At 42.4% G+C, this 71,922-nt stretch overlaps 3 protein-coding genes across 5 annotated transcripts in view; 1 reads left to right on the top strand and 2 right to left on the bottom strand.

The window, feature by feature from the left end:
- LOC120017750 (voltage-dependent anion-selective channel protein 2-like) overlaps positions 1-8,262 on the bottom strand; it is a 9,256-nt gene extending 994 nt beyond the window's left edge. Inside the window, exons 1-8 of the mRNA XM_038960715.1 lie at positions 8,172-8,262; positions 6,706-6,777; positions 6,360-6,409; positions 5,948-6,100; positions 5,689-5,741; positions 3,478-3,705; positions 2,985-3,135; positions 180-237 (exon numbers count right to left, since the gene is read on the bottom strand). Coding sequence (XP_038816643.1) covers positions 180-237; positions 2,985-3,135; positions 3,478-3,705; positions 5,689-5,741; positions 5,948-6,100; positions 6,360-6,409; positions 6,706-6,772 — 760 coding nt within the window. The 5' untranslated portion in view covers positions 6,773-6,777; positions 8,172-8,262. The remainder of the gene's footprint in view (positions 1-179; positions 238-2,984; positions 3,136-3,477; positions 3,706-5,688; positions 5,742-5,947; positions 6,101-6,359; positions 6,410-6,705; positions 6,778-8,171) is intronic.
- A 23,820-nt stretch (positions 8,263-32,082) lies between these two features.
- Positions 32,083-36,942, top strand: LOC120017838 (solute carrier family 22 member 7-like). Its single transcript, XM_038960803.1, has 9 exons — positions 32,083-32,460; positions 32,747-32,850; positions 33,590-33,744; positions 33,898-34,066; positions 34,165-34,288; positions 34,604-34,713; positions 34,944-35,158; positions 36,283-36,391; positions 36,687-36,942. Exons 1-9 carry the CDS (start codon positions 32,083-32,085, stop codon positions 36,940-36,942), a joined length of 1,620 nt encoding a protein of 539 aa, XP_038816731.1.
- A 3,048-nt stretch (positions 36,943-39,990) lies between these two features.
- LOC120017748 (cysteine-rich protein 2-like) lies at positions 39,991-58,405 on the bottom strand. 3 transcript variants are annotated; one of them, XM_038960710.1, is made up of 7 exons: positions 58,268-58,405; positions 51,305-51,399; positions 45,491-45,548; positions 43,602-43,727; positions 42,169-42,243; positions 41,553-41,647; positions 39,991-40,316 (listed from the first exon to the last, which is right to left on the bottom strand). In XM_038960710.1, the coding sequence occupies exons 1-7, from the start codon at positions 58,308-58,310 to the stop codon at positions 40,179-40,181; spliced, it is 630 nt and encodes a 209-aa protein (XP_038816638.1). In that variant the 5' UTR covers positions 58,311-58,405; the 3' UTR covers positions 39,991-40,178. The 3 variants fall into 3 exon arrangements, with proteins under 3 accessions (XP_038816638.1, XP_038816640.1, XP_038816641.1); XM_038960712.1 differs by having other exon boundaries at positions 41,553-41,644; XM_038960713.1 differs by lacking the exon at positions 51,305-51,399.
- Between the last annotated feature and the right edge of the window lie 13,517 nt (positions 58,406-71,922).

Below are 71,922 nucleotides of genomic sequence, written 5' to 3'. Positions count from 1 at the left end.
ACGTTGAGCACTTTGGTTAAGGAAGAGGATGTTGCATTAAAGTGTGGGTTGCTCATAGAGAAGTAGTGGGCTACAGACAAGAGTAGTAATCTAACATTTCAACTTGAGGGAACTTAAAGAGAACCTGTAGTGTCAGCAGTAAGAGAATCATTAGATCTCCTGTAAACGAGAGGTCTTACCTGGTCTCAGCGTCTGGGTGTACCCAAGACCGACCAGGCTGATGTTGTTCACTTTAGCCTGAAAAGACAATCAATTGTTTAACTTACAAGCCAAAAGGCAGAGGAAGGTTCCTAACGACCGCAGCCTTCTATACTAGAGTGGGCAACTCTGATCCTGGAGAGCCAGACAATGTGGCGAGTGTTGTAGCAGTAGTAGACAGCACCAGAAAGTGTGGTATACAGCACCAGTAAGTGTGGTATACAGCACCAGTAAGTGTGGTATACAGCACCAGTAAGTGTGGTATACAGCACCAGTAAGTGTGGTATACAGCACCAGTAAGTGTGGTATACAGCACCAGTAAGTGTGGTATACAGCACCAGTAAGTGTGGTATACAGCACCAGTAAGTGTGGTATACAGCACCAGTAAGTGTGGTATACAGCACCAGTAAGTGTGGTATACAGCACCAGTAAGTGTGGTATACAGCACCAGTAAGTGTGGTATACAGCACCAGTAAGTGTGGTATACAGCACCAGTAAGTGTGGTATACAGCACCAGTAAGTGTGGTATACAGCACCAGTAAGTGTGGTATACAGCACCAGTAAGTGTGGTATACAGCACCAGTAAGTGTGGTATACAGCACCAGTAAGTGTGGTATACAGCACCAGTAAGTGTGGTATACAGCACCAGTAAGTGTGGTATACAGCACCAGTAAGTGTGGTATACAGCACCAGTAAGTGTGGTATACAGCACCAGTAAGTGTGTAGTAAGTGTGGTATACAGCACTAGTAAGTGTGTAGTAAGTGTTGTATACAGCACTAGTAAGTATGTAGTAGAGGTCGACCGATTAATCGGAATGGCCGATTAATTAGGGTCGATTTCAAGTTTTCATAATAAATCGGAAATTTTGGACGCCGTTTTTTTTTTTTTTTACACCTTTATTTAACTAGACAAGTCAGTTAAGAACACATTCTTATTTTCAATGACGGCCTAGGAACGGTGGGTTAACTGCCTTGTTCAGGAGCAGAACGACAGATTTTTACCTTGTCAGCTCGGGGATTCAATCTTGCAACCTTACGGTTAACTAGTCCAACGCTCTAACCACCTGCCTCACGAGGACCCCGCCTGTTACGCGAATGCAGTAAGAAGCCAAGGTAAGTTGCTAGCTAGCATTAAACTTATCTTATAAAAAACAATCAATCATAATCACTAGTTATAACTACACATGGTTGATGATATTACTAGTTTATCTAGCGTGTCCTGCGTTGCATATAATCGATGTAGTGGGCATTCGCGAAAAAGGACTGTCGTTTCTCCAACGTGTACCTAACCATAAACATCAATGCCTTTCTTAAAATCAATACACAGAAGTATATATTTTTAAACCTGCATATTTAGCTAAAAGAAATCCAGGTTAGCAGGCAATATTAACCAGGTGAAATTGTGTCACTTCTCTTGCGTTCATTGCACGCAGAGTCAGGGTATATGCAACAGTTTGGGCCGCCTGGCTCATTGCAAACTAATTTGCCAGAATTTTACGTAATTATGACATAACATTGAAGGTTGTGCAATGTAACAGGAATATTTAGACTTGTGGATGCCACCCGTTAGATAAAATACGGAACGGTTCCGTATTTCACTGAAAGAATAAACGTTTTGTTTTCGAGATGATAGTTTACGGATTCGACCATGTTAACGACCTAAGGCTCGTATTTCTGTGTGTTATTATGTTATAATTAAGTCTATGATTTGATAGAGCAGTCTGACTGAGCGATGGTAGGCACCAGCAGGCTCGTAAGCATTCATTCAAACAGCACTTTCGTGCGTTTTGCCAGCAGCTCGTCGCTGTGCTTCAAGCATTGAGCTGTTTATGACTTCAAGCCCATCAACTCCCGAGATTAGGCTGGTGTAACCGATGTGAAATGGCTAGCTAGTTAGCGGGGTGCGCGCTAATAGAGTTTCAAACGTCACTCGCTCTGAGACTTGGAGTAGTTGTTCCCCTTGCTCTGCATGGGTAACGCTGTGCTTCGAGGGTGGCTGTTGTCGATGTGTTTCTGGTTCGAGCCCAGGTAGCGGCGAGGAGAGGGATGGAAGCTATACTGTTACACTGGCAATACTAAAGTGCCTATAAGAACATCCAATAGACAAAGGTATATGAAATACAAATGGTATAGAGAGAAATAGTCCTATAATTCCTATAATAACTACAACCTAAAACGTCTTACCTGGGAATATTGAAGACTCATGTTAAAAGGAACCACCAGCTTTCATGTGTTCTCATGTTCTGAGCAAGGAACTTAAACATTAGCTTTTTTACATGGCACATATTGCACTTTTACTTTCTTCTCCAACACTTTGCTTTTGCATTATTTTAACCAAATTGAACATGTTTCATTATATATTTGAGGCTAAATTGATTTTATTGATGTATTATATTAAGTTAAAATAAGTGTTCATTCAGTATTGTTGTAATTGTCATTATTACAAAAAAATAAAAATGTAAAATCGTCCGATTAATCGGCATCAGCTTTTTTTGGTCCTCCAATAACCGGTATCGGCGCTGAAAAATCATAATCGGTCGACCTCTAGTATGTAGTGAGTGTAGAAAACAGAACTAGTAAGTACTTGAGCGTTTCTTACATGTGTTCTTAGGATACAGTAAGACAAAGGGATGGTTTCCTGGACACAGATTAAGCCAAGTCCTGGACAAAATAACATGTGAATTCAATGGAAAATCTCCATTGACATAGCTTTTTAGTCCTGGACAAGACTAAAGCTCTGTGTGGGAAAACTGGCCCAAAGAGAGTCACTCCTGCACAGTACTTACACTGATGGAGGCACTCTTGTCCAGCTGGTATTTGGCTGCGATGCCGAAGCTTGTGCTGTTGCTGCCGGCAGTCCAGGCAAGGTTGACCGCCGTCTCCAGCGCTGGACTCACTTTCTGGTAGATTGAGCCACCGAACTGTACACCGTCATTACTGTAACAACCACCAGGGAGAAGATTAGGGAGAGGAGGAGTGATAAGATAATATTTGTCAAGTCCTAGCCTTTACCATGCTATGCAGTTTGTAGGGCCTGACGTTTTGATCCCTGGTTAAATCATTATTAATCCGATATTCAATGATTACTATAATTTCCAGGTTGACTACAGCTGTCCAGTCATCTATGTTCATTGTTTTTGTGTGCGTTTCTTTTTTATTTATTTTTTATTACACACAAATGAATAGACAAATTTTGCCCTTGAAGATAATTGGTATTGTATGCACATAGCAGAGGACTGGAAATGCATACACTTGTATACATTGTATGCTCTGACTTACACGTTGGTGTGTAGCTGGAAGTCCCCGGTCTTGTATCCAACAGCAAAGTTGTTCTGGGTCATCTTAGACTTGGCCGTGTCAAAAGTCATCTGGTAGCCGGCGAGCCAGCCCTCGTAACCAACGACGGCCGCTCCATGGATAGCGGGGCCAGCGAAGTCAAAGTCAACGTCACAGCCCAGGTTGACAAACTCGCGCTTGTAGGCGGTCTTGACTTTGCCGCTCTTCTTACTGTCGTTGGAGCGAAAAACATATTTGGTTAGCCTACATTCTGAAGTTAAATATTCTTATTGAACAGCCAAACAGCTCAGGCCTAATATAACCAGTCTAATGGAAATGTAGCAACCGTAGCAGAATATGAAGGGAATTGGGAGAAACCAAGAGCTTGAAAACCTCTCACTCCAGTAGTAATTCACCCATACACAGTCCTATGTTCATAATCAAATAGTCCACAAGCAATACTGAGCAAATCCTGAGCAATGTCTTTCTGGATCGTCATTACACACTAGCCAACGAGGGTTACAGTAAGTGCACAAACACACAACCTCCATTCACACACAGCATTAGCAACTAGGGATTACAATAACACTTTATTATGAGCTCCTTAAAATGCTCATGCTACATGACACTAAGGCCAGTTCTAAACTGATAGCCTAGGCAGTGTGACAAGCTGTAGAATTCAGCGGAGTGAAGTTGCCCTTAGATGCAGACCTTGGGTCAGTTTTGCATCCCCGACCCACACTAATGGTTAAAGTTAGGATCAGTTTCCCCTCCCCAATCCTATATCTGTACCTAGCGGAAACTCCTCCCCCAGAGCTCAGTGGACATGCAGCAACAGCTTGATGACCACCCCCTCCTCCCCACAACCCCAACATGTGGCCCACCATGTGTCACCACAGGATTTACACTTCCAGGAAAGCCGATACTATGTGGACTGGCTGGGGAGGAACTACTGCATAGGTTTTGGTCACACACACAAAGCTAACTTATAAAGTAATTTACAGTGCTACTGAGATGGTATAATTCAAGAAATAAATTGTTTCATCTAACATGTCCAAGCAGGAACACACGATCAAGATATTTTGATGAGCATTATGAGTTGACAAATGGGTCATTATTGCTATAACGTTACTCGCACAATTAGGGCCCAGAATTGCAGATTTATTTTATTCAATAGACATTACATTTGCTAGCATCTTTTTATGTACAAATAGCTCATAGGCTGGTTCATTTGGGAAGTGGAAACTCAAAACTCATTAGCTAGATCGCTTTATATAATAGGCTGCTAGTTAGCCTTGTAATTGATGAATCTAACAGTAAATTAAATGTCCTAAGAAAACTGTTGCATACTACCCAATGACATCTATATAGGCCTATGCAATGACCGATGTGCACTACCAGTGCTCTGTATACGTCAGCAATATACCAGTTATTTTGGTTGAAAACTATGCTTAAACAGTCAGTATTGAGAGTTGAGAAATACAATGTAATACCTACAGAAAGCTGAGACCCTTCTCTCCAACAGTCACAGCAGTTGCTATTTGTCCCCTCCCTCTAACCTACTCGGAGCATGCAGAGTGAAACAGCCACAGGGGCTGGGCACAGACTTTCATGGAGGAATCCGGATATTTGGATTTTATTAGGATCCCCATTAGTGACAGTTCGTCCTACTGACGAAAAAGACAGACAAAAGACTTTACAATTTATATAAAACATTAAAATCTAGTAATGCACTTTAGGCTACTGCTTGACCGAATCATGGTTTTAGCCACCCCAAAAATAAAAAGTTTGATTAAATTGTTAAAATCTGAAGCCCAACAAGGAGAATAAACACCTACATTCAAATATACGAGCAAGAAAACACATGCCATGGATGTGATAATAAATTCTACACAGATGAGTGCCATTACAGGCTGAAGATAATTTGACTGACCCCTGTCACCTCAGATCTACCCACAAGCCTGTGAGGACTGCACACCCCAGATCATGTTACCTTCATGTAAGGACACTACGTGCTGGACTGAATCTTCTTGGCTAGCTATATGTTAACACCATCGGCACCCATATGTCCAAACACATGAAACACCATTTTAAGTACTAGAACTACATTTTAGTCGTTTAGTAGATGCTTTTATCCAGAGCGACTTACAGTAGTGAGTGCATACATTTTTTGAACTGGTCCTGTGCATTGAAATTGTACATTTGTAATCTTACCCAGTGTTTGGTGAGAAGGTTGTGTCAAATGTCAGCTTCAGACCCTTGACAACCTAAAGAAAACAAGAACAGAGAATCAGACTGGTAACACAAGTTTGATCTTCCAGCATTTCATGTGATCACTACATATTGAATATTCATTACTTGTTTGAATCAGCTTTCTTTTCAATTGTGTGTCAAGGCTATTGTGAGAAACTCCAAACACAACACCGACTGTTTTACAAAAAGCATTTTAAATAAAGCTTTGTTGAATCTGAACCTGGTCTTCGACGGTGATCTCTGTTCCCAGGGTGTTGTCAGTGTTCCACTTCTCTGTGAAGGTCAGGCCGTACTCTGACCTCTTGTATTTGGTTTCCAGGCTGCCCGCCACCTTGCTGGTGTCTGTGTTGGTGGAGCCAGCTGTTTTGAACTCCTGCAGAACATTTGTAAAAAAGGTTCACATCAGGATATGAATAAAAACAAATGTTGTAAAAATATCTTAATTCACTTGGGTTTTTATTGTCAAGGAGTGTATTGAACTATACTGCTCCTGTCAAGCTCTCAGGGTTGTAAATTCAAAGTATTACACAATTACTGCAATCATAAAGACCACATACACAGGAGTTGAGTAGAGATAGTTCTACATTCATTTTGAAAGTACACATAATTAGAAAGAAAATAAGTCAACTTACCACTCCGCTGCCGGACTTGGTCTTCACATCAAGCTTCACCAGGCCGAACCCTTCAGGGAGAAAGCAAAGTTAGTCAACCACTGATGCATATTTCACAAATGGGAAATAGTCATTAAATGTAATCAGTGTTAGCACAACGTAATACTTCATACACTAACATCTTACAGGATGACATGCAGAGCCGAGATAAAATATCTCTATCTATAGATAGAACACCATCCTGCCTATTGGATTAGAATCCCTCAAATAAACTCACCCTATTGGTTCTTCCCGTTCTGACACAATGTGTTTCCTTACAAACACGATGACCACTAGAGTATATTTGTTTGAGTGAAATGTACAATACCATAGCCTTTGCTGAAGATGTCCTTGGCGGACTTGCCGAGGTCACCATATGATGGAGGCACAGCCATTACACCTGTAGCAGGGAGAAAATAATGTATACATTACACAACAGTCAGAGTTCATTTTGATTTACATAACACCTGCTTTGGAAACCAATTTCTTTTGAATCTATGAACAGGGATAGGAATAATAAGCGACATAAGGGTCCCAGGCCGCTAGCAGGTCCTAAACGACAAAAAAAACATTTCATTTGTATTCTAGGTACTCTATCAGGGTCCCAACTTACTGTTTAAAGTTTGAATAGTAGAATACACATGGGTTAAAGTTCAACATTTGGTTGTGCATCAGCAATTTCTCATCGTGTCAGTCACTCAACTAGCCATGTCATCATTTTTTAATTGGTAAATTAGTCTAGCAAGCTATCATGGCCTAATACTGACCAGTTACGCAAAGCAGGGGAAGGCGCCCAGGGGACGGACCACCATTGATTTGTTAGTCACGCTCACTCTGATATCATTAACATGGCATCAGTCAAGGCAAAATGTGTATTGCAGGAAACTCACTTTCATTTATTTTCTTACTTTTCTCTCCACTGTCAAGAGTCACTAAAACGTTTTGCCCACTTAGAGGCCCCAAAAGTCTAGAGTAGGCCCTGTCTATGAACATAAGTACTCATCCAACACAGCTAGTCATCCATTGGGCAAAAAACGACTTTACCAGGGCTCTCCAACCCCAGTTGTAACTAACGTGATGCAACTTATCAACCAGCTAATTATTATAGTTAGGTGCTCTAGATTATGGTTGGAACGAAAACCTACTGAATGGTAGCTCTTCAGGAACAGGGTTGGATAGCCCTGCACTATAAAATAAAGAGTGTGGTTGCCCGTCTATAACAGCCAGCTCTATCAGCCCAGAGCAAGGATTCCCTTGCAGACGTTGATAATCTGAGTGGGTATAATAAATGGCCTGTCTGGTTCTGGATTGCTAATTTATTTGAACTGACGCTAGGCCACACCTCAGTGACTCACTCAGTTAAATCCAGGCAGAGGAATGTAGGGCTAGGTCTGGGAAGCGCTTCACTCAGTTTAATTCCAATTCGCTTTATTGGCATGACGTTTTGATACATATGTCCACTCTCCAGCCAATTGCTGGCTCCTACCCTGTCCGTCCCATTAAATCAACCACTGGGTATTGTGCAATTCAAAGACTCCATTAATGTTACTAGCTTGTTCATTATCCTAGAGCAGCTCAAAGTAATCCGACTGAACGCCATTTAACACACATGTGCAGCGGACACGAGTTGTCCTTTCTCGTATAAGGTTACAGGTCCTGCAGCAAAGCTCATTAGTTAGTTAGGCACATTTAGCGATAGTGTGTCAGGCAAACCTCCGGCAAGCGTGGTCATAAACCGCGGCAAATGTCGTTTAGTTCCTTTACAATAAAAGCCACTTTAGTTGCTTTACTTACCAGTAAAAGATGAGGATAGCAGTAAACTTCACCGGTTGGAGGGCGACTTGAAGGAGACTGCAATGTAATGAAATCCAGCCTATCAACCGAAAGACCCCTATCTGTCACATGTTTGCCTGTCTAAAAAATACTTGCAGATTCATTACAAAATAATTACAAAATCAACAAAGTTTAAAAGGCTGTTGGCTGTAACTAGATTTTTTTCTGTCAATACAAAAAAAACATTCTTACGCATTTTGTTTTCTTATACATAGAAATATGTATTTATATAGATTCATCCATTTCCGTGTGTAACTTCTCATGGACAACTATGTTTGATTCCGTGGAATACGATTCAAATTTGAAGAATAGCAGTTGTTTCTAACTACTGAAAGGATCAGGCTTTTTATCCTATCACACCAACATTGGTAAAATAAGACATTTAATGAATGATCTAATTGACAGATCAATTTATTACTGAGATTCACATTAAAACACATTCACATTGAGATTGATAAAGGAAAATGGCAAAAGTATAGTGAATATATCAGAAGAACTAGCTGGGTTTCCATCCAATTTGCGACGGAGTTTCATGCGAATATTCTCAAATCCACATAAATAAAATATGCGCATTTTGCCACAAGAGATGTGTTTTCATCAAATGTATTTGTTGCCGATAAAAGTATGTGCGTGATGACAGTGCACATAAAAATTACTTGGGGTTAAATTCCCATGTACTGAATACAAAATACACGTTAAATGGGTTCCATTGCATTTTCAACTCCGATGGTTTTGTCACAAAAAAGTGTTATGTAGCGAATGTACCCACTGTGGTATTGGCACGTGCGCTCTTGCAAACAGCTAGCTGATACAGTGTCGTTATAGCCTACAATCAGTGATGGGAATTCCGTCTCTTTTCAGTGAGGCGGCTCGTTCGGCCCAGCTCACCAAAAAAAAGCCGCTTCGTTTAGCTCCCAGACGGTTCTTTAAAATAAAATAAAAAACACATGTTTTGTATTTTTTCAAGTCAAACAGTTTGCGAAAGTTTGACTATGACTGGTGTGAAAACAATTCTAATTAAATTAAATCATACTCTACCTTAACCACAATGTATTGTAACGACCCTGGGTTTATAATCACGGAAATCGACCCTGCCGCACGAGCATGCTTTTGCGGCACAGTTGATAGCGCGCCGGACTTCGGGCTAGAAGGTCGAGGGTTCGAGACCTGCTCCCTGCTGTTTCATTACAGTATTTAAAAATGCATTGGTTTGATGTGAAAAATAATACTTTAGCTGCAGCTGTACATAGTCCATCGGTATATAGCCCACCCAATTTACCTACCTCACCCCCCATACTGCTTTTATTTATTTACTTTTCTGCTCTTTTGCACACCAGTATCTCTACTTGCACATGATCATCTGATGATTTATCACTCCAGTGTTAATCTGCTAAATTGTAATTATTCGATTTATTGCCTACCTCCTCATGCCTTTTGCACACATTGTATATAGATTCTCTTTTTTCTACCATGTTATTGACTTGTTTATTGTTTACTCCATGTGTAACTCTGTGTTGTTGTCTGTTCACACTGCTATGCTTTATCTTGGTCAGGTCGCAGTTGCAAATGAGAACTTGTTCTCAACTAGCCTACCTGGTTAAATAAAGGTGAAATAAAAAAAATAAAAAAATGCAAATGTTAAATAGCATAGCTTTTTAATGTATATAAACAAAGTGCATATAAATCTAACCATTCAAAATTAGTACAATCTGAACATAATAGAATATTGCACCATATCAAGAAAAATAAATAACAATGTGCAAAACTGCAGCATCCCACTTAAACTGGTCCCTCTTTTCTCTCTCTTCTTTATTGCCATGTTATAACCATTAGCACACAGCAAAACTGACCATATTTAGCTTTTATGAGAGATTTGCATTCAGAAATGCAAGCTGCCTCACTTTTTAGGGGCTGATGCGGTTTCTTCTCTCAGTAATTATTTGTCCCGTTTTCGAGAAGACCCTCTCCGAGGGAACAGATGTGGCCACTATGCAGAGTCTCCCTGTCATGACTTTAGTAAGCCGAGGGGCTCCTCCAAATAGGATTCGACCTCCATTATGGCATCTGCTGAGGGATTCCTTCGTGCTCAGTTGTTCTCTCGTCAAACAGCATCCAAACAGCAGACGTTTGTGGCACTACTTCTGGTGCTTCTGCTTCATCTGATCCCTCTTCTTCCTGTTGCCCTGGTGCCTGAGCCAGCTGACTGCTGGGGCTGTCCCTCCCTGCTGCTGAGGTTATTCTTTGAAGAGCCTCAATCGCTCTGGCATCACTGAAGGCTAACTTCTTAAACCTGGGATCAAGTGCAGCGGTTTCTGGTATCACGGGATTATATTCCATTCTGTGGAACTTTCTGTCCATTGATGAACATAGGGTGTCCATCAACTCTGTCACATGTCCTGTGGTTACATTTGTTTCTCTCTGGTGGCTGGCTGTGATTCGCTTCAGACCCTTACACAGGAGTATCATTTGAGGCTGTCACATAGCTGTCACGATCGTTATGAGACGAATGAGTGGACCAAGGCGCAGCGTGGAAAAAAGACATCTTCTTTTAATGAAGAAAAAACAAACACTTACTAAACGAACAAAAAACAAACGTGAAGCTAAAACGAACTAAGTGCACACATGCAACATAGAACATAGACAATTACCCACAAACACCTAAAGCCTATGGCTGCCTTAAATATGGCTCCCAATCAGAGACAACAATAAACAGCTGTCTCTGATTGAGAACCAAACCAGGCAACCATAGACTTTCCTAAACACCTACACTGAACACAACCCCATACATTCTACAAAACCCCCTAAACAATACACACACCCTAAACTAGACAAAACACACAAACATCCCCCATGTCACACCCTGACCTAACTAAACTAATAAAGAAAATCAATATAACAAAGGCCAGGGTGTGACAATAGCTGAAGAGAGAGAACAGTAATTTATTAGTTCAGGTTAATGTTTTTTCTACTGATACTACATTCTCATCTACTGCTCATATACATATATAATACTGGATTAAATAATGATGTAGTAACAACTGCTACCTGTACCTCTCTCCACTGATCTCCACAGTGACCTGCTCAAAGGGTTCCAGGACTCTGCACACCTCCTCCACCACCTCCCATTCCTCTTGGGTCAGAGCATCAACAGCTGCATTGACAATGGCCAGGATATAGATTATGGCATCATTTGACTCAAGAAACCGCTTCAACATATAAAATGTTGAATTCCACCTTGTAGTGCAGTCTTGTTTAGGCCTCAGCTCAGGCATCCCCATCTGGCGTTGTGTACATTTTAGTTTTTCAGCACCTACTTTGCTCCTGTGGAAGTTTTCCACAGCTGCTTTCACTTTGTCCACAGTGGGCTTCATCACCTTCAGAGCATCTCTTACAATCAGGTTGATTGTGTGGGTAAGACATGGATGATGGGTCCATTTTAAAATGTTCATGGCTTTGATTATGTTTGCTGCATTGTCGCTAACACAACAGATCACTTTTCCACCTACTTGCCATTCTCTGGCCACTTTCAACAGTTCCTCTGCCAAGTTCTCTGAGGTGTGTCTGTCGCTGAACTCAAAGCAGTCTAGAAGACAGGTAGACATAAAAAAAAATCTTCAATGAAGTGACATGTAACCGACATGTAAGAAGTGGTTACCCTTGATGTCCAGCAGTCAGTGGTAAGGCAAACTGCAATAGCTTTTTGGACTCTTTCCCGCACTGAAGCCTGTGTGCTCGCGTACAGTTGTGGAATAAGTGATTTTAAAAGGGTTTTCCTGCTTGGAAATGTGTACATTGGATTTACACTATTGCTATAATTTCTAAAACCTCTGTCCTGCATGATCGAAAATGGCTGGAAATCGGTGGCAATCATTTTAGCCAATGCAATATCAATTTGGCCTTGTTTTGCTACAGACATAGACTTTAGCATAAACTAGTCCATAGAAGACTGCGTTGCTGTGGGTCGCGGAGTATCAAATCAAATGTATTTATAGAGCCCTTCTTAGATCAGCTGATATCTCAAAGTGCTGTACAGAAACCCAGCCTAAAACCCCAAACAGCAAGCAATGCAAGTGTAGAAGCACGGTGGCTAGGAAAAACTCCCTAGAAAGGCCAAAACCTAGGAAGAAACCTAGAGAGGAACCAGGCTATGAGGGGTGGCCAGTCCTCTTCTGGCTGTGCCAGGTGGAGATTTTAACAGAACATGGCCAAGATGTTCAAATGTTCATAAATGACCAGCATGGTCAAATAATAATTATCACAGTAGTTGTCGAGGGTGCAACAGGTCAGCACCTCAGGAGAAAATGTCAGTTGGCTTTTCATAGCCGATCATTGAGAGAATCTCTACCGCTGGCTCTAGAGAGTTGAAAACAGCAGGTCTGGGACAGGTAGCACGTCCGGTGAACAGGTCAGGGTTCCATAGCCGCAGGCAGAACAGTTGAAACTGGAGCAGCAGCACGGCCAGGTGGACTGGGGACAGCAAGGAGTTATCATGCCAGGTAGTCCTGAGGCATGGTCCTAGGGCTCAGGTCCTCCGAGAGAGAGAAAGAAAGAGAGAAAGAGAGAGAATTAGAGAGAGCATACTTAAATTCACACAGGACACCGGATAAGACAGGAGAAATACTCCAGATATAACAGACTGACCCTAGCCCCCCGACACATAAACTACTGCAGCATAAATACTGGAGGCTGAGACAGGAGGGGTCAGGAGACACTGTGGCCCCATCCGATGATACCCCCGGACAGGGCCAAACAGGCAGGATATAACCCAACCCACTTTTCCAAAGCACAGCCCCCACACCACTAGAGGGATATCTTCAACCACCAACTTACCATCCTGAGACAAGGCCGAGTATAGCCCACAAAGATCTCCGCCACGGCACAACCCAAGGGGGGGGCGCCAACTCAGACAGGAAGACCACATCAGTGACTCAACCCACTCAAGTGACGCACCGCTCCTAGGGACGGCATGGAAGAGCACCAGTAAGCCAGTGACTCAGCCCCTGTAATAGGATTAGAGGCAGAGAATCCCAGTGGAGAGAGGGAAACCGGCCAGGCAGAGACAGCAAAGGCACGGAGTAGGCCTACTTGACTGAGTGGATACATCTCCATGTGTGGAGGTGCTGGCTCCATCACTATCACTAGCAGGCCCGCTAGTTTCTCGAAGCTCCGCTATAGCTAGCTTCACAGTTGGGTGCACAGTTAGCATATGCCGGTGTACGTTGTGCGTAGAACCGGCTTTATATGAGATTTTGTTTTGGCAAATTCTACACTGTGCTCTAACATTGTCTACATTATTAAAATGCATCCAAATGCTACTGTGCTTCCGACTAGTTTTCCAGCTGTTTTCCTCGGCTGCTAAGTGTGTGACTGAGTGTGTTGGCTCGTCCCTCCCTCACGCATCTTTGTCTGATTGACAGGAACAGCAGGTGAGGCTGTTAGTCTGAGCAGACAGGCAGAACGAATGTGTGCGCTTGAGCATTTAGGCCTACATTATTTTATTTTTTCGTTCTTTGAATTAGTGAATTCTATTCATTTAAATCTTTTGATTATTCATATCTTCATTTTTTTATAAATAGATTCGGCTCCTCTGATAAGCGAGCCTTCTCCCAACGTTCACCTACAAGAGCCGGCTCTTCGCGGACGACCCATCACTACCTACAGTGTTTCCCAACCAAGGATAGGACCCATGAGACCATAGGTTTACTGGTAAAATCCACTTCAAGGGTAGGCCTACTTTGGGTAAAACAAAATGTACTTGGTGGCACAGCAACCCAAAACAATTTGGAACCACTGGCCTACATGAGATTATGGACAAAAGAGCGGAATTATATTAATTTGTCAAACGGCAGCCAAGCATCATGTCACCAGTGTGGTCGTCTGCTGCAATAGCCCATCCATGACAAGGATCGACGAGGTGTGCGTCCCGAAGTGCCGTTCCGCGCGGTTATTTGTCTGCGACCCGCCTGTTCGCTTGCATAATTCTTGCTATTCTCCTTCGACCGCTCATCAACAAGCTGTTTTTGCCTATAGGACTGCCGCTGACTGGATGATTTTTTGTTTGTCGCACCATTTGCGATAAACCTCAGACAGTCATGTGTGAAAAGCCCAGGAGGGCATCTGTTTGAGATACTGGATCCGGCACACCTGGCACCGACAGTCATAACACGCTCAAAGTCTCTTAGGTCAGTCGTTTTAGCCATTCTACCGTTCAATCGAACAGTAACTGAATGCCTCGATGCCTGCTTTATATAGCAAACCATTGTCTAGGAGCGATCCATTTGTTAACGAGGTGGTTAGCTCAAACAGGCCACTGATTGCATCTTAAAAGTATACATTTTTATCCTCAGACTAGATCTCCATATAATTGAAGAGGCATGTGTTTAAATATCTATTAGTGCTTAGGCCTACAGACGTAGTTGTTCCCCATGGGCATGCGTTAGAAATAACCCAGTGTTAGGCGACTGACGCCGTTAGATGTCTTACCTATGCACAATGTGTGTCAAGGACCAAAGCACGAACAAGAATTTGACTACTTCCTATTATCTACTTAGACATAAGTCCAACTCTATTCCTGCTTCCGTTTGAGTGTATTTATGTCCCTCAGTTAGCCTGGCTGACACGACTCACATGGTACACAGCGAGGGAGAGCTGTGACTGGTCTGTACAGGTGCCTGTTGTAAATGCAGTAGTCTTACATAAATGGGCTGAGCTTGGATTGGTTCTCAAATGTTTGTTTCCTGGACCAAAACCAATCAGTAAAAAAGCACAGCCCCCCATCATTATTGCCATATGCCTACATCAAGGAGCCAAGACTGACATCAGGAAGACTGAAGAGTTTGGTATTAGCCTGACTACCTCTCACTAGCAGAAACAGCCATTACATTCTATTCACTAGTAACAGGCGCTACAATACATTAGCTAATTTGTATGTTGCAAATAAAATCTCATAAAATAGGAATTCAGCAGCCTATGGAGTCAGATGGAGTCAGAGGTTAAAACTTCTTATGGCTGGGGGGCACTATTGAGTAGCTTGGATGAATAAGGTGCCCAGAGTAAACTGCCTGCTACTCAGGCCCAGAAGCTAAGATATGCATATTTTCAGTAGATTTGGATAGAAAACACGCTGAAGTTTCTAAAACTGTTTGAATGATGTCTGTGAGTATAACATAACTCATATGGCAGGCAAAAACCTGAGAAAAAATTCAACCAGGAAGTGGGAAATCTGAGGTTTGTAGGTTTTCAAGTCTTGCCTATTCAATATACAGTGTAAAACTTGGTCCGATTGCACTTCCTAAGGCTTCCACTAGATGTCAACAGTCTTTAGAACCTTGTTTCAGGCTTCTACTGTGGAGGGGGAGAGAATAAGAGCTGTTTGAACCAGGTGTCTGGCAGAATGCCATGAGCTCAGTCAGGCGCGCGCCCGTGAGAGTGAGCTCTGTTCCTTTCCATTTCTAAAGACAAAGGAATTGCCCAGTTGAAACATTACTGAAGATTTATGTTAAAAACATCCAAAAGATTCTATTCATCGTTTGACATGTTTCTACGAACTGTAATAGAACTTTTTTGACTTTGTCTGGACTAAGTGCCTGCGCCTCTTGAATTTGTATTTGTGAACTAAACGCGCAAACAAAAAGGAGGTATTTGGACATAAATTATGGACTTTATCGAACAAAACAAACATTTATTGCGGAACTGGGATTCCTGGGAGTGCATTCCGATGAAGATCATCAAAGGTAAGTGAATATTTCTAATGCTATTTCTGACTTCTGTTGACTTCACAACATGGCGGGTATCTGTATGGCTTGTTTTGGTGCCTGAGCGCTGTAATCAGATTATTGCATGGTGTGCTTTTTCCGTAAAGCTTTTTAGAAATCTGACACAGCGGTTGCATTAAGGAGAAGTATATCTTTAATTCCATTATAACACTTGTATTTTCATCAACATTTATGATGAGTATTTCTGTAAATTGATGTGGCTCTCTGCAAAATCACCAGATGTTTTGGAAGCAAAACATTACTGAACATAACGCGCCAATGTAAACTGAGATTTTTGGATATAAATATGAACTTTATCAAACAAAACATACATGTATTGTGTAACATGAAGTCCTATGAGTGTCATCTGATGAAGATCATCAAAGGATAGTGATTCATTTTATCTCTATTTCTGCTTTTTGTGACTCCTCTCTTTGGCTAGAAAAATGGCTGTGTTTTTCTGTGACTAGGTGCTGACCTAACATAATCGCATGGTATGCTTTCGTCGTAAAGCCTTTTTGAAATCGGACACTGTGGTGGGATTAACAACAAGTTTATCTTTAAAATGGTGTATAATACTTGTATGTTAGAGGAATTTTAATTATAAGATTTCTTTGAATTTGGAGCCCTGCACTTTCACTGGCTGTTGTCAAATCGATCCCGTTAACGGGATTTCATCCATACGAAGTTTTAAGGTGCTAAAACAGGTGAGATTTATTTTACAGGGCAGGTGATAAAGACAATATCCAGAAGTTGCATTTACAGTTGACAGAAATTAGTTGTCAATAGAAAAAAACTTGCAAAAAGAAACTTACTAGCCCACTCGCAATATATAACCATGACTTGAGGACTAAAGCAAAACACCTCAAACAGGCCCATAAACACATCCGAGTAGGCCTATATGGCAGAGGGTTAAGTTTAGGGTTAGTGGATCGTAGAAATGTTAAGTTAATTGGTCTGAGCATCTACAAACGTAGAATGGCACAAGTTCTGTAACCCTTAGGACAACAACTTCCTCCAAGCATTTAGTTGTCCCTAAGGTCCATATTGAATGCTCAATAGTTTGACCGGTTGTGCTTCACTCCCTCCTCACCTGTGTACTGAAGCTACTCCTCAAGGTTAGGGCCCATGGAGGCCTCCATACTGTGTTGCTCGCCCACATCTGTAGACCACACCCATAGGCTCCTCTCCAGACCAGGCTTGATTGGCACCAGCAGGTCCGTTTAGCTGCAAGGTGTCCTATCTTGGCCATGCTTCCTGAATCCCAACCGCTCACGAGGAGTGGGACACCTTGTCAGTTGTCCCGCCAGATACGAGGAGGCTTTTAACCGGGCAGTCTCCTCTGGTGCCACCATCTCCAGCTACTAAATAGCATGGTTTGCACACACCAGCACAGCATCCACCCATAGGGCACCTGGGTATTTTAAGAGTCCACCTCAGGAAGTATGCACAAGGGGGGAGGGAGCAGACAGTTCTCCGGACCTGCAACCACATCAGAAACCTGGAGGAATATGTCAACTCACAACAGAATGCAAAGGGTAGTGAAGGGACATACAAATCATTAACACTGCTTGAAGCCATTCCATGTTATCCACTCAATGCCCAAATCCTGCTGACAACACCAAAATGTCACACCTTGAAGGGGCTGTGACTAGACAGTTCAGTAGCATAGATCCTACTACACCTCGGTTTAGAACACAGGAGACAGGCGTCCATCTTATAAAGACTTCAATTTCATCTTAAACAACCTCCATTATCCATGCGCTCAACAAACGACACCCTACATGCACTAGCAAAACCTGAGCATCCACCATGCCTCCAGACTGCATTAACTTCCTGTGAGCAGCCACACAACAAATAACAGTAACAAGGGTTATAAACAGAGCCAATCACATTGCTCCATGAATCAATCAATTAGGAACATTAAATTAGGGCAAAAGCATGCAGAGTAATTAAAGGCATTCATCACACCTGTGACACTTGCCTAAACGTACAATAAGATTAACATACGAATAACATCACATTTAATATAGCATCTCATTTACTGGGACCAAGCTTTTGCTTTATCAGCTTGTACTGTATCTCTGCCTATGATCAATGAGTAATGGTTAACACAATGTTGGAAAATGCTGGTGCATGTGTCCTATCTGACTCTCCAACTTTGTACAACACACATAATGAATGATCAACTGTAAGAAGAGCAGAGGACTAGAGGATTGTCTCTGCAGACAGAGGGGGTTGTTGTTTCCTTATTTAGAAGAGTTCTGGCAACTCCCAAGTGATTTTCAAAATGAAATTCGACAATGTACTCTCAGAAATCAATGGACTTGGGAAATTCCAAATAATGATTGTCCTGATTTAAGCTTCTCTCACATGACCCTGCCGTGTCACTTTTTACTGAACAACTTCATAGTGGCCGTGCCCTCTCACCACCTTGTCCTCAGCGCTCTGGATGCTGCCGGCGTAGTTGGGAATCTGACTCAGGAGCAGAGACTGACTGTCAGTTTTCCAGTACAGGAAGATGGGACTCCAAGATCCTGTAAAATGTTCCCAGAGTCACTGTTCCACCTCCTGTCCAACTCCAATGACAGTGACCTAGCTACAGTACAGTCCCCTGTCAGAATGGATGGGCATATGACAACCTTACCTTCATGTCCACTCTGCCTACAGAGGTAAGGCTCACTTACGGCTCTTTTGCTTTAAAGATGGAACATTTTGATCACTTTGTAGCTGTTCTGTTGTACCCAAGTGTTATTGTTATGATCTCTTTAAAGTGGGACCTTGTTTGCGATAGAAAAGAGATGAACAAAGCGACTGCCACCAGTTTCTTCATTTGAGTAATGTGTAGGGCTCCTTAATTCGGTTTCTTCAGTGACAGGTATGCACTAAACAGAACCCTTACTACTTCACACAAACTCACATATACTAACACTACTGATACAACACACAAGTTTCCTGTGGAAAATAGCTGCAAGCTTTAAACAATTGGTGTTCAGGTCCTGTATGGCTCAGTTGATAGAGCATGGCGCTTTTAATGTCAGGGTTCTGGGTACGATTCTCACGAGGGACCAGTATGAAAATGTATGCTTTCTACTGTAAGTTGCTCTGGATAAAGTATCTGTTAAATATACACATTTTAATTTTCATGCAGAAATGAAATACTCTGATCATTTCTAAAAGTATGTTTAATAGCATGTTGTTGTCTTTCACTTAGCTGCATTGTGTATAGAAATATTGCAACATTACGTTATGGTATACTGATTATAATGATTCCGTGGTTCATAAGTAGTTTACAATGGTTAGTTAAATAATAATGATTTGTTTATATATATTATATATTGTAACGCTCGTCGTCGTAAGGAAGAGTGGACCAAAGCGCAGCGCGGAAAGTGTTCATGATCTTTATTGTCAAGAATCACTCAAAAAAAATAACGAATACAAAAACGAAAGCGAACAGTTCCATCAGGCACAAATACTAAACGGAAAACAACACCCCACAAAACCCAAACAGAAAATGACAACTATTATATGATCCCCAATCAGAGACAACGATAGACAGCTGCCTCTGATTGGGAATCACACTAGGCAAAAACAACAAAGAAATAGAAAACATAGATTCTCCCACCCGAGTCACACCCTGACCTAACCAAACATAGAGAATAAATAAGGGTCTCTAAGGTCAGGGCGTGACATATATACTGTTCCAGTCAAAAGTTTGGACACCTACTCATTCCAGGGTTTTTATTTATTTTTACTATTTTCTACATTGTAGAATAATAGTGAAGACATCAAAACTATGAAATAACACATATGGAATCATGTAGTAACCAAAAGAAAAAAGTGTTACATGTAGCCACCCTTTGCCTTGATGACAGCTTTGCACACTCTTGACATTCATGAGGTAGTCACCTGGAATGCATTGCAATTAACAGGTGTGCCTCGTTAAAAGTTCATTTGTGGAATTTCTTTCCTTCTTAATGCGTTTGAGCCAATAAGTTGTGTTGTGACAAGGTAAGGGTGGTATACAGAAGATAGCCCTATTTGGTCAAAGACCAAGTCCATATTATGGCAAGAACAGCTCAAATAAGCAAAGAGAAACGACAGTCCATCATTACTTTAAGACATGAAGATCAGTCGATCTGGAAAATTTAAAGAACTTTGAAAGTTTCTTCAATTGCAGTCACAAAAACCATCAAGTGCTATGATGAAACTGGCTCTCGTGAGGACCGCCACAGGAAAGGAAGACCCAGAGTTACCTCTGCTGCAGAGGATAAGTTCATTAGAGTTAACTGCACCTCAGATTGCAGCCCAAATAAATAACAGACACATCTCAACATCAACTGTTCAGAGGAGACTGCGTGAATCAGGCCGTCATGGTTGAATTGCTGCAAAGAAACCACTACCAAAGGACACCCATATTAAGAAGAGACTTGCTTGGGCCAAGAAACACGAGCAATGGACATTAGAATGGTGGAAATCTGTCCTTTGGCTAATGAGTCCAAATTTGAGATTTTTGGTTCCAACCACCGTGTCTTTATGAGAAGCAGAGTAGGTGAACGGATGATCTCTGCATGTGTGGTTCCCACTGTAAAGCATGGAGGAGGAGGTGTGATGGTGTGGCGGTGCTTTGCTGGTGACACAGTCTGATTTATTTAGAATTCAAGTCACACTTAACCAGCATGGCTACCACAGCATTCTGCAGCGATACGCCATCCCATCTGGTTTGCGCTTAGTGGGACTATCATTTGTTTTTCAACAGGACAATGACCCAACACACCTCCAGGCTGTGTAAGGGCTATTTGACCAAGAAGAGTGATGGAGTGCTATATCAGATGACCTGACCTCCACAATCACCCGACCTCAACCCAATTGAGATGGTTTGGGATGAGATGAACCGCAGAGTGAAGGAAAAGCAGTCAACAAGTGTTCAGCATATGTGGGAACTCCTTCAAGACTGTTGGAAAAGCATTCTTCATGAAGCTGGTTGAGAAAATGCCAAGAGTGTGCAAAGCTGTCATCAGGCAAAGGGTGGCTACTTTGAAAAATCTAAAATCTAAAATATATTAGGATTTTTTAAACACTTTTTTTGGTTACTACACGATTCCATATGTGTTATTTCATAGTTCTGATGTCTTCACTATTATTCTACAATGTAGAAAATAGTAAAACTATAAAAAAAACATTGAATGAGTAGCTGTGTCCAAACTTCTGACTGGTACTGTATATGCATATATTAAATGTATATATATATATACATACAGTGGGGAGAACAAGTATTTGATACACTGCCGATTTTTGCAGGTTTTCCTACTTACAAAGCATGTAGAGGTCTGTAATTTTTTATCATAGGTACACTTCAAATGTGAGAGACGGAATCTAAAACAAAAATCCAGAAAATCACATTGTATGATTTTTAAGTAATTCATTTGCATTTTATTGCATGACATAAGTATTTGATACATCAGAAAAGCAAAACTTAATATTTGGTACAGAAACCTTTGTTTGCAATTACAGAGATCATACGTTTCCTGTAGTTCTTGACCAGGTTTGCACTCACTGCAGCAGGGATTTTGGCCCACTCCTCCATACAGACCTTCTCCAGATCCTTCAGGTTTCGGGGCTGTCGCTGGGCAATACGGACTTTCAGTAAGTAAGTAAGTGTCACGATCGTCTTGATATGAGAGATTGGACCAAGGCGCAGCATGATATGAATACATCTTCTTTTTTATTATACGAAGACGTAACACGAAACACTATTACAAACTAACAAAAACAACAAACGACCGTGAAGCTACAAACGCAAGTGCACACACAAACTACTTACGTTCAACATAGACTAGACATAGAAACAGAAAACATAGACTGCCCACCCAAACTCACGTCCTGACCAACTAACACATACAAAACTAACAGAAAACAGGTCAGGAACGTGACATAACCCCCCCCTCAAGGTGCGAACTCCGGGCGCACCAGCACAAAGTCTAGGGGAGGGTCTGGGTGGGCATCTGACCACGGTGGTGGCTCAGGCTCTGGGCGAGGTCCCCACCCCACCATAGTCAATCCCAGCTTACGTCTCCCCCTTAGAATGACCACCCTCATCTTACACCCACTTAATTTAAATGTTAACCTTAAGATAAGGGGCAGCACCAGGACAAGGGGCAGCACCGGGATAGAGAGATAGCTCAAGACCGAGAGGTAGGTCAGGATAGAGAGGTAGCTCAGGATAGAGGGGCAACTCCGGACTGAAGGGCAGCTCCGGACAGAGAGACAGCTCTGGACTGAGGGACAGTTCTGGATCAATGGCAGCTCTGGGCTGAGGGGCAGCTCATGACTGGCTGACGGCTCTGGACGCTCATGGCTAGCTGACGGCTCTGGACGCTCATGGCTAGCTGACGGCTCTGGACGCTCATGGCTGGCTGACGGCTCTGGACGCTCATGGCTCGCTGACGGCTCTGGCAGATCCTGTCTGGTTGGCGGCTCTGGCAGATCCTGTCTGGTTGGCGGCTCTGGCAGATCCTGTCTGGTTGGCGGCTCTGGCAGATCCTGTCTGGTTGGCGGCTCTGGCAGATCCTGTCTGGTTGGCGGCTCTGGCAGATCCTGACTGACGAATGGCTCTAGCGGCTCCTGACTGACTAACGGCTCTGACGGCTCGGGACAGACGGGCGGCTCTAATGGCTCGGGACAGACGGATGGCTCAGACGGCGCTGGGGAGACGGATGGCTCAGACGGCGTTGGGGAGACGGATGGCTCAGACGGCGCTGGGGAGACGGATGGCTCAGACGGCGCTGGGGAGACGGATGGCTCAGACGGCGCTGCGGAGACGGATGGCTCAGATGGCGCTGCGGAGACGGATGGCTCAGATGGCGCTGCGGAGACGGATGGCTCTGGCTGATCCTGTCTGGCGGAAGGCTTTGGCTGCTCCTGTCTGGCGGAAGGCTCTAGCGGCTCCTGTCTGGCGGAAGGCTCTGTAGGCTCATGGCAGACGGGCGGCTTTGCAGGCTCATGGCAGACGGGCGGCTTTGAAGGCTCAATACAGACGGGCAGTTCATGCGGCGCTTGGCAGACGGACAGTTCAGGCGCCGTTGGGCAGACGGCAGACTCTGGCCGGCTGAGACGCACTGTAGGCCTGGTGCGTGGTGCCGGAACTGGAGGCACCGGACTGGAGACACGCACTTCAAGCCTAGTGCGGGGAGCAGGGACAGGGCACACTGACCTCTCGAAGCGCACTATAGGCCTGGTGCGTGGTACCGGCACTGGTGGTACCGGGCTAAGGGCACGCACCTCAGGGCGAGTGCGGGGAGAAGGAACAGTGCGTACAGGGCTCTGGAGACGCACAGGTGGCTTAGTGCGTGGTGCCGGAACTGGAGGCACTGGGCTGGAGACACGCACCATAGGAAGAGTGTGTGGAGGAGGAACAGGGCTCTGAAAACGCACTGGAAGCCTGGTGCGTGGTGTAGGCACTGGTGGTACTGGGCTGGGGCGGGGAGGTAGCGCCGGAAATACCGGACCGTGCAAGCGTACTGGCTCCCTTGAGCATTGAGCCTGCCCAACCTTACCTGGTTGAATGCTCCCTGTCACCCAACCAGTGCGGGGAGGTGGAATAACCCGCACCGGGCTATGTAGGCGAACCGGGGACACCATGCGTAAGGCTGGTGCCATGTATGCCGGCCCGAGGAGACGCACAGGAGACCAGACGCGTTGAGCCGGCATCATGGCACCTGGCTCAATGCCCAATCTAGCCCTACCAGTGCAGGGAGGTGGAATAACCCGCACCGGGCTATGCACACCTACAGGAGACACCGTGCGCTCTACTGCGTAACACGGCTTCTGCCAGTACTCCCGCTCTCCACGGTTAGCCTGGGAAGTGGGCGCAGGTCTCCTACCTGCCCTTGGCCCACTACCTCTTAGCCCCCCCCGAAGAAATTTTTGGGTCATTCTGTCACGATCGTCTTGATATGAGAGATTGGACCAAGGCGCAGCATGATATGAATACATCTTCTTTTTTATTATACGAAGACGTAACATGAAACACTATTACAAACTAACAAAAACAACAAACGACCGTGAAGCTACAAACGCAAGTGCACACACAAACTACTTATGTTCAACATAGACTAGACATAGAAACAGAAAACATAGACTGCCCACCCAAACTCACGTCCTGACCAACTAACACATACAAAACTAACAGAAAACAGGTCAGGAACGTGACAGTAAGTAAGTAAGTAAGTAAGTAAGTAAGCTTACTTTATACAGGAAATATTTAAAAAGTCAGTTCCAATACACTGGGATTTAATACATTATTCATATAAAAAGGTTGATGACTGATTTAGTGATATATTGCATGACTCGGGGATCTGTTATGTTAATTAATGCTGAAGCTTCTTGGAATATTCAGCTTGTTCTTTCTTATATTAATCTTGTTCTTTCTTATATTCATCTTGTTCTTTGTTCTATTCCTCTTGTTCTTTGTTCTATTCAGCTTGCTCTTTGTTCTATTCAGCTTGCTCTTTGTTCTATTCAGCTTGCTCTTTGTTCTATTCAGCTTGCTCTTTGTTCTATTCAGCTTGCTCTTTGTTCTATTCAGCTTGCTCTTTGTTCTATTCAGCTTGTACTTTGTTCTATTCAGCTAGTACTTTGTTCTATTCAGCTTGCTCTTTGTTCTATTCATCTTGTACTTTGTTCTATTCAGCTTGCTCTTTGTTCTATTCAGCTTGCTCTTTGTTCTATTCAGCTTGCTCTTTGTTCTATTCAGCTTGCACTTTGTTCTATTCAGTTTGTTCTTTGTTCTCGTCAGCTTGTTCTTTGTTCTATTCAGCTTGCTCTTTGTTCTATTCAGCTTGCTCTTTGTTTTATTCAGCTTGCTCTTTGTTCTATTCAGCTTGTCCTTTGTTCTATTCAGCTTGCTCTTTGTTCTTTTCAGCTTGCTCTTTGTTCTATTCAGCTTGTCCTTTGTTCTATTCAGCATGCTCTTTGTTCTATTCAGCTTGCTCTTTGTTCTATTCAGCTTGTACTTTGTTCTATTCAGCTTGCACTTTGTTCTATTCAGTTTGTTCTTTGTTCTATTCAGCTTGTTCTTTGTTCTATTCAGCTTGTTCTTTGTTCTATTCAGCTTGCTCTTTGTTCTATTCAGCTTGTACTTTGTTCTATTCAGCTAGTACTTTGTTCTATTCAGCTTGCTCTTTGTTCTATTCAGCTTGCTCTATGTTCTATTCAGCTTGTTCTTTGTTCTATTCAGCTTGTTCTATTCAGCTTGTTCTATTCAGCTTGCTCTTTGTTCTATTCAGCTTGCTCTTTCTTCTATTCAGCTTGTTCTATTCAGCTTGTACTTTGTTCTATTCAGCTTGTACTTTGTTCTATTCGGCTTGCACTTTGTTCTATTCAGTTTGTTCTTTGTTCTCGTCAGCTTGTTCTTTGTTCTATTCAGCTTGCACTTTGTTCTATTCAGCTTGCTCTTTGTTTTATTCAGCTTGCTCTTTGTTTTATTCAGCTTGCTCTTTGTTCTATTCAGCTTGTTCTTTGTTCTATTCAGCTTGTTCTATTGAGCTTGTTCTATTCAGCTTGTACTTTGTTCTATTCAGCTTGCATTTTGTTCTATTCAGCTTGTTCTTTGTTCTATTCAGCTTGCACTTTGTTCTATTCAGCTTGCACTTTGTTCTATTCAGCTTGCTCTTTGTTCTATTCAGTTTGTTCTTTGTTCTATTCAGCTTGCTCTTTGTTCTATTCAGCTTGCTCTTTGTTTTATTCAGCTTGCTTTTTGTTCTATTCAGCTTGTTCTTTGTTCTATTCAGCTTGTTCTATTCAGCTTGTTCTATTCAGCTTGTACTTTGTTCTATTCAGCTTGCACTTTGTTCTATTCATCTTGTTCTTTGTTCTTTTCAGATTGTTCTTTCTTATATTCATCTTGTTCTTTGTTCTATTCAGCTTGCTCTTTGTTCTATTCAGCTTGTTCTATTCATCTTGTACTTTGTTCTAATCAGCTTGTTCTTTGTTCTATTCAGCTTGTACTTTGTTCTATTCATCTTGCTCTTTGTTCTATTCAGCTTGCACTTTGTTCTATTCAGCTTGCTCTTTGTTCTATTCAGATTGCTCTTTGTTCTATTCAGCTTGTTCTTTGTTCTATTCAGCTAGCACTTTGTTCTATTCAGCTTGTTCTTTGTTCTATTCAGCTTGTACTTTGTTCTATTCAGCTTGTTCTTTGTTCTATTCAGCTTGCTCTTTGTTCTATTCAGCTTGCTCTTTGTTCTATTCAGCTTGCGCTTTGTTCTATTCAGCTTGTTCTTTGTTGTATTCAGCTTGTTCTTTGTTCTATTCAGCTTGCGCTTTGTTCTATTCAGCTTGCTCTTTATTCTATTCAGCTTGTTCTTTTTTCTATTCAGCTTGCGCTTTGTTGTATTCAGCTTGTTCTTTGTTCTATTCAGCTTGCGCTTTGTTCTATTCAGCTTGCACTTTGTTCTATTCAGCTTGCACTTTGTTCTATTCAGCTTGTTATTTGTTCTATTCAGCTTGTTCTTTGTTCTATTCAGCTTGCGCTTTGTTCTATTCAGCTTGCTCTTTGTTCTATTCAGCTTGCGCTTTGTTCTATTCAGCTTGCTCTTTGTTCTATTCAGCTTGCTCTTTGTTCTATTCAGCTTGTACTTTGTTCTATTCAGCTTGTTCTTTGTTCTATTCAGCTTGCTCTTTGTTCTATTCAGCTTTCTCTTTGTTCTATTCAGCTTGTACTTTGTTCTATTCAGCTTGCACTTTGTTCTATTCAGCTTGCTCTTTGTTCTATTCAAATTGTACTTTGTTCTATTCAGCTTGTTCTTTGTTCTATTCAGCTTGCTCTTTGTTCTATTCAGCTTTCTCTTTGTTCTATTCAGCTTGTACTTTGTTCTATTCAGCTTGCACTTTGTTCTATTCAGCTTGCTCTTTGTTCTATTCAGCTTGTACTTTGTTCTATTCAGCTTGCACTTTGTTCTATTCAGCTTGCACTTTGTTCTATTCAGCTTGCTCTTTGTTCTATTCAGCTTGCTCTTTGTTCTATTCAGCTTGTTCTATTCAGCTTGTTCTATTCAGCTTGTTCTATTCAGCTTGTACTTTGTTCTATTCAGCTTGCACTTTGTTCTATTCAGCTTGTTCTTTGTTCTATTCAGCTTGTAATTTGTTCTATTCAGCTTGTACTTTGTTCTATTCAGCTTGTACTTTGTTCTATTCAGTTTGTTATTTGTTCTATTCAGCTTGTTCTTTGTTCTATTCAGCTTGCTCTTTGTTTTATTCATTTTGCTCTTTGTTCTATTCAGCTTGTTCTTTGTTCTATTCAGCTTGTACTTTGTTCTATTCAGCTTGTACTTTGTTCTATTCAGCTTGTACCTTGTTCTATTCAGTTTGTTCTTTGTTCTATTCAGCTTGTTCTTTGTTCTATTCAGCTTGCTCTTTGTTCTATTCAGCTTGCTCTTTGTTCTATTCAGCTTGCTCTATGTTCTTTTCAGCTTGTTCTTTGTTCTATTCAGCTTGTTCTATTCAGCTTGTTCTATTCAGCTTGCTCTTTGTTCTATTCAGCTTGCTGTTTCTTCTATTCAGCTTGTTCTATTCAGCTTGTACTTTGTTCTATTCAGCTTGTACTTTGTTCTATTCAGCTTGCTCTTTGTTCTATTCGGCTTGCACTTTGTTCTATTCAGTTTGTTCTTTGTTCTATTCAGCTTGTTCTTTGTTCTATTCAGCTTGCTCTTTGTTCTATTCAGCTTGCTCTTTGTTTTATTCAGCTTGCTCTTTGTTCTATTCAGCTTGTTCTTTGTTCTATTCAGCTTGTTCTATTCAGCTTGTTCTATTCAGCTTGTACTTTGTTCTATTCAGCTTGCACTTTGTTCTATTCAGCTTGTTCTTTGTTCTTTTCAGCTTGTTCTTTCTTATATTCATCTTGTTCTTTGTTCTATACAGCTTGCTCTTTGTTCTATTCAGCTTGTTCTATTCAGCTTGTACTTTGTTCTAATCAGCTTGTTCTTTGTTCTATTCATCTTGTACTTTGTTCTATTCAGCTTGCACTTTGTTCTATTCAGCTTGCTCTTTGTTCTATTCAGCTTGTTCTTTGTTCTATTCAGCTTGCTCTTTGTTCTATTCAGCTTTCTCTTTGTTCTATTCAGCTTGTACTTTGTTCTATTCAGCTTGCACTTTGTTATATTTAGCTTGCTCTTTGTTCTATTCAGCTTGTACTTTGTTCTATTCAGCTTGCACTTTGTTCTATTCAGCTTGCTCTTTGTTCTATTCAGCTTGCTCTTTGTTCTATTCAGCTTGTTCTTTGTTCTATTCAGCTTGTTCTTTGTTCTATTCAGCTTGTTCTATTCAGCTTGTTCTATTCAGCTTGTTCTATTCAGCTTGTTCTATTCAGCTTGTACTTTGTTCTATTCAGCTTGCACTTTGTTCTATTCAGCTTGTTCTTTGTTCTATTCAGCTTGGAATTTGTTCTATTCAGCTTGTACTTTGTTCTATTCAGCTTGTACTTTGTTCTATTCAGTTTGTTATTTGTTCTATTCAGCTTGTTCTTTGTTCTATTCAGCTTGCTCTTTGTTTTATTCATTTTGCTCTTTGTTCTATTCAGCTTGTTCTTTGTTCTATTCAGCTTGAACTTTGTTCTATTCAGCTTGCACTTTGTTCTATTCAGCTTGTACTTTGTTCTATTCAGTTTGTTCTTTGTTCTATTCAGCTTGTTCTTTGTTCTATTCAGCTTGCTCTTTGTTCTATTCAGCTTGCTCTATGTTCTATTCAGCTTGCTCTATGTTCTATTCAGCTTGCTCTATGTTCTTTTCAGCTTGTTCTTTGTTCTATTCAGCTTGTTCTATTCAGCTTGTTCTATTCAGCTTGCTCTTTGTTCTATTCAGCTTGCTCTTTCTTCTATTCAGCTTGTTCTATTCAGCTTGTACTTTGTTCTATTCAGCTTGTACTTTGTTCTATTCGGCTTGCTCTTTGTTCTATTCGGCTTGCACTTTGTTCTATTCAGTTTGTTCTTTGTTCTAGTCAGCTTGTTCTTTGTTCTATTCAGCTTGCTCTTTGTTCTATTCAGCTTGCTCTTTGTTTTATTCAGCTTGCTCTTTGTTCTATTCAGCTTGTTCTTTGTTCTATTCAGCTTGTTCTATTCAGCTTGTTCTATTCAGCTTGTACTTTGTTCTATTCAGCTTGCACTTTGTTCTATTCAGCTTTTTCTTTGTTCTTTTCAGCTTGTTCTTTCTTATATTCATCTTGTTCTTTGTTCTATTCAGCTTGCTCTTTGTTCTATTCAGCTTGTACTTTGTTCTAATCAGCGTGTTCTTTGTTCTATTCATCTTGTACTTTGTTCTATTCAGCTTGCACTTTGTTCTATTCAGCTTGCTCTTTGTTCTATTCAGCTTGTTCTTTGTTCTATTCAGCTTGCTCTTTGTTCTATTCAGCTTGCTCTTTGTTCTATTCAGCTTGCACTTTGTTCTATTCAGATTGCTCTTTGTTCTATTCAGCTTGTTCTTTGTTCTATTCAGCTTGCACTTTGTTCTATTCAGCTTGCACTTTGTTCTATTCAGCTTGCTCTTTGTTCTATTCAGCTTGCTCTTTGTTCTATTCAGCTTGCTCTTTGTTCTATTCAGCTTGCTCTTTGTTCTATTCAGCTTGTTCTTTGTTGTATTCAGCTTGTTCTATTCAGCTTGTTCTATTCAGCTTGTACTTTGTTCTATTCAGCTTGCACTTTGTTCTATTCAGCTTGTTCTTTGTTCTTTTCAGCTTGTTCTTTCTTATGGTCATTTACAAAGAAACCTGCTGCACCCTGTGCTTGAAACCAGCTCTCTGTCTCCCATCGTATTCATTACAGAAGCGTCCTTCACAATAATGTTCCTTTATACCACTGAGCTCTACCCAACAGTAGTTCGGTGAGTGACCAATAAACTACCATATCACATTTGTTCACTTAATGTAATGAGTCCTTCGGTCTATTCAGTGAGGTGAAACGTTATTCACAATGTTGCAGATAGAAATGTAACAAGACAATCAACTCTGTTCTAAAGAATACATTTATATCTGAATGTTTTGTAACGTTGTTTGTTGCCCTCCTGAGATGGACCCCTTTTGGGTTATGGTGTTCATAGAAACAGAGACCTAATATCGAGACTTGTTCATCGGGTTGCTCTTTATAGTGGCCTCTTTATAACACATATTGTTGACAAGAAGTTTCAAAGTACGTCATGCTGCTACATAATAATGTGTTTTTTTCTCACAGATCTCTCCTCTTGCACCTTAAATAACTTGTTAGTTTGGTCCCTCATGCAGAGCAGCGTTGACTACATCTCGTTTGTGGGTCGACTGGGCGTGTCCATCGCTCCCTCTTGTTGCACTATTGGATATTTGGGAGGTCCTTCCTGCTGTAATATATAGCTTGGTGATTGTTGGTACCAGACTAGTGGCTTTGCTCCTCCCAGAAACACTCAATGTTCGCCTGCCAGAGTTCATAAGGTCACCAAGGTAGAGGAGGAATTGTATTTGCTAACACTGTATTTAAAGCCTCCAGCTATATTATTGATTGATTGATGATTTTATTATGATTTATTGATTGATGATTGCTCTTTGTTTTACAGCCCATATGGGCTTATAGGACAATATTCATCAAGTACTTAAATTGTACATTTATGATGCAGTTATATGATGCATTGTAAGACTTGTCATGAACCTGGTTATAAGACATTATAAAGGCTCATACATGCTTATAACAAGATATTTAAAAAATGAGACCAAGATGCTTTAAATTAAGGTATTTAATCCAGTATTAAATCAGTATTCATAATTGGACGAATGGCCATCTAACATCTAATTGCACCTTTCCTCCTTTGCAGAGCGAAACTGAATGGATAGTGCCATTCCACTGAATCACTTCTGATGAAAACAGAAATGGAACAGTTGAAGTTGCATGAATCCACACAGAGGTTCTATTAAATTACAAAGGGATTCTATAATTCTATGTGAATCCATGTCACTCAGAGAAACAGTAGTTTTAAAGCAAGTGCATGAAATATGAACATAGAGCAGAATATCTAGCCAGAAGATAATGGATGGACCAAAGCATAGATGCACTAGGGCCCTACTAAAGTAACCAAAACAACTCAAAACAACCAAAAAAACAACAATATAATCATTTAAGTAACACGCTTGACAAAAGTTATTGTTAACCTGGTTATTACATGGTGAAAGAGCATTGTAAAATTAATTGTAGTCTGTTTTTCTCACACGGTCATCAATTAATCTACTGTTTTGTTCTTCATAAATACTGGTGTTGGTATGTCTTCCTGTGTGGCTTGGCAATAAACCCATGTTCTATAGATCTGTTTCCTCTACTGAGTTACCCTAAGGGTTAGGGTTAGTTCCTTCCTCTTAAACCGCTGTCATGAGCTGGAACTTGTGTTTTCCATCAGATAAATACCTTTATTGTGGTGGCATGTTCAATAGAACATACTATGTAAAACACTGTGAAGCATTTCAGTATATCTAGCCTTGGTCTCATTTCAGTATATCTAGCCTTCGTCTCGTTTCAGTATATCTAGCCTTCGTCTCGTTTCAGTATATCTAGCCTTTGTCTCGTTTCAGTATATCTAGCCTTCGTCTATTTTCGCTTTTTTTCTACAAACTTGTGTGGGAACTAGCCTGGGTGCCAGCCTGTTGGTACCATCATGCTATCAAGTCCTTGTCACCCACCCATTGTCATGGTACAATGTATGTTTGGCTTGACAATGAGTGATGGAGTTGGCAAGAGCACAAACATCACGTCCTATTCTCATTTTGAACTTAGACATGTTAACATGTTATTGAATTCTAGAAAGTTTGAAATTGTGAAATATTCTTTAGTTGCTCAAGCAACTCCTTTCTGTCAATGTGTCACCAATTAATGTAGATGAAGGCATTCTTCCACAAACAAAAGAGGTTTAAGTGGTTTTGCACTGTCAAAGATTGATCAATTTCACATGGTTTACCTAACAATGAGACAATGGGACCAACAGACAACCTTTAGACTTGGTGAAAGATTATGACATATTTTTTTGGGATTCAACGTTGGTGAATGAGAGAGGGATTGCTGTTGATATTACGAGTCTGTGGACAAGAAGTCTGTGTGGACCAAGTGGAAGACGAAGATGAAGTTCGAACACCTACTCTCGGTTGTCAATGGATTTGGACGGTTCCAGATGATGATCATTATCATCAGCTTTATTGGTCGATTCACCCTGCCGTGTCACTTCCTGCTGAACAACTTCATAGCAGCCGTGCCCTCTCACCACTGTGACCTCAGCGCTCTGGATGATGGCGGCCTCTTTGGGAATCTGACTCAGGAGCAGAGACTGACTGTCAGCGTTCCAGTACAGGAAGATGGAACTCCAAGCTCCTGTAAGATGTTCCCAGAGCCCCAGTTCCAGCTCCTTTCAAACTCCAATGACAGTGACCTAGTTACAGTCCCCTGTCAGAATGGATGGGCATATGACAACAGCACCTTCAAATCCACTCTGGCTACAGAGGTAAGTCTTTCTGTCTCTTTGTCACTAGACTATAGAAGTCGAAAGGTCATGTTGTAGTCATTGAATGTCTCATTGAATGAAAAGTAATGTTGTAGTCATTGAATGTCATTATTTGACCACTACAGATGTTGCATATAATTGAAGTGTTATTCGTACTTTCAAAGCATATTTGAATATTGTTGCATTGCTAGCTACTCAATGAAAGTTTTTCACAAAAGGAAAGTAGAGAGGCCGTTCTCATTTATACATTGAAGGAGTTTATTCTTAATTCCACCTCTCTCATCAGTGGGACTTGGTGTGTGACCAGAAAGGGCAAAATAAGGCGACAACAACCATCTTCTTCATAGGAGTGATGTTCGGAGCTATGACCTTTGGAAGCCTGAGCGACAGGTAAGTTATTTATTCATTCACTGACAGTAGATTTTAGAGTCACCTTTAACCTAATCTCTTATATATAGATGCATGTATCAGAACTGCTATGGTAGTGTCTGTCAACAGACTATGGGATGCTACGATTGTCATTGATCATTTCGACAAATCACGATTTTGCGGGTGTTAGTATGTTTTGGCCCATAGCCTTGTTTCTTTTTGACCATTTGAATAGAATACTGTTGCAGTGAGGTACTTATTAATTGTTACCCAATAATGGTTTGATATTGATATAAGAACTGCTGCATTTGGACTTTAATATTTTTAAATCAATCAAATTAAGAGGAATTTTGTATTTGTATTCTCTCTACATTATCTTTCTAATCGAAAAATGGGAACTGCCTCACGCTACAGAAACAGGAGATAGGCCCCTGCCCTATGGGCCGTTCTGGCTCGGATAAGGCTACTTAATGTACAGATGTAGGATCTTAATTTGAGCCAGTTTGCTATAGAAAATAATCCTGCAGCAACAGGAAATGTGAATTATTATGTGGATTAGAATTAATGGACATTTTTGTAGGGGTTGATCATTTTTTTGTAAGGGAAAATCAAGTCTGAAAGTGGAAATTACAAATATCAGAAGCCTTTTTATACCTCAAATACACTACACGTTTTACATTTCCTGATCAAATTAAGATCCTACATCTGTATGTAGATGTTTCTGTTCACCTTCTCTTCACATGTTATCTTTTTTCTCTAGGTTTGGTAGGAAGCCCATGCTCCTGGTGTCCTATATCTCTGGCATGCTGCTTGGTTTTGCCAGTGCTTTCTCCACTTCCTTCATCATGTTCGCTGTGCTCAGGTTCTTCACTGGGTTCGGTATCACCGGCATCGTCATCGTCTCATCAGTACTCAGTGATTATACACATGCACACAGGCTCACACACACACACCCACACTCAAATATGAAGCCCACCCACTAGACAAATACAGATAACCCACGTTACACCCCAGACACTACCCTCTCCTCATCTGGGGTTGTGTTGTGGTGTTGTCCCATCTCTTCAGGTGTGGAGTGGGTGGACATTGAGCACAGAAAGCTGGTGGGAGTGATTGACAGCCTGTCCTGGACGTTTGGTTACTGCATGATTCCAGCCATAGCCTACTGTGTGACCGACTGGAGACAGCTGACCATAGCGGTCACCTCACCTCTTGCTCTAGCCATACTCACCTGGAGGTTAGAGGGAGGGTCTGACTGATGGACTGACAAAAAAAGGAATGGACAGTTAACCGTTGCTATGTAATTGTGAATGACATCTTTACCTCCTCCAATAGGTGGATTCCTGAGTCAGCCAGGTGGCTCATAGCCAATGGGAAGTTTGAGAAAGCTAACTTTTATTTGCAACAATGTGCCCAGATGAACCAGAAGGAGGAGTTTGGATCCAAAATCACACCAGAGGTAAGCGAATATCAGGATCGGATCAGGATCAGGAAGTTTAAGCAATATCATAATTCCTTCACCTTTCCTTCTAGCCTAGTCCCATATCTGTTTGTGCTGTCTTGCTAACTCCTAAGGTCAGAGTTGGCAAGACAGCACAAACAGATCTGGGACCAGGTTACTTTCCCTCTGAAAGGCTGGGTGTGATTTTTGCCATATTGCTTATACTTATCCAATAGGTTCAGACGTATACGAGTGCCTAGGTGGTGGAGTCTAAGGATTAGGGGTTGATTTGGGATTCAGCAACTGATCCGCCTCTATTTTTCTCCCCACCAGACTCTGTCCAGTATCATTGTGACAGAGAGAAAAGACAGAACTCACTCCTACCTGGACTTGGTCAGGACACCAAAGATGAGGAGGCTGGCTCTACTAACAGGCATAGTGTGGTGAGTATCCCCTCTCTCATGATGTCTGTTACAAGTCGCTTTAGTAGATGCATGTTCATCAAGTCTGGCTATACATAACAATGTAAGAGTAATGTAAGAATTTATTGATGAATTCAAGAAAATATCATGAAATGTCAACTTTTAGCTCAACTCAAACTGTCACGACACATGACATCAGTCTACACAGTTTAACAACACCAACAATGCCAACCTGATTTCTCCTACCGAAGGTATGGTGTGGCGTCAACATTTTATGGCATTAGCTTCAACATTACTGGATTTGGACTCAACATCTATCTGACCCAGTTTGTGTACGGTGCCATAGAGCTGCCAGCCAAACTATCAGCATACTACCTTCTGGATAAGGTGGGCAGGAGAAACACAGAAGTGGGATCTTTACTAGGAGCTGGAATCTGTCTCGCTATCAACATCTTCATACCCAGAGGTGAGTGCTTTTTTTTTGTTGATTAGGAAGGTGAGCAACTCCGGTCCAGAAGGCAGTATTATCTTTTATAAACTGGGTGGTTTGAGCCCTGAATGCTGATTGGCTGACAGCCGTGGTATATCAGACTGTATACCATGGGTATGACAAAACCATTTATTTTTACTGCTCTAATTATGTTGGTAACCAGTTTATAATAGCAATAAAGCACCTCGGTGTTTGTGGTATATGGGTTGTATCCAGGATCTCCGTGTTGCATCGTGCTTCAAAACAGACCTTAGCCGTGGTATGTTGGCCATTTACCCCACCCCCTCGGGCCTTATTGCTTAAATATAGGAGTTATCATATAAAAAACTGGGGTTGGCAGCAGGGGCTGCAGTGTGTGCAGGCTTTTGTTTCAGTGCAGCACTAACATACTAACATACTACCTGATTCAACTAATAGCTCAATTGAAGACCATGCTTAGTTGAATCAGGTGTGTAGCTGGGGTGGAACATACCCTGGCACTTACTAGATCACAACTCTACGGGAGTAATCGCAACTCAACAGGAGTAAGCACGACTCTACAGGAGTAATTGCAACTCTACAGGAGTAATTGCAACTCTACAGGAGTAATCACAACTTTTCAGGAGTAATTGCAACTCTACAGGAGTAATCGCGACTCTACAAGAGTTATCGCGACTCTACAGGAGTTATCACGACTCTACAGGAGTCATCATGACTCCACAAGAAATATCACAACACTACAAGAAATATCACAACACTACAAGAAATATCACAACACTACAAGAAATATCACAACACTACAAGAAATATCACGACTCTACAGGAATAATCACGACTCTACAGGAATAATCACGACTCTACAGGAGTTATCACGACTCTACAGGAGTCATCACGACTCCACAAGAAATATCACAACACTACAAGAAATATCACAACACTACAAGAAATAGCACAACACTACAAGAAATATCACAACTCTACAGGAATAATCACAACTCTACAGGAGTATTCACAAATCTCTAAGTGTCATCACATCTAGTACTGCTAGGATCTGTTCCAGTCTGTTTCAGTTATTCATGGACTCATCCTCATCCTCATGTTGTTCCCATCCTCTCTTTCAGACATGTCTGTTTTAAGGACGGTGGTGGCGGTGCTGGGGAAGGGTTGCTCGGCAACATCCTTCACAACCGTTGTGTTGTACAGCTCTGAGCTGTTCCCTACTGTGGTCAGGTAAGTGATTCTCCTGTCTACTCTCTCTTTAACAAAGGAATATTTGGTGGGGATGTATAGTGTAGTGGTTGCACTGCGGACTCAAAACCACATACCCCTGGCGATGGGGGTTCCCACCTTGGTCATTTTCCTATCTATGCCCCTTTACTTTCAACTTTCCTGTGGAAATGTCATTAAGAATGGAAAAAATACAGAAAGAGATCAGCATCCGCATCAGGAGATTGGGATTCTGATTTAAAGTGTAACTAAAGACACGTCAAAACATGTGTTCTGTGTCTTTCTCTCTGTCTCTCAGGCAGAACGGCATGGGTTACAACTCATCCATGGGTCGTCTGGGAGTGTCTCTGGCCCCTCTGATCCTGCTGCTGGACGAGGTGTGGAGGGACCTTCCACAGGTCCTCCTCTGCTCCATAGCCCTGCTGGCTAGCCTGGTGGCCAGGATGCTGCCGGAGACACGGGACCGCTGTCTACCAGAGACCATCCAGGACGTCGAGGACGGGCAGACAGGGTACGATATAGACTCTGATAGCCTCTGTGATACAGACACTTAAGGTTGAATGCAATAGAGCGCATTATAGAGCAGCGCACTTCACCGCTGACAATGTGCCCAATATGCAGAAATCGTTCCGCCTTTGCGTGGTTGCTAAAATTCTAAAATATTGCCCTATAATTTCAGTTTATGTGACATAACAAGCAATGTAGAGAATCATTGTACCATCTAAACCGCTGTGAAATATACTGTATTTTCAATAACCCATAATATTGTATTTTCTACTTTTTAAAGCTGGTGTACAAAACCTAAAGTAAAAGGACGCAAAAACTAAACTTAAGGAAGGGAAGCATAAACAATTGCGCACATAGAACGGATCTACCACTTATCAGACTTGTTTTCAATGAGAATTACAGGTTTTTAACTTACATTTTTAAGTGAATTTGGTTGGGTTGCACACAGTGCTTCATATGGCGCCTTTAAAGGCATTTTCCCCAACGTTTGGGGAGATCACATTCATGGTAAACCCTTCGCATGTCGGCTCAAGCGTAAATTACCTTTAAAAGTCTGTTGTTATGCGCTGCGTTATAGCCTACCTTGGATTGAATCCCAGCCGTAGGCCCAGAACAAGGAACTTGATCTCCATATCATTTCAGGGTAACAATAAAGTTGCTTAGTATAGATTTCAGTCAAAATGGTGAATTAATTTCTTTCTGAACATGATTATTGATAATTATGAATGTCATAGAAAATGTTTTATCAATGATTTGTATATCTATTTCTTTAATGTACCATTCTAGGAAAAGTTTGGCTGGATCCCAAGTTGTGGAAACGACAGATATCCCTCTCAAATCAAAGGACAACGATGAGGTGGAAAATGGATACTAAGATTCTTTCTGTATATATTTTTGATATGCCCAAATGTGCACCCTGTGGAATGCTTTTGACACCTTGTAGATTCCATGCCCGACAAATTCAGGCTGTTCTGAGGGCAAAATGGGTGTAACTCAATATTAGGAAGGTGTTCTTTAATGTTTAGTACACTCAGTGTGTTTGTTACACATCAAAAACAACCTTCAAACCTTGCACTGATCTTATAAAAAAAGATCAACGAAATACAAGAGAACAAAAGAGGAAGAGAAAGCCTGAAGTGTGAAGCATAATTCAAGTGTTATTCGTCACATACAAATTATAATTTACACTTAATTATAATTTACACTTAACCAATATGACATTATCTTATTTAGAAAAGACTCCCTTTCTGTTTCATATCAATGAGGAACAAGATATTATCTTTGATAATGTATCATAACTCTTTATGCATTATTCTTCACCATAACCATTGGCAAATGCATGCCATCAATCTTTTTTTTAATTTTTTTTATTTTTTATTATTTTTATTATGTAATTTAAAAAAATGGTTGTCCACGTTTTAAATTTTCCACAGTCAACAACATGAGTGGGAAAAAAGGTGCTTGTGGTTGATGCATTTATAGGCATTACTAATAACAGTACTAGAAGAAACCATGAACAGGACAAGAAGCAGAGCCCTGCCTAACCTAAGTACAGGGGGTCTCTAATGTAAACTGGATCTCTTTCCTCCATTGGAAAAGCCTATAAGACTGTCCCACTTTAGCTACTCCATGCTGTCCTACTTCAGCTAGCTGTGGTTGGTGAAATGAGACAACAAAAATGACAGAATTACATTTTAACATAATATTGGCAACTTTTATGTATTTTAATGCCATCAATCTTTAATATTTAATATGAGCCTATTGTTGAATACACATTTTATACAGTACCAGTCAAAAGTTTGGACACACCTACTCATTCAACTGTTTTTCTTTCTTTATACTATTTTCTACATTGTAGAGTAATAGTGAAGACATCAAAACTATGAAATAACACATATGGAATCATGTATTAACCACAAAAGTGTTAAACAAATCAAAATATATTTTATATTTGAGATTCTTCAAAGTAGCCACCCTTTGCCTTGATGACAGCTTTGCACACTCTAGGCATTCTCTCAACCAGCTTCATGAGGTAGTCACCTGAAATGAATTTCAATTAACAGGTGTGCCTTATTATAAGTTAATTTGAGGAATTTCTTTCCTTCTTAATGCGTTTGAGCCAATAAGTTGTGTTGTGACAAGGTAGGGTTGGTATACAGAAGATAGGCTTATTTGGCAAAAGACCAAGTCCATATTATGGCAAGAACAGCTCAAATAAGCAAAGAGAAACAACAGTCCATCATTACTTTAAGACATGAAGGTCAGTTAATATGGAACATTTCAAGAACTTTGAAAGTTTCTTCAAATGCAGTCACAAAAACCATCAAGCGCTATGATGAAACTGGCTCTCATGAGGACCGCCACAGGAAAGGAAGACCCAGAGTTACCTCTGCTGCAGAGGATAAGTTCATTAACGTTAACAGCCTCAGAAATTTCAGCCCAAATAAATGCTTCACAGAGTTCAAGTAACAGACACATCTCAACAGACTGTAAGAATCAGGCCTTCATGGTCATATTGCTGCAAAGAAACCATTACTAAAAGACACCAATAATAATAAGAGACTTGCTTGGGCCAAGAAACACGAGCAATGGACATTACACCGGTGGAAATCTGTCCTTTGGTTTGATGAGGCCAAATCAGATGCTGCATCAGGTAACCAGGCCTCCACAATCACCCGAGCTCAACCCAATTGAGATGGTTTGGGATGAGTTGGACCGCAGAGTGAAGGAAAAGCAGACAACAACTGCTCAATCGAAAATATGAAATACATTTTGATTTGTTTAACACTTTTTTGGTTACTACATGATTCCATATGTGTTATTTCATAGTTTTGATGTCTTCACTATTATTCTACAATGTAGAAAATGTTAAAAATTAAGATTTTTTTTTGAATGAGTAGGTGTGTCCAAACTTCTGACTGGTACTTTATATGCATATATTAAATATATATATATATATATATGTGTGTGTGTAAAAACACTTAAAGTGTTCCGGTATAATGCTTTATAACTTTAGGTTGCAAACGTGATTTAAATATTCCTAAACATTATTATGTTAATACATTAGAATAAAATGCAGAATGTTTTTGTAAATGTCCCTTCCATGTGATATAATTTATGTGATCATGAAAACAAATAAAGAAACATGATGACCTGTGATCGTGTGGTCGGTTCCATCGCAACAACTTCAGTCACTCAATTCAGTCACTGAAACCCCAAACCGAGGACATTTAACCAGAGTTTTCTATTGGCTATTTACATTCATCTCACTTTCAGTGTGTGGCTAGGACTGGCTGGGTATTTCAGTTTGCGCCATGCCTTCTTTCTCGTAGATGTAACAGCCCACGTTGCCGATGTTCACTCCTTTTGGTCCATACAGGATGCCGTAACAAGGGACGTGGCAGTAAGGTATCCCTTCATGCTGCAGCAAGGGAAACATCAGCAATGTCATATTATAGTTTTGAATCTGATTGAGATATTATTATTCAACATCCATTCTTTATCATGAGGCTGTCTCATGACCCTAGACTACAGATGTCAGAATAAGACATACATGAAGGGGCATTTAGCTCTTCTTAATTGCCCCTCCCTGAGGGGATGAATACACTTCTATTGGTTTGATTCAGTCTGATTTAATTTACCAACATCAATGCATCTTCAGATTGTGTTAGAAATTGATGTTTGCATCCTAAAGATGCAAGAGACTTTAATAATAAAATTAATAAAATCACCTTACTTGCACATTTGATTACAAAAATACTGATGCAAGTCTTAAAAGCACCCCTGGCTTCTGTCATCTACAGCAGTGGTTTCCAAACCTTTTCACCAAGCCCCCCTTCTCACAGCTCTGCAGTGGTCACTAGCTGGGACAGCCACAAAGTCACAAAATCTGATTTTAATCCTAATCCTTACTTTAAAGGGATACTACGGGATTTTGGCATGGAGGCCCTTTATCTACCTTCCGGGAGTCAGATGAACTTGTGAATACCATTTTTATGTCTCAGCGTGCAATTTAAAGGAAGTTGCTAACTAGCGCTAGGGCAATTGCTAACTAGCATTAGCGCAATGACTGGAAGTCTATGGGTATCTGCTAGCATGCTAGTAGATACCCATAGACTTCCAGTCATTTCAAGGCTAGCATGCTAGTAGATACCCATAGACTTCAAGTCATTGCGCTAACGCTAGTTAGCATTGGCACACAAAATGACCTCTTACTTCCTTCATACTGGACATAGAGACATTAAAATGGTATCCACAAGTTCCTCTGACTCTGGGGAAGTAGATAAAGGGTCTCCTTGTCAAAATCTAGTATTCCAAAATCTAGTATTCCTTTAATCTAGTATTCCTAAATCTAGTATTCCTTTAATCTAGTATTCCTAAACTTAACCACACTGCTAACCCTAATGCCTAACCCCAACCTTAAATTAAGACCAAAAAGAAAAAACAAATCATGAATTTTTGGGATATAGCCAATTTTGACTTTACAGATAGACCATCTAGCAGAAATCAGTCAGTTCTACCACCAGGCCAAGATTCATGACAAGAAACATCAACCTACCTTTTAAAGCTAATTTCTTGCAATTGTACACATTTTGCTGACCCCTCAGGTGAACCCCACAGTTTGGGAACCACTACAGTAATAATGTGGATATAATACCTCAGCATGTCCACCAGAGGTCAGTGTCTTCTTACACCTCTCACAGCGCAGGCACGGTCTGTGCCAGTTCCTACCCAGGGACATCACCTTCTCTGCTGCACACACAGACAAACACGTAACTACTACCACCTCATTCAGCTGGCATGTCAGGATCATTAATAAACAGTGCACATGGTTCTGTGTGGCTCAGTTGGTAAAAATGTGGTGATTGCAATGCTAAGGTCTCCCGAGTGGCGCAGCGGTCTAAGGCACTGCATCTCAGTGCTTTAGGTGTCACTACAGACACCCTGGTTCAAATCCAGGCTGTATCACAACCGACCATCATTGAGAGTCCCATAGGGCGGTGCACAATTGGCCCAGCGTCATCCGGGTTTGGCCAGTGTAGGCCGTCATTGTAAATAAGAATTTGTTCTTAACTGACTTGCCTAGTTAAATAAAGGTTAAACAAGGTCGTGGGTTCAATTCCCACCAAAAATATATGCACTCACTGTACTGTATGTTGCTTTGAAAATATAAACATCTGCTAAACTATCAGTACAAGTCCATTGTAGTTGATAACATAGAAAATAAACATAAGAAAGCAAATGTTGAAAATAACAGTCTGACCAAAACATACCGAAATAGACCACTTTCTCACAGCCAGGACAGAGTGAGGTCTCTCCAGCAAATGTCCTGGTTGGAGGGGGAAGAACTGGGAAAAACAGTGACTGGAGGTTATTCATAAGTTCACCCCACATAAATTCATAAATTAACCTCACTTAAACTCATAAATTAACCCCACAGAAACGTGCAGATTGTATTCCTCCAACCAGACAGCAAATATAAGAACAGACACAAACTCAGCATACCAGAGACAAAGTCCAGCTGCTACTGTAAAATAAATGTAATCTCCTACTTTACAGAATATTTCAATGTACACAATTTATCTATTCTAAGTTAACCACGCAGTTTGCAGATTGAATACTAACGCATTGTGATACATACTGTAGCAAAAAGTTTTTTTATCAAAAGGCAAAGCTTCAACAGATTATAAATCATTATAATCGTAACAACGAGCAATCAGCAACTCTCCCACCCCTTCTGTCAAAATAATTTGAATCTTCAAAGGAAATGCTAAGCACAAGTTGTGGAGAAGATCTTTTAAAAAGATCTGTTGGTCAATCTTGAATCTTGTAATCAGAGATGGTTCTTTAAAGACATAGTCAGAGATAGACATCTCTTGTGCTGCAAATCACTTCAAAACCATTGGTCCTGATTTAGAGGGTCTATATCTTAGAAATGTATCTCAGATACAAGCCAGCCTTTTATATAACTCAAAGTAATGTGTCAATTTTACTTGGAACATTACGTCCCTTGTCACATGTGAAGTGTCACGAACACAATTTGCTCGTCTGTCGGAAAAGCCTCAAGGCAAAATATTTCAGGAAGTGAGCCAATCAAAGCTGGCCAATGAAAATTCCTCATTCCTCCCCAGTGACAAACAGATAGAGGGTCATTACAAGTGTGTGTGTGTGTGTGTGTGTGTGTGTGTGTGTGTGTGTGTGTGTGTGTGTGTGTGTGTGTGCACGTGTGTGTGCGTGCATGTGTGTATGTTTGTGTGTGAAACAAGACAGTCGTTACAACCATTTGGTGGTGAGTAACCCTCTCTCTACTCCCTTTATGTTGCTATATTTAACCCTTAATGGTCGTACTTGGAGCACTTGGCAAGGCCAGTTTATTTGAGCAGCCCTGATAAAAAGGACTGGTTCAAATCAAATCAAACTTTATTTGTTACATGTGCCAAATACAACATGTGTAGACCTTACCGTGAAATGCTTACTTACAAGCCCTTATTAACCAACAGTGTGTGTGTGCGTGAGGTTGCGAGAGCTAAGGAGGGTATTTGTTTTTCATCAAGACAATATGCTACTCTAAGCTCCCTTAATTAATAATACTACTACTCCCCCTCCGTCGCTTTAGCCTGGTCCCATATCGGTTTGTGCTGTCTTGCTCAGCTCCAGTGGACATTGTTTAGCATGACAAACAGATCTGGGATCTACTGTCCCTTGCCTTTGGGCTGGTTCCAGGTGACCTGCATGGTGGTCCATGGTGTGGTGGGGGATCCCTCGGGGGGGCAGTCGAAGGTGGGTTGAGGAGTGTCGTAGATGTAGGAGCCTGCCCCTCCTATGTTCACACCTGGAGGAGAGGAGAGGAGAGGAGAGGAGAGGAGAGGAGAGGAGAGGAGAGGAGAGGAGAGGAGAGGAGAGGAATTTGGTTGTCAGTGTGATTTATTTAAAAAAGGAAACGTTTTAAGCCCCAGTAGAGGTCCTACTGCATAACTCCCATCTTGGATGATAGACTGAAAACAGAGGAGGAAGAGGCCAAGGGGAAATGCCTGCTGTTTTTCAGTTGGGTTTGAGGTTCCTTTATCCAAACATCCAGAACCAAACCCCGCCCCCATCCAACCCAAACCACCAGAGACACACACATTCCAGACAAATTCCTTGTTTCTGTATGTATGTATGGACTGGGTCAACTCAACTGTAATGTAGGATGATCTCATTCTTTATGGATAATCTATGAAGCTACTCAAAATCATTTTCTTTGATATGAGCGGAAGTTTGTCAGATGTGTAACCCTCTTTACATTTAACTTCCCCAGTCTAATGAACCTCCCCGATTGGCCCCTAACTGCTGGAACCCAGGTCCCATCTAGGAAATGAGATTAGACTTTCTCTTCCAGGTGTTATGGCACCCCCACAACAACAATCATGTGATATGCAGGCATGGTCATATTAGGTTGCTGGTTGCCTCTGTAGTCCGTTTTTCTGACTACAGAGGTATCAAACACACTCAATAAACTGTGGTAGCTTTCAACAGTGTGTAGATATCTATACTTCTTTCAGTTCTTCAATAAGCCCTTGTGTTCATACACTACTACACGATTAAAGCATTACATTGGGGAGTAATCCAATTAAAATCTTAGTAGTGAAATCCTGTCTGTGTCCTGTCCAAATGGCACCCTATTCCATTTATAGTGCACCACATTTAACCAGGGCCCATAGGGCTTTGGGCAAAAGTAGTGCACTATATAGGGAATAGGGTGCCAATTGGGATCTCATATTTACCCAAAATAATACCTATATTTCTGAGTACACCCCCGCTGTAGTCAGACAAAAATGTTATGAGCTTATAAAAATCTCCTTTTGTGGTTCTTTTGACTTTTATAAAAGCGAAGTACCTCAGATTACATCAGAGTTCATTCACGCCTTCATAAATCCAAAGTTGTATGTATTTCTTCCATTGCGTAGGCCTACGTGATGTAATGTGGTGTGGTGTGATGTGTACACCATAATAATGAATCAACTTTTTTAATGGCACATACAAATCCTAGGATTTTGGTGTGGTCCAAATTTTTGTCAAAGATTTAAGCAAATTGAAATTGAAGGAACTTTAAGAAATGAGGCCCACCTGGTTAGGAGTAATAATTGAATAGGCTCTGGCCAGGCTGCATTACACCAGGGCAGGAGGTCATTATAGATATATAAATATCCATCTGGGCCCCACACAGCACACTGAGGAGGTCATGCACTTTGATGCATTGGAAATGCCTTGAAAAACCATATCGTGTCTGTGTGATAAAATGGTCTAATGTTTTTAACATTGTTTTCTGAATCATTCAACTACTTTTATGGCTGTTTGTGTGAGTGGGGAAAGGAGTGCATTTGTGATACTGTATGAAGTGTGGTGGTGTTTAAGTGCGTGTGTGCGTGTGCGCGCGTGTGCGTGTGCGTGTGCGTGTGTGTGTAACGGGTATAGGGTTATTTATTTTTATTCAGCAGCACTGTATATCCAAGACAATTTCCCCCTCGGGACAACAAAGTTTATCCTATATGTATGCTATAGCCATTCTTCCTCGTCATATATTTGTGATGAGGCTTTTTAACAGTAATCTCTTACCTTTGGGTCCAAAGAGAGTTCCGTAGCATGGTTTGTGACAGTAGGGCAGTCCATCATGCTGAAAGACAGAGAATGTCTAAAATTAATATATAATCTATTATCATAAGAAATAGCTGAATATGGTTCATTAATAAAAACAAATATACAATTTAAGTTCAACTTCAGCTGTTACTATTTACTGAAACAGTTCTACTTATTACAGAAATAAACTGTTTACTGAAGTTGAAACTACTGAAACGGTTCACAATTCACTGAAACGGAACTTTACAGCCAGTCAGCGTCACTGTAAAGCATTGGGTTTAAACCAATCAGAGGTTATATTTCAGGAATGTGATCGCTGACCGGTCACTGGAATTGTCACAAATCGCATCCTATTCTGTTTATAGTGCACTGCATTTGACCTGGGCCCATAGGGCAGCAATTGTCTTTCAAATATATACAAATGCCTTCTCCTCCTGACCCCTTCAAGTTAATTATGGAGGAGCTCTCTCTGTCAGTCCTAAAATGGACTGGACTGAGCAGAGCAGAGATCCTTCCAACTCAAATTCCTGTCAAACACCTCCCCAATTCAGACTTTCATTTGAACAAACTGCTTCCATATGCTCTAGCTAGCTCCCTCACATTTTGGGGCATGAACTGGGAATAAAGCAATATTTAGACAACTAACACCCTTCTGAGAGGAGGATAGGAGAGATTTAGGATGCTGTGACCTCACCAGGCTCTTCAAGCTCTTCAGTCTAAATGACTGCTTATGAAACCAACCATAGAGAGTTAGTCCCAAATGGCACCCTATTGCATTACTTTTGACCAGGGCCCATGGGGTCAAAAGTAGTGCACTATTTAGTGAATAGGGTGCCTTTTATGACTCAACCTTAGAAACACGAAATGAATGTGACACACCTCTTTTCGGACCAACACTGGGTTATTGTGTGTGACACAGCTCAAACAGTACCTATATGAATAAATGCACACACACTGTCGGACACAGCTCACTCTGAACACACAGGAATGATCTGTGTGTGTGGTTGTGTGCGTGCGTGCGAGATATGTGTGTGTGAGATATGTGTGTCCTCAAGCAGAATAATATTTAATTACTTGACAAACTCCCTTACGCCACAAGAACAACAAAGTAAGACAAACCAAAGCTCCAAAGAAGATTCTCCAAAAACACTGAAGTCACTCTCTAATGAAATACCCTTTTGCTGCGTCAATAGCTTCAGATAATCCCAGTATAACATAAGGTTATTACATTGTCAGAAACAATGGTAACACCGTGTAGGTACATATTAAGAAATGGCATTTAGTGTGGAATTGTTTGCGGTTCAATTGCATTGATGTGGATACAGGGCTCTAAACTGCGACCTATTTGGTCGCATACGCGACAAAATATTTTGCTGTGCGACAAAAAAATTATATACAGTATATATATATATTTGTACATGTATTTTTTCATAATAATTGTTGTAATGATAAGGCCTTGCTGTACCATTGTTTCACGAGCTAGGTTTGTTAGTGTCCTGCTTGCACCATTAATACAACGAAAACTGACCGTAGCGTGAAATTTAGAAAGCAAAGAAAAGCTAAGTATTCCTAAATACGCACATGATTTTCATAGTGAATCACTGAATGTGTCACATATACGCACTGATAACTTCAAAGTTAAATCATCACTTCCTGCATAGCTATTTCAGGCTCTCTATATATGGACACTGAGGTCTGGAACATGGTGTCTAGGACATCCTGTGACTCAGGTTGTCCCATGTCTGATCATTTGAAATCATGTTTTTTCTGGAGAGTGAATGTGCGTCCCAAATGGGATTCAACCTCTGATACCACAAGTATCCGTTACAGACCTGACAGTCTGTTGTGATGTCACACTTTGGCCTGTTCATTGTCACACTGTCACTGAGGGCGTGATTACATTTACATTTAAGTCATTTAGCAGACGCTCTTATCCAGAGCGATGATGATGTCATGGAGCAGGCGTTTTTCAATGTGATGAATGTGTTAGCATTGTAGGCTACAGTCTAGGAACTAAGGACATGCCTCTCTGACAAGGTCATTATAAATGTATACTTAGTCTTTTAACATCTACTTAACTTTAAAGATGCCAACATCAGGTACCCATGTCTTTTGGTATGTCTGTATTTTCAATCATCCCAACAGCCAGAAGTACTGACAGTTCCCGAATGAGAAACCCTTTCAGGAATGCAAATGCCATTCTCCCCTCTCTGTCCCTCCCTGATGAAAAAATGTATTTGACCCCTGAGAGAGAGAAGGGGAGAATTTGTTATACTTTAAAATGACTAAAATCAAATGGAAACTGTGTATAAATGACAATGGACCTACATTCATACAGTTTCTTGACTGTGTCCAGCTCGCTAATAATCACAAAACGAAAGCTGGACAGTAAGGGAGCATAGAAAAAGATTTGACGGTGGGGACCTTTTGGCTGACCGACACCCCTGAGGTAGACAGTATATGGGCTGGTGACAGTGAACTAGCAGTGCTTGTACATTATTCCATGTATACTGTTAGGTTGTGTATTTCATACTGTACAGAAGGACCTGTGTAAGAACAATTACCTCTCGAAAGTCAAGCATGTGAACCCTTCCATCCACAAGTAACCCTTAAAGGTGCACTATGCAGAAATCGAATGTTAGTTTATGTGACAAAACAAGCAAGTATCATTGTACCATCTAAACCGCTGTGATTTCTTTTTCTTCATTACCAAAAATATTGTATTTTCAGCAGTTTGAAGCTGGTGCATAAAACCGAAAGTAAAAGACGCAAAAATTAATCTTAAGAAGAGGAAGCATAGAAATAGCGCACATAGAACAGATATACCGCTTCTTAGACTTGCTTCTTAGACTTGCTTAAATGAGAATGACAGATCTATAACTCATATTTCTATGTGAGTTGGGTCAGTTCGCCCAAAAGGTTACATATTGCAATTTTAAAATCCAACTAGTCTTCAGATGAAAGGACAATGACAGCATGGAGGTTAAGACTACTAGACTCTAGAGAATACAACCACAGCATGCCATGAATTCTACTCCCTGTGAACTCTATCAGCAAGTATTTTTTATATGAAAAAGCTGGGGGAAAAATTCTAGCAAAAGTCTGCTTTTCAGAAAGACATACGAGACCATCAGAACATACATTTTTTAAATGAATTGTTCCCTGGCCCACTGAACCAACTGTCTGTTCCCTGGCCCACTGAACCAACTGTCTGTTCCTTGGCCACTGAACCAACTCCCCCATAGTCTCCAAACTAATGTACACTAAAACACTGAAACAAGGCTTGATTTTGTCACTTACTGGTCTGAGATGACCTGAATGAGTAGCCTCAGTCACAGGAGGCTGCTGAGGGGAGGATGGCTCATAATAATGGAGTGAATTGAATGGTATCAAACACATGATAGCCATATGTTTGATGTGTCCGATACCATTCCATTAATTCCATTCCAGCCATTACTATGAGCCTGTCCTCCCCAAATAAGGTGCCACCAGCCACATGTGGCCTCAGTAGCCCTAGTATCAATCAACTCAAAGACTTGTTTGGGCCAGGACGATGACTTACCCCTGGGTTAGGGTATCAAACAGGATCAAACAGGCTTCCAAAACAAATTTCGCCCTTTGACATTTATCCTACTCTGTGAGACTTGGAGAACACTAGTCAGGAGACCAATCATACCTGACCAGACTATTGGGCCTCTAACTATAATTATTTTAAACCCAGTTACCTGGAGTCTGTGATAAGTGAAACATTTAATTTAGAGTGCACATTTAGATTAATGTGTTATATAGCCTTTCCAGACACTGGCTAGAATAGTTCTGATCCCCTTCTGTAATTTTTGACAGCTACAGATAGAGGCCGAGTCGGGACTCAAACCCCCCTGCCAGAGGGCATATGTGGTCCCCCACTGGCTCGACACTTCCTAGTTTTTATCCATTGTTTATTGATTGTTTTATTTATTGTCTTTTACTATTTCTAGTACAATAAACCCTCACTGGGGATCCATGCACCAAACTGAGTCTTCATTGTCCAGGCCCACCTGTGCTGCCTTCATTTTCAGATTATTTTCCAACTCTGTTATCCTTCTTTTGATATGTATATTTCTGGGATTTGCTTATTATTGTTCTGACTGTGGGGATGAGTCATCCTTGAACAGTTGCTGTTACTATGACTGTACAGTAAAGCTCCTTTCTTACATTTAACAGGATATGCTGTGCATGACTAGGCAGAAATGTGGGGTCCTGAGAGATCATACACAAGGATTACACTGTTAATACTACACTAGCAATAACATAACCCTACACTTTCTAGGTACTAATGGAATTACTTTGTTTCAAACATCTGGGACATATTCACAAAGATTCTCAGAGTAGGAGTGCTGATGTAGCCTCGGTTTTGATTTTAGATCTTAATGAATGAAGATTACATGGACAGTGGGATCCTGATCCTAGATCAGCACTCCTACTCTAAGACGCTTTATGAATACTGGCCCTGACTCTTACTAAAGTCGTAATACTTGCATTCCCCAACCCTTCGTTATTTCCATCCATCATCCTCAGTGTCATATTTGTCTTGAGGAGGAAGCACCCTGATGAAACGAGAGACAAGTTCTCTTGACAGAGTTCCATTAAACATTCACTGGAATTAGAGACGTCCCCTGAGCTGACATTCCATTCCACTACTAGGCTGGCTAACTGCCATGCTCAGGGGAGGACACAGTGTGTTTGTGTGTGTGTGTTTGTGTGTGTCTATGTGTGTGTGTGTGTGTGTGTCCCATGTCTGTGAGATGGGGGTGCAGTCAGATATACAAGCCCTAGATTCTGAACTTGAACGATTCAGCTCAGTGAGCTAGAAAATTCCCTAAGTCTTTTGAGCAGGACAATGAAAGGTGGCATGACACTGCTTGCGTTCTAAATGGCACCATATTCCCTATGTAGTGTCCTATATACACTAAGTTATTGTAAAAACAACAGGATTTTTTTTGACAGTGTAGGGAATAGGGTACCATTTGGGACGCAGACACAGTAGAAAGGATCTGGGTCACGATGCCTGGTGAAGGATCGGAGTGGACAAAGGATGAGTGTCAGATTATTCTAAAGCCACGCTTTGGTTCACAGACCAGCTACAATCAAAGGGACCCACAAAAACATAGCCGCTCAACAGTTTCCTTCTTGAAATGATTGGAATTTCTAGGACACTGAATTTCACAGCCACTGTTATCTGACTTCTAATGTAGATGCGCCACAGCAACTTTTAATTTGAGTTTATATATGGGCCAAAAAGCAACTCACTTAACTGACAACACACCTTAGTTGTGAAACAGTTTATGCTCAAATAGCTTTACATTGTATGGGGGTTAGTGGCCTGCCCTACTCCCTCCGTCCCCATGCAACCCCTTCCCTCTCTCCCATTCTCTTGAGTAGGATAGCACATCCCTTCGCTGTATCTCTCTCTGTCTCGTCCCCTACCTCCCTCCCTCCCTTTATTATTGGGTAAGATAGCACACCCCTCTCTCTGTCTCTCTCTCTCGCTCTCTCGTCCCGAGTGGCGCAGTGGTCTAAGGCTGTATCACAACCGGCCGTGATCGGGAGTCCCATAGGGCGGCGCACAATTGGCCCAGCATCGTCCGGGTTAGGGGAGGGTTTGGCCGGGGTAGGCCATCATTGTAAATAAGAATTTGTTCTTAACTGACTTGCCTGGTTAAATAAAGTATAAATAAATAACAAAATCTCCCTCCCTTCTCTCTCTGTAGATAGGATATTTGATTTGATTACGGTCACAGGGCTTCCCTTTACCTCAGCGTGGTTGCCAGCCGACAGGGTTTTGTTACAGCGTTTGCATTTCAGGCAGAACCGGTGCCAGTTCTTCCCCAGCGAGCTCACTTTCTCAGCTGCAGGACAGAAAGAGAGAGAAAATGACAACACAGTATAAACAATGGAGTAGGCCTTGTTGTTTCCAGTAATTAACATATTTTGAGGCGTGCCTTGTAATATGCTATATTTGTTGCACTCGTGAGTGAGAATGCTGTACCAATATAACTCTGATGTGGTTATAGTGCCCCATCAATTGAAAATGTATAGAGGACAGATTGGAGTGGCAGCAAGTCGTAAAGGTGCTATGCCTAGAATTTCCTCTGTGCATGTTAGGTGAATTGCAACAGCACTAAACTGCATTCAAAATCAATCTCCCTCTACCCCGGATCTCATTTCCCCGTAACATGGCGGAGACCCGTGATTGACTCGAGCTTGAGCCTTTCACAGCAATTTAGATGGTACAATGATTCCCTACACTACTAAGTGCTCGTTTTCTCACACAAACTGAAATTAAGCAAATGGTGTAGAATTTTTAAAACCAAGAAATGACAGAGCAATTTCTACAATGGCCATTTGACCCAATGTCCACCACTAGATAACACAGCTACAAAGTCAAAACAGCTTTCCCATTTTTACAACAGATGCCGCTCCGGCAGGAGAAATAATTACATAAATTACAGCCTTGCAGACCTTTGGCATTCTAGTTGTCAATTTGTTGAGGTAATCTGAAGAGATTTCACCCGATGCTTCCTGAAGCACCTCCCACAAGTTGGATTGGCTTGAAGGGCACTTCTTACTGTCAGAATGGTGGGTGTAGCTGGTGTATGCAGTCAGGCGCAGGAGAGCAGAGAATTGGGAGCAACGTAACTTTACTCAGAATAATGAATGGTGCAAGGTAAAACAATACACTTGCCCAAACACAAATACACGAACATCAACTTTTACGCACGGGCAAGAAACAGCACCCGTCGAAATAACCAGTCACCAACATTACCGAAAATGACATAAAACAATCCCGCACAACACCATGGGGGAAACAGAGGGTTAAATACATGAACAATAATTAGGGGAATGAAAAACAGGTGTGTAGAAACAAAGACAAAACAAATGGAAAATGAAAAGTGGATCGGCAATGGCTAGTAGACCGGCGACGCCGACCGCCGAGCGATGCCCGAACAAGGAGAGGAACCGACTTCGGCTGAAGTCGTGACACTTACGTACCATACGGTCAAGCTAATCCCACAACGGCTCAATAGGATTGAGATCCGGTGACTGTGCTGGCCACTCCATTATAGACAGAATACCAGCTGACTGCTTCTTCCCTAAATAGTTATTGCATAGTTTGGAGCTGTGCTTTGGGTCATTGTCCTGTTGTAGGAGGAAATTGGCTCCAATTAAGAGCCATCCACAGGGTATGGCATGGCGTTGCAAAATATAGTGATAGCCTTCCTTCTTCAAGATCCCTTTAACCTGTACAAATCTCCCACTTGACTACCACCAAAGCACCCCCAGATCATCACATTGCCTCCACCATGCTTGACAGATGGCATCAAGCATCTTTCATTTGTTCTGCGTCTCACGAATGTTCTTTGTGATCCGAACACCTCAAACTTAGATTTGTCTGTCCATAACATTTTTGTCCAATCTTCCACTGTCCAGTGTTCTTTTACCCATCTTAATCTTTAATTTGTATTGGCCAGTCTGAGATATGGCTTTTTCTTTGCAACTCTGCCTAGAAGTCCAGCATCCCGGAGTCGCCTCTTCACTGTTGACGTTGAGACTGGTGTTTTGCGGGTACTATTTAATTAAGCTGCCAGTTGAGGACTTATGAGGCGTCTGTTTCTCAAACTAGACACTCTAATGTACTTGTCCTCTTGCTCAGTTGTGCACCGGGGCCTCCCACTCCTCTTTCTATTCTGGTTCGAGCCAGTTTGCTCTGTTCTGTGAAGGGAGCAGTACACAGCATTGTACGAGATCTTCAGTTTCTTGGCAATTTCTCGCATGGAATAGCCTTCATTTCTCAGAACAAGAATATACTGATGAGTTTCAGAAGAAAGTTCTTTGTTTCTGGCCATTTTGATCCTTTAATCGAACCCACAAATGCTGATGCTCCAGATACTCAACTAGTCTAAAGAAGGCCAGTTTTATTGTTTCTTTAATCAACACAACAGTTTTCAGCTCTGCTAGCATAATTGCAAAAGGGTATTCTAATGATCAATTAGCCTTTTAAAATTATAAACTTGGATTAGCTAACACAACGTGCCATTGGAACACAGGAGTGATGGTTGCTGATAATGGGCCTCTGTACGGCTATGTAGATATTACATTAAAAAATCTGCTGTTTTCAGCTACAATAGTCATTTACAACATTAACAATGTCTACTGTCACGTTCCTGACCTGTTTTCTTTTGTCTTGTATTTATTTAGTTGGTCAGGGCGTGAGTTGGGTGGGTTTGTCTATGTGTGATTTTCTATGTTGGGATTTTGTGTTCGGCCTGGTATGATTCTCAATCAGAGGCAGCTGTCAATCGTTGTCCCTGATTGAGAATCATACTAAGGCAGCCGGGGTTTCACGTGTGTTTTGTGGGTGTTTGTATCTCGTGTCAGTGTTCGTGCCACACGGGACTGTTTTCGGTTTTGTCACGTTTGTTGTTTTTTGTATTTGTAAGTTTTCAGTTTCGTTTTGATTAAATCAATATGAGCACTAACCACTCTGCGTGTTGGTCCGATCCATGCTCCTCCTCGTCTGAGGAGGAGAACGACTATGACGACCGTTACAGAAACACCCACCAAAAAAGGATCAAGCAGAGTGGGAACAGACAGCAGCAGAGACCGAGGACACAGGACTCGTGGACTTGGGAGGAGATCCTGGACGGCAAAGGACCCTGGGCTCAGCCAGGGGAATATCGCCGTCCCAAGGCGGAGTTGGAGGCAGCGAAGGCAGAGAGGCGCTGGTATGAGGAGGCAGCGCGGCGACGCGGTTGGGAGCCCGAGAGTCAGACCCAAAAATTTCTTGGGGGGTGGCACACGCGGAGTGTGGCAAAGCCGGGTAGGATACCTGAGCCAACTCCCCGTGCTTACCGTGGAGTGAGAGGGCGTCGTACTGGTCAGACACCGTGTTATGCGGTAAAGCGCACGGTGTCCCCAGTACGCGTGCTTAGTCCAGTGCGGGCTATTCCACCTTGCCGCACTGGCCGGGCTAGGTTGGGCATCGAGCCGGGTGTCATGAAGCCGGCCCAACACATCTGGCCTCCAGTGCGTCTCCTCGGGCCGGCGTACATGGCACCAGCCTTACAAATGGTGTCCCCGGTTCGCCAGCATAGCCCAGTGCGGGTTTTTCCACCTCGCCGCACTGGCAGGGCTACGGGGACCATTCAACCTGGTAAGGTTGGGCAGGCTCGGTGCTCAAGAGCGCGTGTCCTCCTTCACGGTCCGGTTTTTCCGGTGCCACCTCCACGTACCAGTCCTCCGGTGGCAGCCCCCGCACCAGGCTGTCTCTCCGTCTTCTCTCTCCAGTTGCTCCCACCTGTCCAGCGCTGTCAGAGCCTTCCTCCTCTCCAGCGCAGCCAGTGTCTGAGCTGCCTGCCTGCCCAGCGCTGTCTGAACTGTCTGCCTGACCAGCGCTGTCTGAACTGTCTGCCTGCCCAGCGCTGTCTGAACTGTCTGCCTGCTCAGCGCTGTCTGAACTGTCTGCCTGCCCAGCAGTGTCTGAACTGTCTGCCTGCCCAGCGCTGTCTGAGCTGCCTGCCTGCCCAGCGCTGTCCGTCTGTCCCGAGCCGTCAGAGCCGCCCGTCTGTACTGAGCCTTCAAAGCCGCCCGTCTGTCCTGAGCCTTCAGAGCCTTCCGCCAGACAGGAGCAGCCAGAGCCTTCCGCCAGACAGGAACAGCCAGAGCCTTCCGCCAGCCAGGACCAGCCAGAGCCGTCCAGCCAGGACCAGCCAGAGCCGTCCAGCCAGGACCAGCCAGAGCCGTCCAGCCAGGACCAGCCAGAGCCGTCCAGCCAGGACCAGCCAGAGCCTGCCAGCCAGGATCCGCCAGAGCCAGCCAGCCAGGATCCGCCAGAGCCAGCCAGCCAGGATCCGCCAGAGCCAGCCAGCCAGGATCCGCCAGAGCCAGCCAGCCAGGATCCGTCCCTCAGTCCGGAGCTGCCCCTCATTCCGGAGCTGCCCCTCATTCCGGTGTTGCCCCTCAGTCCGGTGCTGCCCCTCAGTCCGGTGCTGCCCCTCAGTCCGGTGTTGCCCCTCAGTCCGGTGTTGCCCCTCAGTCCGGTGCTGCCCCTTAGTCCGGTGCTGCCCCTTAATCTAGTGGTGTTAATTTGGAGGAGGCTACGGAAGAGGGGATTGACTATGGTGGGGTGGGGACCACGACCAGCGCCAGAGCCGCCACCGTGGACAGACGCCCACCCAGACCCTCCCCTAGAGTTTATGCTGGTGCGCCCGGAGTTCGCACCTTAAGGGGGGGGTTATGTCACGTTCCTGACCTGTTTTCTTTTGTCTTGTATTTATTTAGTTGGTCAGGGCGTGAGTTGGGTGGGTTTGTCTATGTGTGATTTTCTATGTTGGGATTTTGTGTTCGGCCTGGTATGAGTCTCAATCAGAGGCAGCTGTCAATCGTTGTCCCTGATTGAGAATCATACTAAGGCAGCCGGGGTTTCACGTGTGTTTTGTGGGTGTTTGTATCTCGTGTCAGTGTTCGTGCCACACGGGACTGTTTTCGGTTTTGTCACGTTTGTTGTTTTTTGTATTTGTAAGTGTTCAGTTTCATTTTGATTAAATCAATATGAGCACTAACCACTCTGCGTGTTGGTCCGATCCATGCTCCTCCTCGTCTGAGGAGGAGAACGACTATGACGACCGTTACAATCTACATTGTATTTCTGATCAATTTTATGTTATTTTAATGGACAAAAAAAATGACATTTCTAAGAGACCCCAAACTTTTGAACGGTAGTGTATATTATGGAAATGTTCAGAAATTACAATGCAAACATTTTGACTAAATCTTATGTGTAGCACCTTTAAACCTTAAATGGTTGAACATTTTACCATGTCCATTCGGTGTGTTTTGCCCTGTAGTCGCTGCCAGTTTGGAAGGCTTTGTTAAGGCCTCTACCTAGCAGCCAACCTGCTTGTACCAATCCCCTATAATTACAAAAAATACTATGAAATACAAACCCCTCCCTTCATTCATTCATCCATTTATTTATGAATTCATTAATTCATATATTTATTCCGATTATGGTAGCATCTACTTTTTTTTTTACAGTATAATACAGTCAGTTGTACAGTATTGTACTGTCATTACACAGTACTTGCGTTGATACCGTATTTATATTACAGTAGGTGTACTGTAATATGAAATACAGAATGTTACTTGCCACCAAGCTGCATGTAAACTACTGTCAAAATCACAGTAACCCCTTAACTTTTGACCGGTAGTGTACACTGTATTCAAACACCTACTCATTCAGTAACCTACTCAGGGTTACTCTATATTTTTACTATTTTCTACATGAGAGACAGTTTCATCATAGCGCTTGATGGTTTTTGCAACTGCACACTTGAAGAAACTTTCAGTTTCCGTATTGACTGACCTTCATGTCTTAAAGTAATAATGGACTGTCAATTCTATTTGCTTATTTGAGCTGTTCTTGCCATAATATGGACTTGGACTTGACTTTTACCAAATTGGGCTATCTTCTGTATATCAACACAACTGATTGGCTCAAACACATTAAGAAGGAAAGAAATTCCCCAAATTAACTTTTATGACGGCACACCTGTTAATTGAAATGTATTCCAGGTGACTACCTCATGAAGCTGGTTGAGAGAATGCCAAGAGTATGCAAAGCTGTCATCAAGGCAAAGGGTGGCTATTTGAAGAATCTCAAACATAACACTTTTTTGGTTACTACATGATTCCATATGTGTTATTTCATAGTTGTGATGTCTTCACTATTGTTCTACAATGTAGAAAATAGTAAAAATAAAGAAAAACCCTTGAATGAGTAGGTGTTCTAAAACGTTTGACATGGTAGTGTATATCTCTGTTTGGTACATTATACAAAGGGTTTCCTTTATGTTGTTTCACAGGGTAGGCTATAACCAACACAGACTTTGTACTCTACCCTCTCCCTGAAATGTTATTGGACCTTTCGACCCCTCTCCCCCTGCCTATAACGGGTTACCACACTTCAGCATAAATAAGGGTTCAACTTGCAGACAATAAATCAATAGACAAAAGTGTATTTCAGCTCAGAGACAAGTGGGGGAATAACCAAGAGCTGCAGCCTGTAGCCTCCTTCCAGTGGTTTAACTTATATAACCCGTGTAACCTTGCCTATACGTTAAAGTAAATAAACATGTAAAGTATTAACTCATCCTCGTTGAATGTCTTGGAATAATCAGTCAACATTCCAGAGACATCTGGTTAAGAATGTATGCACATGATGAAAATAGTCCCAGCGGCAGAGAAGCTGCAAAACCTTTAGCCTGGTTTTGAAAAGGTAACTTTAATTCTATTTTTCTATTGTCTTTTGATAATACATTATCTTATGATAACAAAGTCTTCACGTTTAGCCTATTCTGACAGTTCTGCAACCCAAAGTCATCAGTCGGGACAACTTGGCATTCATGCCTCGGCAGCCCCCCGACACTCTCCGGGTCGCCCCAATGCCAAACAGTTCACATAACATATCTCCGCTTCACAAAGGCATTTGCAAGACATACAGGGTTTGGATTCAGTTATATTCTATTATGTTCACATCTGCACAAATTATCCCTACAATAACCATTTGAATGTTTTATTTCAGTAAATTTTCATTTCGTTTTCGTTAATCATTACCATCACTCTTAAAAATATGCAATCCAAATTCTCTGATCATCTTCAATATTCAGATTATTTTTCATTGGCACGGGCTATAAATTTACAAAAATTATTCCTTACCAAAAAACACATCTTTTGTGCATCTGGGGCACCGTGATGTCATTCTTCAAAAAAGCTTTGTCCAGCTGACGATCTACTCCCACTCCAAAGACCTTAAAATTCTATCTGTGAGGCTAGCAGAATGATGCTGTACCTTCAACTGTGTTCAATTTCAAGTAAAGGGACTTCGGGGCCCGCCTCCGAATGGGAGGTGTGGAGTAGGGGGAAGTTGACCCTAGATGCTGATCTTGGGCCAGTTTTGAATTTTCCCCACTGATTGTTAATGTTATGATTCCGGGAAGGAAGCTGATTCGAGATCTGTAGGCCTTCATAGGGGAAATTTCACCCCAGAGCAATGGGAGGTGTAGCCTACCGTGCAATCCTATTGAATGAACACACCCACTCTATTAAGAACAGGACATAGGAAACCTGTGGTACCCTGACATGAACCTGGGCCCGCGGCAGCACTCACCAGAGCTGTTGTGTCCAAGTATTTTGTAGGCCTACATGAGAAACACGTTTCCACCAGGGAAAATGTAAAGGCATACCCTAACATCAACAATCAGAAACCCAGAATAAGCTACATGTGTCAGTGAAACAAAAACATTTTACTGTGTCCACTTTGCCCAGTGTAAAGAGGACCTACCCTCATCAACAGCTCTCGCAAACGAACTCAAATCAAGATGATACTACTGTCAGGCCAATCTTCCTCCAAGTAGCCTACACTCCGAACTGTGTATGTGGCTCTCTGTCCCCACTCAGTGGACAAAGCTATCCCCACACCACACAGGCTGCGTGGGATTGATACGATCATAGACTTCGTAAATAAATTATAGGAGCATCAAATCGTGTTTATAAGGGTAGCTTAACGTTGGTATAGAATAATATGCCTATGGAATTTCATTGGGTATATAATTTATTCGTTGAAATTACTATTCATCTTACAGACTGTGGCTTTACGTTATCCTCTCATTAACAAATATCTAGGCATATTGATATAAAAAATATAAAAAATTATATCAAAGTGTCTGCATTTTTTTGGACACAGAATTCATTCATGCAGGTCATTGTAATGAAACAATATCACAGTCTCCAAGTCCAAGTCTACAACATAGCCAATCAAAAGTATTGGGAATAAGCGCCAAGGAACATGTGGGCAGATATTTCTTGAATCCTGAGTGGTTCGACCATTTCACAAGGAAGCGTCACATCTATCTGTGGTAGCGGTGTTCGCTGTGCAGACAAGGCAGAAGATGCAATGTATTTGTTTGTTGTATAACGCATGTGAGTAGCACGGTTGTGTATCTCTGTTTTAACCAATAGGCCTCAGTAACCAGCTGTAGGACTATTCGTGCCTTAGTCAGACTCGCACATAGAGGCATTGATACAGTGTAAACAATGTCAAACGAGTAGGCTAAACTTCTGAAATCGGTTCATTTCCAATACAACTTCATGCACTGCACACGCGAACACATAGATGTGGGCTTTTTATTCCCTGTTTCTCAAAATTCATAGGGCACTCGCACATCTGAGCCATCCCTTTTTGCAGGTGCATGGCAACAGTTGAACAAGATGAGAAAAAATAAGAAACCCGCACTCTGCTCATGCTACTATCACTACTCTTTAATACGCTTTATGCATCTGCCTCAAGGCCTTCGTCAGAGCTCTTTTTCTCATCTTATTCCAAATGTCTGAAATACGATCAGTCATTAACGGGGTCCAAGCTTTGCCACAATATGTAGTCTGTTTCCTCCTAACGTGGTCCTCACTCACTATTCCCCATCCCACCTCTGGCACAAAATTAGTTGGATGTTTCACTAGACTATTTAAAGGCACAGTCTGTTAGATGTCTACTAATTTCAAGTAATGCATGAAATATACAGTCGAAGTCGGGAGTTAACATACACTTTAGCCAAATACATTTAAACTCAGTGTTTCACAATTCCTGACATTTAATCTCAAAAATTCCCTGTCTTAGGTCAGTTAGGATCACCACTTTATTTTAAGAATGTGAAATGTCAGAATAATAGTAGAGAGAATGATTTATTTCAGCTTTTATTTCTTGCATCACATTCCCAGTGGGTCAGAAGTTTACATACACCCAATTTGTATTTGGTAGCATTGCCTTTAAATTGTTTAACTTGGGTCAAAAGTTTTGGGTAGCCTTCCACAAGCTTCCCACAATAAGTTGGGTGAATTTTGTCCTATTCCTCCTGACAGAGCTGGTGTAACTGAGTCAGGTTTGTAGGCCTCCTTGCTCGCACACGCTTTTTCAGTTCTGCCCACAAATGTTCTATAGGATTGAGGTCAGGGCTTTGTGATGGCCACTCCAATGCCTTGACTTTGTTGTCCTTAAGCCATTTTGCCACAACTTTGGAAGTATGCTTGGGCTCATTGTCCATTTGGAAGACCCATTTGCGACCAAGCTTTAACTTCCTGACTGATGTCTTGAGATGTTGCTTCAATATATCCACATAATTTTCCTCCCTCATGATGCCATCTATTTTGTGAAGTGCACCAGTCCCTCCTGCAGCAAAGCACCCCCCACAACATGATGCTGCCACCCCCGTGCTTCACGGCTGGGATGGTGTTCTTCGGCTTGCAAGCTTCCCCTTTTTCCTCCAAACATACCGATGTTCATTATGGCCAAACAGTTCTATTTTTGTTTCATCAAACCAGAGGACATTTCTTCAAAAGTACAATCTTTGACCCCATGTGCAGTTGCAAACCGTAGTCTGGCTTTTTTATGGCGGTTTTGGAGCAGTGGCTTCTTCCTTGCTGAATGGCCTTTCAGGTTATGTCGATTTAGGACTAGTTTTACTGTGGATATAGATACTTTTGTACATGTTTCCTCCAGCATCTTCACAAGGTCCTTTGCTGTTGTTCTGGGATTGATTTGCACTTTTCGCACCAAAGTACGTTCATCTCATGGAGACAGAACGCGTCTCCTTCCTGAGCGGCATGACGGCTGCGTGGTCCCATGGTGTTTATACTTGCGTACTATTATTTGTATAGATGAACGTGGTACCTTCAGGCATTTGGAAATTGCTCCCAAGTATGAACTAGACTTGTGGAGGTCTACAATTCTTTTCTGAGGTCTTGGCGGATTTCATTTGATTTTCCCATGATGTCAAGCAAAGAGGCACTGAGTTTGAAGGTAGGCCTTGAAATACATCCACAGGTACACCTCCAATTGACTCAAATTATGTCAATTAGCCTATCAGAAGCTTCTAAAGCCATGACACCATTTTCTGGAATTTTCCAAGCTGTTTAAAGGCACAGTCAACTTAGCGTATGTAAACTTCTGACCCACTGGAATTGTGATACAGTGAATTATGAGTGAAATAATCTGTCTGTTAACAATTGTTAGAAAAATTACTTGTGTCATGCACAAAGTAGATGTCCTAACCGACTTGCCAAAACTGTAGTTCGTTAACAAGAAATTTGTGGAGTGGTTGAAGAGTTTTAATGACTCCAACCTAAGTGTGTGTAAACTTCCGACTTCAACTGTATATAGGCCTACCACCTGAAAAATATGACAAAACCTAAATACAACTGACATACATATAAATTACTTAAATAGCCATAACCTTATAACCAGGTCAAATAAATAGTCTACACCATTGTTTATGTTGTTGTTGTCATAGGAGACTGTAAAAAATGATGCATCAACTTAATTTAAGAAATAGGCTACACGTATCCTGTAACTTCAAAACATGTTGGAGAGAAAAGTAGGGAATGTAATGTTGCTCTCATGGAATCAGAATGGTCCTCTATTTGTTGTTTGTGAGGAACAGATGTGTGGGCCTATAAAATGGCTGAAACATCTAATGTCTCTCACTTACTCTTCACCAGGGTCGCTCCAGTCTTGGTACTGATGGCCAAACAGAGCTCAACCTTTGTTGTGTTGCTGAGATCTGTGCATCCTGGGTTCTCTCTCTTGGCTCTCACATCTACTCCTTCTATCAACTGCACATATTCTCTAATAGTACATTGACCGACCTGTCTTAAGACAGTCTCTTTGGTAAAAAAGTCTATCAGTTGGGTCATTGTTGAAAAATGTTCACACTAAATTTGCAAACGTCTGCTGTATGCAAGATACCTACCTGACTTACCAGACTTTGTAGCCCTATATTACTAAGTGGAGGCCTCAGCTGTGATGTGAAGTTTTGCCACTAAGTGGGGCTGTGGCTCTGTGTTGTTTAGCCACTAAGTGGGACTGTGGTACTGTGTTGTTTAGCCACTAAGTGGGGCTGTGGCTCTGTGTTGTTTAGCCACTAAGTGGGGCTGTGGTACTGTGTTGTTTAGCCACTAAGTGGGGCTGTGGTACTGTGCTGTTTTGCCACTAAGTGGGGCTGTGGTACTGTGCTGTTTTGCCACTAAGTGGGGCTGTGGTACTGTGCTGTTTTGCCACTAAGTGGGGCTGTGGTACTGTGCTGTTTAGCCACTAAGTTGGGCTGTGGTACTGTGTTGTTTAGCCACTAAGTTGGGCTGTGGTACTGTGTTGTTTAGCCACTAAGTGGGGCTGTGGCTCTGTGTTGTTTAGCCACTAAGTGGGGCTGTGGTACTGTGTTGTTTAGCCACTAAGTGGGGCTGTGGTACTGTGTTGTTTAGCCACTAAGTGGGGCTGTGGTACTGTGTTGTTTAGCCACTAAGTGGGGCTGTGGTACTGTGTTGTTTAGCCACTAAGTGGGGCTGTGGTACTGTGCTGTTTAGCCACTAAGTGGGGCTGTGGTACTGTGTTGTTTAGCCACTAAGTGGGGCTGTGGTACTGTGCTGTTTTGCCACTAAGTGGGGCTGTGGTATTGTGTTGTTGTTAAGCCACTAAGTGGGGCTGTGGTATTGTGTTGTTTAGCCACTAAGTGGGGCTGTGGTATTGTGTTGTTTAGCCACTAAGGGGGGCTGTGGTATTGTGTTGTTGTTAAGCCACTAAGTGGGGCTGTGGCTCTGTGTTGTTGTTAAGCCACTAAGTGGGGCTGTGGCTCTGTGTTGTTGTTTAGCCACTAAGTGGGGCTGTGGTACTGTGTTGTTTAGCCACTAAGTGGGGATGTGGCTCTGTGTTGTTGTTAAGCCACTAAGTGGGGCTGTGGTATTGTGTTGTTTAGCCACTAAGTGGGGCTGTGGTACTGTGTTGTTTAGCCACTAAGTGGGGCTGTGGCTCTGTGTTGTTGTTAAGCAACTAAGTGGGGCTGTGGTATTGTGTTGTTTAGCCACTAAGTGGGGCTGTGGTATTGTGTTGTTGTTAAGCCACTAAGTGGGGCTGTGGTATTGTGTTGTTTAGCCACTAAGTGGGGCTGTGGTATTGTGTTGTTGTTAAGCCACTAAGTGGGGCTGTGGTATTGTGTTGTTTAGCCACTAAGTGGAACTGTGGTGTTGTGTTGTTTAGCCACTAAGGGGGGCTGTGGTATTGTGTTGTTGTTAAGCCACTAAGTGGGGCTGTGGCTCTGTGTGTTGTTAAGCCACTAAGTGGGGCTGTGGCATTGTGTTGTTTAGCCACTAAGTGGGGCTGTGGTACTGTGTTGTTTAGCCACTAAGTGGGGCTGTGGTACTGTGTAGTTTAGCCACTAAGTGGGACTGTGGTACTCTGTTGTTTAGCCACTAAGTGGGGCTGTGGTATTGTGTTGTTTAGTCACTAAGTGGGGCTGTGGTACTGTGTTGTTTAGTCACTAAGTGGGGCTGTGGTATTGTGTTGTTTAGTCACTAAGTGGGGCTGTGGTATTGTGTTGTTTAGCCACTAAGTGGGGCTGTGGTATTGTGTTGTTTAGTCACTAAGTGGGACTGTGGTATTGTGCTGTTTAGTCACTAAGTGGCGCTGTGGTACTGTGTTGTTTAGCCACTAAGTGGGGCTGTGGTATTGTGTTGTTTAGTCAATAAGTGGGGCTGTGGTACTGTGTTGTTTAGTCACTAAGTGGGGCTGTGGTATTGTGTTGTTTAGCCACTAAGTGGGGCTGTGGTACTGTGTTGTTTAGCCACTAAGTGGGGCTGTGGTACTGTGTTGTTTAGTCACTAAGTGGGGCTGTGGTACTGTCCTGTTTAGTCACTAAGTGGGGCTGTGGTATTGTGTTGTTTAGCCACTAAGTGGGGCTGTGGTGTTGTTTAGTCACTAAGTGGGGCTGTGGTATTGTGTTGTTTAGCCAATAAGTGGGGCTGTGGTACTGTGTTGTTTAGCCACTAAGTGGGGCTGTGGTACTGTCCTGTTTAGTCACTAAGTGGGGCTGTGGTATTGTGTTGTTTAGCCACTAAGTGGGGCTGTGGTACTGTGTTGTTTAGCCACTAAGTGGGGCTGTGGTACTGTCCTGTTTAGTCACTAAGTGGGGCTGTGGTACTGTGTTGTTTAGCCACTAAGTGGGGCTGTGGTACTGTGTTGTATAGCCACTAAATGGGGCTGTGGTACTGTGCTGTTTAGCCACTAAGTGGGGCTGTGGTATTGTGTTGTTGTTAAGCCACTAAGTGGGGCTGTGGTACTTTGCTGTTTAGCCACTAAGTGGGGCTGTGGTATTGTGTTGTTGTTAAGCCACTAAGTGGGACTGTGGCTCTGTGTTGTTGTTAAGCCACTAAGTGGGGCTGTGGCTCTGTGTTGTTATTAAGCCACTAAGTGGGGCTGTGGTACTGTGTTGTTAAGCCACTAAGTGGGGCTGTGGTATTGTGTTGTTAAGCCACTAAGTGGGGCTGTGGCTCTGTGTTGTTGTTTAGCCACTAAGTGGGGCTGTGGCTCTGTGTTGTTGTTTAGCCACTAAGTGGGGCTGTGGTACTGTGTTGTTTAGCCACTAAGTGGGGCTGTGGTATTGTGTTGTTTAGCCACTAAGTGGGGCTGTGGTACTGTGTTGTTTAGCCACTAAGTGGGGCTGTGGTACTGTGTTGTTTAGCCACTAAGTGGGGATGTGGCTCTGTGTTGTTGTTAAGCCACTAAGTGGGACTGTGGTATTGTGTTGTTTAGCCACTAAGTGTGGCTGTGGTATTGTGTTATTTAGCCACTACGTGGGGCTGTGGTACTGTGTTGTTTAGCCACTAAGTGGGGCTGTGGCTCTGTGTTGTTGTTAAGCCACTAAGTGGGGCTGTGGTATTGTGTTGTTGTTAAGCCACTACGTGGGGCTGTGGTACTGTGTTGTTGTTAAGCCACTAAGTGGGGCTGTGGTATTGTGTTGTTTAGCCACTAAGTGGGGCTGTGGTACTGTGTTGTTTAGCCACTAAGTGGGGCTGTGGTACTGTGTTGTTTAGCCACTAAGTGGGGCTGTGGCTCTGTGTTGTTGTTAAGTCACTAAGTGGGGCTGTGGTATTGTGTTGTTTAGCCACTAAGTGGGGCTGTGGTACTGTGTTGTTTAGCCACTAAGTGGGGCTGTGGCTCTGTGTTGTTGTTTAGCCACTAAATGGGGCTGTGGTATTGTGTTGTTTAGCCACTAAGTGGGGCTGTGGTATTGTGTTGTTGTTAAGCCACTAAGTAGGGCTGTGGTATTGTGTTGTTTAGCCACTAAGTGGGGCTGTGGTATTGTGTTGTTGTTAAGCCACTAAGTGGGGCTGTGGCTCTGTGTTGTTGTTAAGCCACTAAGTGGGGCTGTGGTATTGTGTTGTTTAGCCACTAAGTGGGGCTGTGGTATTGTGTTGTTGTTAAGCCACTAAGTAGGGCTGTGGTATTGTGTTGTTTAGCCACTAAGTGGGGCTGTGGTACTGTGTTGTTTAGCCACTACGTGGGGCTGTGGCTCTGTGTTTTGTAGCCACTAAGTGGGGCTGTGGCTCTGTGTGGTTTTGCCACTAAGTGGGGCTGTGGCTCTGTGTGGTTTTGCCACTAAGTGGGGCTGTGGCTCTGTGTTTTGTAGCAACTAAGTGGGGCTGTGGCTCTGTGTTGTTTAGCCACGAAGTGGGGCTGTGGCTCTGTGTGGTTTTGCCACTAAGTGGGGCTGTGGCTCTGTGTTTTGTAGCCACTAAGTGGGGCTGTGGCTCTGTGTGGTTTTGCCACTAAGTGGGGCTGTGGCTCTGTGTGGTTTTGCCACTAAGTGGGGCTGTGGCTCTGTGTTTTGTAGCCACTAAGTGGGGCTGTGGTACTGTGTTGTTTAGCCACTAAGTGGGGCTGTGGTACTGTGTTGTTTAGCCACTAAGTTGGGCTGTGGTACTGTGTTGTTTTGCCACTAAGTGGGGCTGTGGCACTGTGGTTCATGCACCTTGCAGAAAAGTGAGCTGGGGATGATTACAAATCACTTAATAATTTCTGTTGTTACCGTTGACTCCCTCTGAGATCTGAACGGTTGGGATTGATATATACCATAGGGCTACAACTACACACTACTGTCCCTCCCTGTTATGTTTAAAATTAAACCATAGGACTCAAAACAAAATATATCGTAACGATTCCACAATACCACAATGCCCAGGCAAAAAGAAGAACAGAATATGATGGGTGAAAATAATTCATTGTATCCATTCTTATCTAAATTTTTACATTCTGAACTAGGCCGACAATATTGGTATTCAAGGGGTTACATGGGCAGGGCCGGGGAGAGATGCAGGCCCATCTCACTGTTTTGCGTTTCTATGCAGGAAGCAATGCCTTTTGTTTAGGTAACAAGGCAATTCACCCCATGGAACGATAGAGTGGAAAAAGAGAGAGATAGAGGTAAGAATGCTAAACAAGCTGATGCTGCATTGCAGAGCAGGGAAGCAAAGGAGAAGAGGAGGAGGGAATGAATGCTAGTATTGGGCTCTGCCCAGGGATTCCCTGTGTGTTGCAGTGTTTCTCATTGCTAGGTTATTTTCCAGGTGGGTCGCAAAGGCCCCAAATCCACATCCAGCGCCTCTTTGACCAAAATTGTCAATTAAAACCCATTTAAGCCTAATTATTTTAGGTAGGGGGAAAGAGTTGGTGGGGGCCCACTCCTCCCCTCCTATGTATAATGTACAATGGTAGGGGAGACGCTGGTGTGTTGTCATCACAATGATTACACCTTGACCGAGTCTGTAATACCTACATGTTTCAAGCAGAACACCATTGACCCTGTGCCTAAGGAAGCGAAGGTAACCTGCCTAAATGATTACCGCCCCATAGCACTCACGTTTGGTGGCAATGAAATGCTTCGAAAGGCTGGTCATGGCTCACATCAACAGCATCATCATCCTGGATACCCTAGACCAGTGGTCACCAACCTTTTCTGGGTCAAGATCACTTTCCCAGTCAAAAAGCAAGTTGAGATCTACTGCTCAGATTTTTACATTAACCCACACAAACAGTTTTGTAGGAATGAGGTTTGGGCAGTAGGCCTAATACATTATCACAGCATATTGGCTATATGATTGGCCTGCCAATATTGTTAATCAGACCATATTATATTTAAAAACTCAAGCTTTGATAACGAAATAGATCAGTTGGTTTAGCACTTGTAAGGCACTGTGGAGCATGAATTGAAAAATGTGCTTTTTTTATTTTACTGGACTGATGGTACCTGCATCTGATGGTCAACGAGGTCAAATCACCACGTCAGTGATCTTCAGGTGGAAAAGTTGGAGCTCTAGAAAGATGCCCGAGTTTCCGACTTGGAATTTTGAGTTGGATGACCGTTCAAAATTATTTTTCCCAACCGCCTCTCACGGTCCCTGCTCTCTCCTTCCTTTCCTCCGGTGAGACTGACCAGAGAGAGGGGACACCATCTTCCACCTGATGGCGAAACTCGAGTCGCACCACATAAATAAATATTCCTTAATATTAAAATCGACACGACGAGCTTTTAATAATAATAAAACGCAGGGCTATCGATACTTGGCTACTCAGTCATTGCAGCTGTAGCCCGAGCGGAAGTAGAAAAGCCAAAGGCTTGCGCAGGACTTTTGAATCAAGTGCACCTACCGGCAACAGCTCAACACGATTTTTAAAAAGGAGCGCAAGCCTTTGGCTTTTCTACAGAAATATTTGGTGATCGACTAGGAATGCCTTGCAGATTGATCGTGATCGACCGGTTGGCGACCACTGCCCTAGACCCACTCCAATTCGCATACCACCCCAACAGATCCACAGATGACGCAATCTCAATCGCACTCCACACTGCCCTTTCCTGCCTGGACAAAAGGAACACCTATGTGAGAATTCTGTTAATTGACTACAGCTCAGCGTTCAACACCATAGTGCCCACAAAGCTCATCATTAAGCTAAGGACCCTGGGACTAAACACCTCCCTCTGCAACTGGATCCTGGACTTCCTGACGGCCTGCCCCCAGGTGGTAAGGGTAAGCAACAACGCGTCTGCCACGTTGATCCTCAACATGGGGGCCCCTCAGGGGGGCGTGCTTAGTCCCCTCCTGTACTCCCTGTTCACCCACGACTGCGTGGCCAAGCACAACTCCAATACCATCATTAAGTTTGTTGACGACACAACAGTGTTAGGTCTGGTTTCGACAACAATGAGAAAGCCTATAGGGAGGAGGTCAGAGACCTGGCAGTGTGATGCCAGGACAACAACCTCTCCCTCAACGTGAGCAAGACAAAGGAGATGATCGTGGACTACAGGAAAAGGCTACTCAGGCCACAATTAACATTGACGGAGCTGTATTGGAGCGGGTCGAGAATTTCAAGTTCCTTCGTGTCCACATCACCAACAAACTATCATGGTCCAAACACACCAAGACAGTTGTGAAGAGGGCACAATAACACCTCTCCCCCCTCAGGAGACTGAAAAGATTTGGCATGGGTCCCCAGATCCGCAAAAAGTTCTACAGCTGCACCATGGAGAGCATCCTGACCGGTTGCATCACCGCCTGGTATGGCAACTGCTCAGCATCTGACCGTAAGGCGCTACAGAGGGTAGTGCGTACGGTCCAGTACATCACTGGGGCTAAGCTTCCTGCCATCCAGGACCTACAGTGAGCACCATAATTCATTGGACAGTGACCATTTTTTTGTTATTTTAGTTCTGCACTCTAGCACTTTGAGTTTGAAAGGATACAATGACAATGAGGGTGAAGTGCAGACTGTCAACTTTAATTTAAGGGTATTTTCATACATATTGGATGAACCGTTTAGAAATGACAGCACCTTTTGTACATGGTTTCCCCATTTTAAGGTACTACAAGTATTTGTTGAATTGGCTTCACAGATGTGTGTCGTTAGGCAGGTGTATTAATTTGTGTCGTTAGTGAATGCAGGAGAGCTTTTGATGAATAGTATTGATTCTACACTTTGCTATTGCCTTTGGAGGTTGTTGTTGGGGCATGACAACATGAAGAAGACAGCGGTGTCGATGCAAATGAAGCTGGCCGTCATAAGGCTTAGAAATGTAAATCAATCAGGAACATTGCAAAAACCCTGGGCAGCCCAAGTCAACAGTTTGGTTCATCATTAACAAGAAAAAAACAACCTGTGAACTCAATTATGTCAAAAGACCCGGTAGACTGAGGAAGACCACTGTAGTGGATGACCGGAGAATACTCTCTATGGTGAAGAAAACCCCCCTGACAACAGTCCAACAGATCAAAAACACTCCTGGATGCAGGTGTAGATGTGTCAAAGTCTACCATAAGTAGAAGACTACACCAGCAGGACTACAGAGGGTACACTGCAAGATGCAAATCACTGATGAGCCTGAAGAACAGAAAGGCGAAATTACAGTTTGCTAAAAAGCACCTAAAAGAGCCCCAAGAGTTCTGGAAAAAAAGTATTGTGGACTGATAAGACAAAGATTAACATGTACCAGAGGGATGGAAGGAGGAAAGTGTGGAGAAAAAAAAGACATGCCCATGATCCAAAGCATACCACCTCATCCGTGAAACATGTGGAGGGGGTGTTATGGCTTGGGCCTGTATGGCTGCCAATGGAACAGGCTCACTTGTCTTCATCGATGATGTGACTGCAGACAGAAGTAGAACAATGAATTCTGAAGTCTGCAGAAATATTTTATCTGCTCAGATAAAACCAAATGCCTCCAAACTCATTGGACGACACTTCATCGTGCAACAAGACAATGACCCTAAACATACTGCTAGAGCTACGAAGGGGTTTTTTATGGCCAAAAAGTGGAAAATCCTTGACTGGCCGAGTCAATCATCGGATCTGAATCCAATTGAACATGCATTTTACATGCTGAAGAGAAGACTGAAGGCAATAAGTCCCCAAAACAAGCAGGAACTGAAGATGGCTGCAGTACAGGCCTGACAGAGCATCACCAGGGAAGAAACCCAGCATCTGGTGATGTCGATGCATCGCAAACTTCAAGCTGTCATTACATGCAAAGGATATGCGACCAAATATTAACAATGATTACTTTATTCTCCATTATGTTAAACTGTCCAATGTTTTTTGATGCCCGAAAATGGGAGGGAACTATATACAAAAGCTTCTATAATTTCTAAACGGTTCATCCGATATGTATGAAAATACCCTCAAATTAAAGCTGACAGTCTGCACTTCACCCTCATTGTCATTGTATCCTTTCAAACTCAAAGTGCTAGAGTACAGAACCGAAATAACAAAAAAAGGGTCACTGTCCAACGAATTATGGTGCTCACTGTATATTCTAGGTGGTGTCAGAGGAAAGCCCATAAAATTGTCAAAGACTCCAGTCACCCAAGTCATAGACTGTTCTCTGCTACCGCACAGCAAGCAGCTCCGGAGCTGAACAGTAATCAAATGGCCATCCGGACAATTTGCATTGACCCCCCCCCCCCCCCCCCCCCCCCCCCCCCCCTTGTTTTTACACTGCTGCTCCTCACTGTTTATTATCTATGCATAGTCACTTTACCCCTACCTGCATGTACAAATGACCTCGACTAACCTGTACCCCCACCCACTGACTCGGTACCGGTACTCCCTGTATACAGCCTCGTTATTGTTATTTTATTGTGTTACTTTTTAATATTTTTTTACTTTAGTTTATTTGGTAAATATTTTCTTAACTCTTTCTTGAACTGCATTGTTGGTTAAGGGCTTGTAAAGTAAGCATTTCACGTTAAGGCCCTGTCACATGGGTCAAAAACAACAAATAAAGTTTGATTTGATTCAACACAGCTCTCATGAAAAAGCCTTCATGGAAAGCAAAGTGGATGAGATGGACTGATTTTATAATGTGTTATCCCCTTAATAATGTATATTTCCCCACAGAGCTTCTCATACTTCATAGTAGAGTTGTTCAAACCTCCTGGCAAAACTTTGCAATAAAAACAGAAAGATTGCTCTGTACAGTCTCATTGTGAGAGAGAGAAATAGGCTCTCTTTTCCAAGAACATGAACCAGGATTGGAGAGACAGTTCCAGCTGGAGAAAGGCTTTCTAATATGTGTGTATAAAAAGGTAAGTATCATCTACGGCCGTTGGGGTCTACAAATTGCACGACTTGCCATGCTGCGTCAATTTATTTATATTTTTTTCCCAAGGTGCGTAATTTTTTTCTCTCCATTCCTAATGTGCGTATATTTTTTTTATTGAAGTGGCATGACGTTTTCAGACTGGGCTCATGGTAAAATTATTTGTCTATGGTAAAATGATTTGTCTTTGACAGGACCCCACATACCTTGAGTGGAGTTTCTGGAGTCACTGGGCTAGGAAGTTTTTACTGTGGACTCTGTTGGGCAATGCTGTGGTCTCTAGACTAGCCAGTTTCTTCGTTCCTAAGGTATAATATACAAGGAAAATACCAGCTAAGGTGGAACCTCATTTTTCCCCCATTTTTTTCCCCCAGACAATTTAGAACCAAAATATTGTAG

This window comes from Salvelinus namaycush, chromosome 22, assembly GCF_016432855.1.
Source record: "Salvelinus namaycush isolate Seneca chromosome 22, SaNama_1.0, whole genome shotgun sequence".
NCBI lineage: Eukaryota > Metazoa > Chordata > Actinopteri > Salmoniformes > Salmonidae > Salvelinus > Salvelinus namaycush.
This window is presented reverse-complemented; position numbering and strand designations above follow the sequence as displayed.

Bases quoted from the DNA above. Each gene is read 5' to 3' on its own strand.
- LOC120017838 (XM_038960803.1), top strand. From the start codon at position 32,083: ATGAAGTTCGAACACCTACTCTCGGTTGTCAATGGATTTGGACGGTTC. The intron at 32,461-32,746 runs GTAAGTCTTTCT...CTCTCTCATCAG, and splicing joins AATCCACTCTGGCTACAGAG to TGGGACTTGGTGTGTGACCA. The intron at 34,289-34,603 runs GTAAGCGAATAT...TCTCCCCACCAG, and splicing joins GATCCAAAATCACACCAGAG to ACTCTGTCCAGTATCATTGT.
- LOC120017748 (XM_038960710.1), bottom strand. From the start codon at position 58,310: ATGACATCACGGTGCCCCAGATGCACAAAAGATGTGTTTTTTG. The intron at 51,400-58,267 runs GTAAGGAATAAT...TCTGTCCTGCAG, and splicing joins CACAAAAGATGTGTTTTTTG to CTGAGAAAGTGAGCTCGCTG. The intron at 40,317-41,552 runs GTATTATATCCA...CCCTTGCTGCAG, and splicing joins CCTCTGGTGGACATGCTGAG to CATGAAGGGATACCTTACTG.